A 72,089-nucleotide genomic window follows, 5' to 3' on the forward strand; every position below is an offset into this window, starting at 1 on the left:
TTATAATTTGACATCAGTATGAATACCCATCATTTAATTTTTAATTTTTTAGCTTGTAATGTTTAGAGCTCATGGTAAAAATGTACAGTTTTGTACTGGTGCTACATTTTATTATACAATGACACAACTGTAGGTCAAATATCACTTGAATCTAATCCACCAGAGCGGGTCAAATCACATGAAAAAGTGGTTTTCTGGATTTTTTAAAACATTGTTTACTGTGACATTATTAAATATAAGCAAAAAGATACTTTGTTTAGAGTTATTAAACAATGAATGGAGTCAAATTCATCCCATAACAAGAGGGTTAATACAATAGATATAGTTTCTGGTGCATGTAAATATTGTAAAGCATTACATAATAAACCCCACAGTTGTAGAATGTTCTTGTTATTCAGTTTCAGTAAAAGTCAGCAGTGATATTGTCTGTTTTTGTCCACAAAAAAGTGATGGAAAAACACCAAAATGCATGACCCTCTGCTCTCTGAATTATTAATTAAGGATTATCACTGATTTATTTAAGTCAGATGAGTTATTTAGAATATTTAAATATATCTGTGGTTCAAAGTTTGGTGTGAAAGTGCAGAAAACCACCAGTACGTAAGGGTTAAACACTCCTTTTCCAAGCCTCTATTAGTCTGGTTTTATGCATACACTGGTGTTATAGGTCTCCGTCTTTATTGTAAATTCATATAGCACACAAAATATGGGCTTTAATTTATGCAGACTATTGGCTTTGCAATAAGATGCAACCAAAAGAAAGCTTAATGTGAATGAGTGTGAAAGAGCAATTTAAGGGTAGATGTGGCTGTGCCAGTGCCAGGGGCTATACAAGATTTGCATGCTAATCATTCTAATAATAATGTAATGCCCAGAGCGCTTTGAGCAAATTGCAAACCATTGGTCATAGAAGGAAGCTTATCTCACTGCGAACATGACACAAATATAGGTTAACATTTGAATGATTCCTGGTAATTCACAGACCTGTCAGCAGCCTTCCTCACCTCAATTAGAAATGCTCCACAACTCTACATCACTGAAAAGGCCAGTTAGCACTCTTAAAACTCCTTCAATCTCAAAACTATTATTTTGACAGTAAAGCTGACAAAATAAAACCCTTTACTATGCTCACCAAGCTACTACCAACACCAAATAACACCCCAAAAGTTGAGTTTCTGTTGTTTTAAATACCCCAGCCAATGAGCGCTTGTCTTCTTGTTCTCAGCCGCTAAATCTATGTAACATAAGATTTGATTGGATGATATCCTGACGCTCTCAACCAATCGGTTATGGCTTATTGATGACGTCACTGTGTTTACCCGGAAGTGGGAGCCGCTGCAGCCGCAGTGCAAGCCTGTAAACAATTTATCTCAATTACGGCCTATTTTTTTTATGAATATATGTGATTAATCGCCGTAAACGTACATATTTCGATCGGTATGTACAGCGGACTCCTGCCAAAAGGTTTGACAGAGGATGACCTTAGTCCAGACGACGACGAGGAGGAGGAGGAGAAGAAGAGGAGGGACAGTGAGAAACTGAGCTCCACCGGTGAAAACACTGGATCACCGGTGGAGGCAAAAGCGAATAACACAGCCAGTGGTGCGGACACAGAGCTACCGACGTGTAGTTTACCTGGTATACCTCAGGAAACGTGGCAAGTATGTTGGATGTGATGCTAAACAACTAGCTAGGCTACACATGCATTGATGCTAGTTACTGTTATGAGGCTGCAATATAAGCTGTGACACTCTGACCAGCTGTGGAACAAATATTAAAATAATTTAATAAGTAAAAGTACCAATAGTAAGGTAAAAGCAGCCATTATTAGTACAACTCCTGCTTGAACTATCCCACTTAAGTAAAGGTACTGGTTTGGTCTCTGATTGTTGTCCAGTACTGTGCAGAAGTCTTATTCCAGCACCACCTTTGTAGTTGTTCACAGATGAAATGGGCATGTATATTTACTAGCTAGGCTACACATTCATTGATGCTAGTTACTGTTATGAGGCTCCAATATAAGCTGTGACACTCTGACCAGCTGTGGAACAAATATTGAGATAATTTAATAAGTAAAAGTACAAGTAGTAAGGTAAAAGCAGCCATTATAAGTACAACTCCTGTCTGAACTATCCCACTTAAGTAAAGGTACTAGTTTGGTCCCTTTGATTGTTATCCAGTACTGTGCAGAAGTCTTATTCCAGCACCACATTTGTTGTTTTTCACAGATGAAATGAGCATGCATATTTATTTCTTTTTCCTGTTTTCTTTAGACACAACAAGAAACTACATAAGATATGTGTGCGAGCTTAAAAAGCGCACAAAAAACCAGAACTAAATAGGTAGTAAAGGTTAAAGTTACTCTTCAGTGCAGAGGTGTCCAATCCTGGTCCTCGAGGGCCAGTATCCTGCATGTTTTAGATGTTTCCCTCTTCCAGCACACCTGACAGCCGTTATCAGGCTTCTGCAGAGCTTGATGAGAGGCTTATCATTTGAATCAGGTGTGTTGGAAGAGGGATACATCTAAAACGTGCAGGGTACCGGCCCTCGAGGACCAGGATTGGACACCCCTGCTTTAGTGTGACCCCTGACCCTATGACAAGAAGCAGCACAAACAATTAGAAACATGTGACATGTGTTGAATGAAACCTGGTGTAAAATATGAGAAAATTAATGCCATCTCATACTGTCTGAACAAAATAGGATAAAGACATGTTAAGTGCAAAAGGAGGTCACACTAAATACTACCTCTTTGCTTTTTTCCTTGAATCTTTTGTTTTTCCAGCTGTACATACTTCACATGTATACAGATTGGATCTAAATACAGAGACAAATGCATGTGTTTGCTCATTAGAACTTTACTAAACCAATAAAGCTAAAGGTGGACTAAGACTTTTGCACAGTACTTTACATGTATCATTAGTGTGTCACTGTTGTTTCTGCTGAGGACGGAACTAGTTTCAACTACTTTACATCCAGTTTTATGTATAGTGTCATCTGAGGTCTCATCACATGGACTTATTGGATGAATTAAACATGTATCACAATGTTTTTTTCTTCCAATTAACAAACTTTCAAGGCCTTTCCAGACCATCTGTGTCGTAATAAATAATTATCATCTCTATGTTTGTGTGTTTAAGAAATTCCAAGATCTACAGAAGAAGAGAGAGGAGATGAAGACACTGAAAGACCCCAGAAGAAGAAAAAGACGACGACACAAAAAAGGTGCCAGTGATAGCGTCGATACTGATGTTAAGAAGAAAGCGATTTCAATTTGAAGTTTTCCATAAAAAGAAAGCTCTTAAGTTCCTGTGTAGTGGAACTTCCTTGAATTTGTGCTTACAACATGATAATTTTTGTCAGTATTAAAAAATCTCATTGCTGTTATTGTCATTATGTTGTTCAACAGGAACAAACAGCGATGAACCCGGAGAGACAAGGTACTCACATGTTCCATAAACATATTTCCATTATGCACTTTATTGTTATTTATGCACCTACATCTTACTGAAAAATTCCAGTTGTGTTTTTATACTTCTGATTTATTTTGTATAGTGTGTTTGCTCTTGTGTTGTATTTTTTTTTTTTTTTTTTTTTTAATTCTTTTTTCTATTTTTACTGTGTCATGCTGCTGCTGCTGCGCTACAATCTCTGTTTGGGATCAATAAAGTGTATCTATTACTTATCTAAACTCACTTCAGGATATTAGTTTATTTAAAAACACATCCTGAACAGAAGAGGATGGGTTGTTGAGCGGCCTCTTCTGCATCCAAATGTTCACATTAACACATGAATGCACCAAACACTGCACAACCTTTCACTCAGTCTCCTAATGATGCACTGATCCAGTGTTTTTCAGTCTTTATATGATACTTCGGTTTTGAGTATCAACTTGACTTTAATCTCAATATATATCAAATAAATACTGTAGTATTTTTATTGTTTGTTTTTTATGTTTGAGTGTGGACCAAAGTTAATATCCCCTTCACTAAAAAGTCCTGAATGAAAAAAATAAACACTACACCTACAGTCGTGGAAAAATTTATTAGACCACCCTTGTTTTCTTCAATTTCTTGTTCATTTTAATGCCTGGTCCAACTAAAGGTACATTTGTTTGGACAAATATAATGATAACAAAAATAGCTCATAGTAGTTTAATTTCAGAGCTGATATCTATCCATTTTCCATGTTTTCTTGATAATAACCAAAATCACTTCAGTTCTTACATCAATATCTACGGCATTGTACTGACAAAAACAGTGCTTTTAGACATTCCATGTTTTCTTTTCTGTCTGTCTTAATCACATGATACACACAGGAGTTAGTATTGGATTGCATAACCGTTGTTTTTGATGACTTTTGATGGTTTAATAATTTTTTCGGCAACTGTATGGTTCACATAGTTCTTCCATTTATATTATAGAGTTGGCTTTTTGTATATTTTTGTATTTCTTGTAGTTTTGTGTACTGTATTGTCAATATTTTTGGTACGATTTGATGATATTTTATACAGTTTTTTTTTGCACTTTAAGCTTTTGCTGCTAAAGAGAAACAGCTCCTAAACTGATTTTCATTGTTCCTTTTAACAGTGACAATAAAGTCCTATTCTATTCTATTCTATTCTATTCTATTCTATTGGCCCCTGAACTAAAACAAGATTGATACCTTGATGTCTAATGTTATCAGTCTCATTTTTTGCACAAATTCATCTTGCTGGCCAGATTGGATCATTTCGGGGGCCTTTTTTGGCCCTCTTGCCTTATGTTTGACCCATTTGCTTTAGAGCATTGATTTTGAGGTCAGGGTACTGTCAGACTGTCATAGTAACATGTATCATAAATTCACTTTACCTCTAAGTACGTAGGTTTCTTTTATACTGAACCAGACTGTATTTCAGTTTCTCCTCTACCTCATTCCTTCGACATTGTAAATCATTGAGCGGTGAAGAGCGAGTCAGGCAGTTTCCTCCATGCTGCGTTAGCTCTTCTTACACAGAAGCAAAATGTATGGGTCTGGGAAGCACACTCGGATGTAAATATAGAACTGAACTCAATAGATGGGCCCATTGACACAGTACCAGAACCAGCTGTTTTAGTTGCTCTACTGGATCAGTGCATGTCTAATCTAACTATACTCTCAAAATAAGATGGATTTTCCTGTAATATAAGCAGGTCATAGGTCAAATTGATGACCACAGGATGACTCGAGTCTACTTTTGATGTGTGTATTACTGCTATGAAATGGACAGAGTTTATTTTTGATGTGTATAGCATTTTTGTGTTGTGTTTCAGGCTTAGTCGGAATTTTTTTTGATATGTATAAGATTTGCTAAGCTACTTTGGGGAGCTGACATGGGAATTTATGGTCAGTAAAAAAGATAGGAGAAGGGGGCGGGAGTATATAAATTGAACTTCATACCACTCCTTTTTTTGAATATCTTTTCTTTTTTATATTATTTTGCTTTGTTGTATTGGTTTTAAATGTTGATATTCAAAATAAACAAACTCTGACATGCTAAAAGAAAATCACTGTCCTGATAATACAGCTCTACAGTCGCGGAAAAAATTATTAAAGTGGAGACACTGATTATAAAATGTGGACTGTTTTATTAGATTAGATTAGATTAGATTGAACTTTATTGATCCCTTAGGCAGAACCCTCAGGAAATTAAGGTTCCAATAGCAGCACAACAATGAATATAAAGTCACAGAAAAAATAATTAGACCATCAAAAGTCATCAAAAACAGTGGTTATGCAATCAAATACTAACTCCTGTGTGTATCGTGTGACTAAAACAGAAAAAAAAACCATGGAATGTCTAGAAGCTCTGTTGTTGGCAGTATTGGCTAATATTAAGCATCTCACCTCGAATTACTGACTTTGATGGAAAACAGTCGCTCGAAAGAAAAAAAATGCTCTAAAGTTACCTAAATTTTACACTGTTTTTTCATATTAACTTAAAGACTTATTGATAAAAGACACTGAGATCAATATGTTCCTTTATTTAGCTATTTAATACTTCAATATCAACAATTATACAGTTTATTACACCGATCGACAGTGTTAATTTCCATCAGTTAATTGTTTTCCAAGGGTTGATATTGGATGATTTATCATTTATCACTTTTTACTGCTCATATTATATCAGCCTTTAAAAATCCACTGTCAGTCGACCTCTGATGGAAGCTGATGTGGATCCATATTAATAAATAAAGTAAATAAACACTAGATACAGTCGCGGAAAAAATGATTAGACCATCAAAAGTCATCAAAAACAATGGTTATGCAATCAAGTACTAACTCCTGTGTGTATCATGTGATTAAGACAGACAAAAGAAAACATGGAATGTCTTAAAGCACTGTTTTTGTCATAGCTATTGATGTAAGAACTGAAGTAATTTTGGTTATTATCAAGAAAACATGGGAAATGGATAGATATCAGCTCTGAAATTAAAGTACTATGAGCTATTTTTGTTGTTATCATTATATTTGTCCAAACAAATGTACCTTTAGTTGGACCAGGCATTAAAATGAGCAAGAAATTGAAGATAACAAGTGGTCTAATAATTTTTTCCACAACTGTATTTACTTATTTTGCATTTCATATTATATATTTCCTTTTTTTTTACTCAAGTACCGTCTCTATAAAGTGCATCGGAATTTCGTTGTTTATGCTCTATGTATACAATGACAATAAAAGGAATCTTCAATCTTGATCTGAAGCAGGCTGGACCAGTAAAATAACAGCCTAATAACCAACAAATAATAACTGTTTACAGTAAAAAATAAGTAAAATTACATTATGAAAACATAAATAGCCTGAACTACCATGTACAACCTGAAATGTAGCCAGAAAAATAAGCGCAGTCTCAACAATATGACGTCTTAGCTTATTATTAATACAACTTAAGAGAGCACCGTCTCTATGAAGTGCATCAGAATTTTGTTGTTTATGCTCCATGTATACAATGGCAAACAGTACTAACTCCTGTGTGTATCATGTGACTAAAACAGACAAAAGAAAACATGGAATGCCTAAAAGCACTGTTTTTGTCATAGCTATTGATGTAAGAACTGAAGTGGTTTTGGTTATTATCTAGAAAACATGTTAAATGGATAGATATCAGCTCTGAAATTAAACTATTATGAGCTATTTTTGTTATTATTACATTTGTCCAAACCAATGTACCTTTAGTTGTACCAGGCATTAAAATGAACAACAAATTGAAGAAAACAAGAGGTGGTCTAATAATTTTTTCCGCGACTGTAAACGTGTTGCGTAGGTCTACTGTACATACCATGAACATTAACTCCCATTTCCTGTCTTAACAGTGAACCTCAGAAGCAGCTGGAGAAGGAGAAGCACTGGGATGGGCTTAAGCAGTATTTTGGTGTAAATGATCGATTTCATCCCCCCGCATGTTCCAAACCCGCTCCAAAGGTAACAAAGCCTCCTGTCTTCCAACCTATCTGCTAAGGTTTAATGCCGTGTGTCGTAGCTGTTAGTACACCTTCACATCCTTTGTGTTTCCACCGCACTGTATCCTCTCATTGTTTCATATGATACGGCGTGTGGATTAGAAGAATCCGCATGGCAACTCGACCTGACATTGAGAAGAATATTAAGGATTATGTTCAGCTACATTTAGTGATAAGATTAGGAGGAATCTTCTTTCTTGTACGGTTGAGATTAAAGTGAGATGTAGGTTTTTACTCTGTGAGGATTCCTAAATTTTGCTTGACAGAATAAGAGCTGGTTAGGACAAGGCCTAGGACGTCGAGCACTTAAATGAGCGGCGAGATAACGAAGCCGGGCAGGTGCTATTACAGCTGCGGAATTCATGACTGGAAACTTGAAATTCCAACACATTTCTCTAAAGATGAATGAACGTTTAATTCAAGAGCATGTAAATTGCCAATGAAGCAGAATGCCTGATGAACATTACAGCTGACCCAGTGAATGGGAACTCTTCTCATTTCAATTTGAAATCCGTTTAATGATTATTTTGGAGTATTTTGTGCTTAATTTATCTCAGAAAAGCATAAAATTGAGTTTTTGCTGATTGTAGCCTCATTCTGAATAGGCCAACTATGAAAGGATAAAGAAATGATTAACAAGCTGAAAGAAAAAGAACTTGTCACATCGACATAATGAGGGCTGCCTTCATTCCTCAAATGCAGTTCCTTGTAATTAATATATAACATTTTTTTTTTCAACTCCTAAGTCTCGCACACAAGCACTAAAGTAAAAAAGCTGTCATAGCAGAGAGATGTTATTATTTCATCTGCTGACAGCGTTTATTCACTGACCCTAAAATAGGTTTCATGGCACAAAGCATGATGATCTGTCACTTTTAGTTTTTAATACAATAGATGATATTTGTCAGACTGTATCAGTGTCAGCCTCAGTATACAACAGAATGATCTTATAGAAATGTAATTGAGACCAAGATACCAGAGTTAAAGGGAACAGTGTATAAGATCCTTTTAATACATTTACTAACTCTGCATTTTTAAGCCTAATGATACTGTGCATGTGCTTCTGCAGCTGAACTGAGCTCCTTAAACAATACATCAGAGGAGACACATTAATAATTAACGCCTCTTCCCAGTGTATTTCTTTAACGTGATGAAATTTTGGGGCTGTGGAAATCTGGTCGTCCGCTCCCTCAGATAGGCTCATCACCACAGAACTGCACTGCCATCAGTATCCGGGGGCTCCTCTGAACCCCCTCTCTGCTCAGGCCCGTAATGGAAATGTGTAATTAAAGAGTCACATTTATGTTTGGTAATCTCCTGTAGCATTTCTAAGATTTCCCCACTAATATCCAATCAAAAAGGTTTTCATTTGTGAAGGGAAATCTACATATTTGTAGTAATGGCAATCATATTAAAAATAAGGCCCTGGGGACTTTTGAAGTTACTCTTTGATTTTTTTCTCTCTCTCTCTCTCTACCCCTATTTAAAAAAAAAAATCTAAATTTTTTTCCCCGTCTTCTGCAGTCCGGCCTAGAAAAGAGCATAGAGAGGGCCATAGCTGAAGGGGACATTGCAAAGGCGGAGGAGATGAGCGACAGACTCGCCACTCGAGAGGTACGTTGTGCTGATAAGAGATCTTTGGGGTGCTCCCGCTGTGACAAATCAGGCTAATGGATCCGTGGCCATTTCTGCTGCAAAGACATAGAGGAACAAAAACACACGCAGACACCCACCATTCAGTCCTGCAGCCCTTTTCCATTGAGTTAATGGAAAGCCCTCCCCTTAGTTTTGAAGTGCTGCAGTGTCTAAAGGACTTTTGGCTCTGCTTTTTAATGAAGGGTACATTGCTTTCAAGCCAACTGTTAAATCATTCTCCAGGTAAGAGTTTCATACCTTTGAAGTGTACATGTCCCTAAATGCAGTGCCTGAAGTTTTGTAACTAACCGCCTTGGCAGGCATCAAGGATCAAGTGGTTTGAAACTAATTTAGCATAAAATGTAGCCCACACACACATATAATTGTGGTTAAAAAGACACACAGCTGCAGTGTTACTTCTCCACTTGGGGAATTGCTGTACTTGAAGCAATTCAAAGTTAAACTTCTTTGTTTCACGATGCACGCTGCTTACAGCGTCACATAAGCAGATTTGTTTTTAATTTTTGCTATTTTGTGGCCTCACTGTGGTTTACAACAACACTGCGGGAGTGTTAACAATCAATTAATACTTCAAACATTTTCAAAATAATGTTTTATATTCTCAGCAAACCCATTTTTTTGCAAATCCCACTGTATTGGCTGTCCTGAAAACAAGGCTCTACGTTTAAGAATGAAGAAAGCAGTTGTACTATTCATTGCATTGGCATTACATGGTTGGCCTCGGTATCTCCAGTGTGTAATAGACATTAGTGTGCAGCATCAGAGCCCTTCACATTCCTCATCTTAACTGCGAGCAGACTGGTCAAATATGGGGAATTAAATGAAAGCTCTTGTGAGTGGCACCTGCGCCGTGCTTTCAGAAAGCCTCTTAGAGCGCTGGTGGATTGGTTTTAGCCTGAGCCGAGGTTCTCGCCTCCCTGGCACCTGCCTTGCTTGTTGCCAGAACCGTGATGGGACGTGACAGCAGTCTGGCAGCCACAGCCCATTGTTTAGCAGTGATAACTTCATTTTCGCGAGAATAGTGAATTGACCGCGTTGAAATCCCTGAAAACGCAGGCGAGCTCTGAACTGTAAAAACAAAAGCAGTGACTTCACAGATGGTACAGTATCTACGTCGATTTATCTGAAAAAAAAAAAAATACAGACAATGTCCGCGTCATGCTAACCCACATCATGCTATTTCATTGAACGTCATACTAATAGTTAATAATTATTACCACGGTCTTTCATTTCCTTATAAAACTGAGTAACTGAAGAAGCCCCTCCACACGAACGCAGATATTTTCTTTTTTTGTCATTTAAAAAGAAAATTCTATCCACACGATGACGCATAAACAACTTCAAATGTGTCCAAAACCTCAGACAAACCACAGTGTTTGTCCAACCTGTGGACACCATAGTTAATACTGGACATTGCAGGTGCAGAGGTTTTAATCTAGGGGAGTCAAACAGACGGCCCATGGGCCAAAACCGTCCCCCCAGCTGGTCCAGTCTGGCACTGACAACATTTAACATCAAGAGCGTCAAACTCATTTTAGTTCAGGGGCCTGATGTGATCTCAAGTCAAAAAATAGCATAATAACTTAATAATAAGCAATGAAAACTCCAAATTTTCTCCTTGATTTAATGTGAAAAAAGTTAATATTTATGCAACATTATGAAAATATTGACATTTTCCATAATAAAATGTGAATAACCCGAGCAAATGTGAACAACCTGCAATTTATAAAGAAGCAAAAGTGCAATTTTAACAATATTATGCCTGTTTTGTGCAGTTGTAGATCCACTATGATCTCTTAAGTTGTGTTAATAATAAGCTTTGACGTCATTTTGTTGAAACTGCACTTATTTTTCTGGCTACATTTCAGGTTGTACATGGTAGTTCAGGTTATTCACATTTTCATACTGTAATTTTACTTATTTTTTACTCGAAACAGTTATTATTTATTGGTTATTAGGCTGTTATTTTACTGGTCTGGCCCACTTCAGATCAAGATTGAAGATTCCTTTTTTGTCATTGTATACGTAGAGCATAAACAACGAAATTCCGATGGACTTTATAGAGATGGTGCTTCTTGAGTAAAAAAAGGAAATATACAGGGTGTCCCATAAGTCTACATACATAGGAGACATAATACATTCCATGCATATATCGTTTTAACATGTATTTCTTTATATTTCTTCTTTATAGTTCTTCAGCAGTGGAGGACACGCATTGAAATGTGTTCCCGACAAAATGGCAGTCATATACAGCATATTATATAAATAAAAATGGTTTATGTCAAGAAATGTTTATTTTTCCTATGTATGGAGACTTATGGGACACCCTGTATAACATGAAATGCAAAATAAGTAAATACAGTCACGGAAAAAATTATTAGACCACATGTTTTCTTCAGTTTCTTGTTCATTTTAATGCCTGGTCCAACTAAAGGTACATTTGTTCGGACAGATATAATGATAACAACAAAAAAGCTCATAAAAGTTTAATTTCAGATCTGATATCTATTCATTTTCCATGTTTTCTTGATAAATAACCAAAATCACTTCAGTTCTTACATCAATATCTATGGCATTGTACTGACAAAAACAGTGCTTTTAGGCATTCCATGTTTTCTTTTCTGTCTGTTTTAGTCACATGATACACACAGGGGTTAGTACTTGATTGCATAACCATTGTTTTTGATGACTTTTGATGGTCTAATAATTTTTTCCGCGACCATATCTAGTGTTTATTTACTTTATTTATTAATATGATCCATATTAGCTTCCACCAGAGGTCGACTGACAGTGGATTTGTAAAGGCTGATATAATATGACCAGAAAAAAGAGATAAATGATAAATCCCCCAATATCAACCCTTGGAAAACAATTAACTTTGATGGAAATTAACAGTGTTGATCAGTATAATAAACTGAATAACTGTTGATATTAATGCATACACTGATTTTACACAGTTGAGTCAATGTTATCAGTATCACTGTCAAATGTAAATGGCAGCATAATATACAACTGAATGCATGGAACTGGAGTTAAATTACTCATATTTGGACATACTGTTCTTATAGTATTTCAGGAATAATCGGTATAATATACTGGATATTTGTTTATATTGAAGTATCATGCATAACTATTGTTTTTGATAACTTTTGATGGTCTAATAATTTTTTTTCCCCACGACTATAGTGTTAAATAGTAAAAAACATAAAAAACACGGACACTCCCACCCCTCTCTCATTCAGTCAAGTCACATATTCACACATTCATCCCTAGTTAAGGTGCAGAGGATAGTAGTTATTGCATTTTTTATTGATTTTTCATGATTACACATTGTTGATGATGACTTTTGGACACTGGTGGTTTATCTTCATTATTCCCAAACTGGGCTGTATGTGGCCACTGAACTGAACTGAGTTGGACACCCCTGCTTTCATCTGTCAGAATCTGTCAGAAAAGCAGTGAAATGGTGGTAGTAGTAGTAGTAGTGGTAGTAGTAGTAGTGGTAGTAGTAGTAGTAGTAGTGGGTGGTAGTAGTAGTAGTAGTAGTAGTAGTAGTAGTAGTAGTAGTAGTAGTAGTGGGTGGTAGTAGTAGTAGTAGTAGTGGGTGGTAGTAGTAGTAGTAGTAGTAGTAGTAGTAGTAGTAGTAGTGGTAGTAGTAGTAGTGGTGGTGGTAGTAGTAGTAGTGGTGGTGGTAGTAGTAGTAGTGGTAGTGGTAGTAGTGGTAGTGGTAGTAGTAGTAGTGGTGGTGGTAGTAGTAGTGGTAGTAGTAGTAGTGGTAGTGGTAGTGGTAGTAGTAGTGGTGGTAGTAGTGGTAGTGGTAGTAGTAGTAGTGGTGGTGGTGGTGGTGGTGGTAGTAGTAGTGGTAGTAGTAGTAGTGGTAGTGGTGGTAGTAGTGGTAGTAGTAGTAGTAGTAGTAGTGGTAGTGGTAGTAGTAGTGGTGGTAGTAGTAGTAGAAGTAGTAGTGGTAGTGGTAGTAGTAGTAGTGGTGGTGGTGGTGGTGGTGGTGGTGGTAGTAGTAGTGGTAGTAGTAGTAGTGGTAGTGGTGGTAGTAGTGGTAGTAGTAGTAGTAGTAGTAGTGGTAGTGGTAGTAGTAGTGGTGGTAGTAGTAGTAGAAGTAGTAGTGGTAGTAGTAGTAGTAGTAGTAGTAGTAGTTGTAGTAGTGGTAGTGGTGGTAGTAGTAGTAGTGGTGGTAGTAGTAGTAGTAGTAGTAGTAGTGGTAGTGGTAGTAGTGGTAGTAGTAGTAGTAGTGGTAGTGGTAGTGGTAGTAGTAGTAGTGGTAGTGGTGGTAGTAGTAGTAGTAGTAGTGGTAGTGGTAGTAGTAGTAGTAGTAGTGGTAGTGGTGGTAGTAGTAGTAGTAGTAGTAGTGGTAGTGGTAGTAGTAGTAGTAGTAGTGGTAGTGGTAGTAGTAGTAGTAGTAGTTGTAGTAGTAGTAGTGGTAGTGGTAGTAGTAGTAGTAGTAGTAGTAGTGGTAGTGGTGGTAGTAGTAGTAGTAGTAGTAGTGGTAGTGGTGGTAGTAGTAGTAGTAGTAGTAGTAGTAGTGGTAGTGGTGGTAGTAGTAGTAGTAGTAGTAGTAGTAGTAGTGGTGGTAGTAGTAGTGGTAGTGGTGGTAGTAGTAGTAGTAGTAGTAGTAGTGGTAGTGGTAGTGGTAGTAGTAGTAGTGTAGTTTTATTTGGAGCACATAGAATCATCAGATAACAGAACCCATACAACATGGTCAAACACAATTTTTTTTGCGCTCGAAACGGAGTGGGAAGAAGTACAACTTATTGACTCTAGGGGTGTTAGAAAATATCGGTTCTGCAATATATCACGATATTTCATTTCGCAATACTGTATCAATATTAAAAAGTACTATATCGATATATTGAGGTATTTATTCAAATGCAGACATGGCGGATTTTCATTTTTGGTTTTTGGCTTTCTTTATTTTTTATATCTTATTTATTATTATTTAACACTGTTTTATTAAATAATGGTTCTTTGGAGCATCCTACAAGTACTTTTTTACTGTCTGAGAGGCAGATGTTAGTTCCTTTAGAAACTAGGAGAATTAGAAACATTTTGTGATATGACATTAGATCCTGTTCTGACCAAATAAAAATGTGTTTAGTATTTGTACATATTTCTGGTGTAATTCAATTCTTCCAGGAAATAATCTTTAAAAAAAAAGAAACAAACAAAAAATTGCCTTTTTAACAGTGTCATGATATAGCGTGATATATTGTATTGTGATCCTAGTATTGTGATTTGTATCGTATCACCAGATTCTTGCCAGTACACAGCCCTAATTGACTCCCACCGCTTTTTACAAACTAATAACTCAATTAAATCCACTTCCTTTGCTTTGTTAACACACTTTTTTTCTGTATATTTTTACACTAACACAAACTATTCACATACACTTTTTTGGTCACCTCACACACAATCAGATTTGCATAATCAATCGTTTTTAATATAAACTATAATATTTATGTGCACTTTAAATATTTACCACAAATACAATGATCAGTAAATGTGATAATATCTGTTTATCATGATAATTAATTACAATAATGTCTTATTTTATGCATACTTCTGTGTTATAACTAGACATTCACGTATTCAGGTAATGCTCTATATTTTGTCCTTATAGTGGATTTACACATCCTTTTAAATGCACAACCTTGCATATATGGTAAAACATTAATTTAAAAAAATCCAAAAGTTTGATGGTTTTGGATCGAGTTGAGGGGGATCGTGTTCTATCTCCACACACCGCTGCCTATAGAAGCACATATTTATTTACAGCACCCCTGCCTACTTTTTGACAGGAGCACTGTGACAAACATTTAGAGGATCAATAATCCCCGCTGTGGCCAGAATCAATTTCAAGGTTATAATTGAGTGCCTCATTTGGTACGGAGTGGCTTAGATGTTTAATTTGTTTACGGTCATAACACCAAGACATGATTGTGGCAGGCTTTTCACTGGAAGAATAGGAACAGGTTTTCTTGGTAAAAATGCAAAAGCATTCCGACAGCTGTGAAGAACTAAAGAGGCCTGTTTGTCCCTCTAGGCATTGTTTTGTAAAGAAAACCCTGGTACATGTTGGATGACAATGTTTCAGTGTATTTTCATCCTCAATCTCCACCGTTTCCCACTTATCTCCTCAAAGCAAAGGGAAATGGAAGTAAGATAGAAAGCTCGCTGTCAGAATCCCTCCTTTTTATAACACCCAAATGTTTGTTTGAGCTCCCTCGCATCAATTAATGATTTCCATTGCTCTACTTTCTTCTTTTAAATCTGAACATTAAAACAATTTGGTAAAAACCTGTTTTGACGGCTCCTTTAGAAATCCTCCGATACGCCCTCTTTCATCTGTCAAACTTCTGAGACGCGCTGCTCGGATTTTGCAGGTTGAGGTTTTTCTTCTCATTACAGTTTTTTTTAAAGATCTCCCAAGGCTGTAAGTCTTTGTTTTAGATGAATTCATGAAGCAACGCTCAGTTTTTAAGTGAAAGTATTAACACAGCTGAGGATGGTGCAAAGAAATCACATCCTCTTTTTGCTACGAAAATATTATTAACGTCTAATTTGCTTCCTAATGTATTCCTTTATACTCTCGCCTTTTATGAAACAATCACACGGAAGTCTGTTGATCATTTATGTGAGGTTTAGATTCCTTTACACAAGCTTTAGACGACACAAAATAAAATGTCTCTGAAGCCTTAGCAGATTAAAAGGTGCAAGTCCTCCAATTAAGACGACTGGGTCGCCATCCTTTGATTACTGCACATTATTTTACACTGCTGCAAGTTGCACGCGGGCTAATTAATTCTGTAATTAGCATAACGTGGAGTGACTGACACGTACAGTTAAAATGACTCACTGCCTGTCAGGAGACTTGATTGCATTCAGCGGCTCATATTCGACAGTGATTTCGCAGCGATTTCCCAGTAAATGAGCTGCTGAAAACAGCTGATAACTCACACATACTGTCGAGCCATGTGATCCCTCAGACTTTACAGCATCTATGTATCCTACACTATATGGACAAAAGTATGTGGACACGTTGAATTGAGGTGTTTCTTTTCTAACAGGGGTCTGGGATACAAAACAATAATGACTAATGTCAGAATATAGTTTTATATTGGGATGAATATCATTGCATTGGTTAGTTTGGTTTAAATTGTTATCTTTGCTTCTAAAATGCCTCAGAGATGGTTTTGATTTAATTTCTCTAAACATTTATTATTTTTTTTTATCCATAACTATGATCTGAAATGTTCCACCTTAAAATTTCTAAAATATTTTTCATGTTCTGACTGTAAATAACAATTTTCTACCGCAACTAACCATCTACTTTGTTCACATCTCACTTAGGAAGAAAAATCCCCCACTAAACTTTAAGGAAATATGGATGTTTATACACTATATGGACAAAAGTATGTGGACACATTGAATTCAGGTGTTTCTTTTCTAACAGGGGTCTGGGATACAAAACAATAATGACTAATGTCAGAATATAGTTTTATATTAGGATGAATATCATTACATCGCATTGGTTAGTTTGGTTTAAATTGTTTCTTTGCTTCCAAAATACCTCAGAGATGGTTTTGACTTAAATTCGCATCAAACATTAAGGAAATGTTGATGTTTTTTATCTCAAATCAGCATGAACAGGATATCTTACAGCTGTAGTGATGATGTGTTCCAATATTTATGTCCATACAGTCGCGGAAAAAATTATTAGACCACCCTTGTTTCCTTCAATGTCTTGTTTTTCTTGATGCCTGGTACAACTAAAGGTCCATTTGTTTGGACAAATATAATGATAACAACAAAAATAGCTCATAGTAGTTTAATTTCAGAGCTGATATCTGTCCATTTAACATGTTTTCTTGATAATAACCAAAATCACTTCAGTTCTTACATCAATATCTATGACGTTGTACTGACAAAAACAGTGCTTTTAGACATTCCATGTTTTCTTTTCTGTCTGTTTTAGTCACATGATACACACAGGAGTTAGTACTTGTTTGCATAACCATTATTTTTCATGACTTTTGATGGTCTGATATTTTTTTCGCGACTATATGTTTATTAACATCAGTATTTCCTTAAACTTTAATGGTAGATTTTTCTTCCTCAGTGAGATTTGAAGAAAGCAGATGGTTAGTTGTGGCAGGAAATTATCATTTACAGTCAGAGCACGAAAAATATTTTAGAAATTTAGAGGAATAACATTTAAAGTCATAGTCATGGATAAACCAGTAAGACATTTTGGAAGCAAAGATAAAGACATAAATATTGGGACACATCATGTCTACAGCTGTAAGATGTCCTGTTCATGCTGATTTGACATAAAAACGTCAATATTTCCTTAAAGTTTATTGCGAATTTAAGTCAAAACCGTCTCTGAGGCATTTTGGAAGCAAAGAGACACAATTTACCTAAACTAACCAATGGAATGTAATGATAATTACCACAATATAAAACTATATTCTGGCATTTGTCTTTATTGTTTTGTATCCCAGACTCCTGTTAGAAAAAAAAACACCTGAATTCAACGTGTCCCAATACTTTTGTCCATATAGTGTAGGATACATAGATACTGTAAAGTCTGAGGGATCACATGGCTCGACAGTATGTGTGAGTTATCAGCTGTTTTTAGGAGCTCATTTACTTTGAAATCACTGTGAAATCACTGTCGAATATGAGCCGCTGAATGCAATCAAGTCTCCGGAAAGAAACACCTGAATTCAACGTGTCCCAACACTTTTGTCCATGCAGTGTATGTCATTGTATCCTATAAAAATACAGAAAATGCCCTCGTCATGCTAATCCACATCATGCTATTTCATTCAGTATCATCCTAATGGTTAATAATTATTAGCGCATACTGTAATTTCTTTCTAAAACCGTCAAACTGAGGTCTTTGTGAACAGTCAGGAGCTGTACTCTATATACTTTTCCCAACAAAAGGCTGTCACGCTATGTTAGGGTTTACAGTTCCCCCATAGAACTCATCACAGCTATTAGAGAGGCTTTAGCACTTCAAAACAGAAACGCAATAAAGGTCCCGTCGAGTCCATCCCATGACTTCCAGGAGCTAAAAGAATACGAGGAATAAAAAGATGTGGAGCAGCTCCTAGCCTTAGTCAAACCAGAGGGAAGAGGCAGATCTGCAGATGAAGATGCCTGTACCCGATAGAAGACACTGACCTCGTATTATTGGGGCTCTTGAACAATAACGTGCAATATATGAAGGATGTGTGAGTGAGAGAGAGTCTAGAGTTTCCAGTCTGCTGTATTTGATTGTTTTTACATTGTGTGCTTTTATATTGATTGTTTTTATATTTATATTTATTGCTATTTATTTGTAGCACCTTGGTAAGGGTATCCTGAACCAATTTCGTTGTAACATGGAGTACAATGACAATAAAGCCTATTCTATTCTATTCTATTCTATTCTATTCTATTCTTTTCTTTTCTATTCTCGGTCTATGTCCTCTAATGGGGATGCTTGCAAAGGCTCCAAATAGAAAATGAAAAGCTAGAAACCATACTTTAGTCCAGGGATTATCAAACATGTGGTCTGTGGCCCAAAACCGGCTCAAAAAAAGTGCAATTATATTATGAAAATTTGGGAATAGTGGGAATAGCATGAACAACCTGAAATGTCTTAAGAAAAATAATCACAATTTTAACAATATTCTGCCTCAGTTTATCATTAACACATGTACATTATAACTGACAGATCACAGTGGATCTACAAACACACAAAACATTTACTAACAGGCAGAATATTGGTCAAATTCCACTTATTTCTATTAAGACATTTCAGGTTGTTCGTATTTGTTCAGGTCATTCATATTTTTTGTTACATTTTCATGTAATTTTACTTTTTTTTGCACAAAAACAAAGAGAAAATTTTTGGGTTGTCATTATTTACAGGTTATTATGATAATATTTAAGTGGTCTGACCCACTTCAGATTGAACTGGTCTGTATATGGAACCTGATTTTAACATCATTAATTGTTAATATCTTCAGTGTAATTTTTGCATTTCACTAATTCATCCCATGGGCCAGATTGGACCCTTTGGTGGGCCGGTTTTGTTTGACACCTGTTCTGTATCATATCCAGGCCACCAGCAGGCGAAGGCAGGGTACACCCTGGATGTCTTGCTGGTTAATCGCAGTGGTGACATATACAGACATCCACACCTCTGGGGGGCGGGGCTTAAATTGACCAGTTAACGTATTAAAGTGCATGTCTTTGGACAGTGGGAGGAAGCTGGAGTAGCCACAGAACTGTGATAAAAAAACATCATACACTTACCTGAAATGACAAAAGCTCTGGTTTGCTTCTCCTTGCTTGTAAAAAATTTAATTTTGTGGCATTTTTGTCTCTATAAGGAACAATGAGAGGAACATGCGCTGGGAATTGAACCCATGATTCTGCGATAAGGCCATAGACCAGAGCTGTCAAACTCATTTTAGTTCAGGTTCCACATTCAACTCAAACAGGCCGGACCAGTAAAATAATACCATAAAAACCTATAAATAATGTCAACTCTATGTGTTGTGTTTTGTGTTTTGTAAGTATTGGTAAAACTGCACTTATTTTTTTGCAGACATTTCAGGGTTTTTTTAGGTTATTCACATCTTATTCGTTCGGATAGTTTATAAAATGTAAATATTGTCATAATTTAATGTTATTTTTTTGCACTGATATAAAGAGAAACATTTGGAGTTGTCATCATGTATAGGTTATTATGCTTTTATTTTACTGGTCTGACCCACTGGAGATCAAATTGGGCTGAATGTGGAACCTGAAAGGAATGGGTTTGGCACCCCTGTTATAGAGGATTATGCAATATTATAGATGTTTTTTATCATCACAGGATGCATATAATGACGTTGAGATGTTTCATTGAGTTCATATAAAAAAAACGTGCTCTGATCCATCATTATTTTATCATGGACAGTGTTGTGCAAGTTACTTCCAAACTGTAATCCATTACAGATTACTTGTTACTGTTATTTAAATGTAATTCATTACCTTACAATATTACTGTCTTAGAATTGTAATGAGTTACATGACTCCTGTATTACTTTTGACTTGCATACAAAGTCTTGTCATAAATAGCGCATGTCTCCTGCCCCCATATCCAAGAGATAGGAGAGCCTTGGGACACATAAATTTGCGCCTTGAAGTACATATGGAGGGATAGCTCAGTAAGTAATGTGATGGTTTACAACAGTGGTTCCCAGCCTTTTTTGGCTCGTGACCTCAATTTAACATCACAAATCTCTGATGACCCCAGACATTCAAAATGGAGACTTTTTTGTTGCTAAAATTAATTTGTTTTTGATCATGTAATACTTTGCTGTACTATGTTGCAAATAAATGTTAATTTTAGATGACATTTTGGCTATATAATGTGTAATATGCACACATATACTCTGCTCGGTTCAGTTTTCTGACTGCAACTGTGTCTGGGCAGGTTGAAACGTAGTAACGAACACAGTCACATGATCGAGCCAGTCAAGATATGCCCTCTCAGATATTATATCCTGCATTTTATTTGAACTTGATTTTTATCAGGAAAAGTGTGTGGTGTTTTAATTATAATGAAATATATACTGAATCATTAAAAAATGTTATTTATTAGTAATTTTTTTTTAAAAAACACTGGTCTATGGTGTTCAAATCCCTGCAGGAACGCTTGCATTTTTTTCAACATTTTTCATGTTCAAACAGGGGGCGGAGCCAAGGACGACACTAGATAAATCCACAATCGATAAAGAATTCTAACTAGTCATAGAAACATGAGCTTACCTTGTCATTGCTGATCACAGGGGTCATGTTAACTAGCTTCTGTAAAGCAGCTTTAGGGTTAGTAATGAGCATACGTCCATGTGGACAGTGGACTGTCTTCTGCCGTCTTCACCCATCGGCTGAACACCAACAGGAAATAGAACTGTACAGATGCACTTTTGATTCCTTAAGAAAGTCTTGGTGTTTTTGTTTTTTTCTTTCATTTGAGCAATTAAAGTATGGGCGAAAAGTGTGTTGTAATGCAAACACTATTGAACTTGTACCGAGTAAAATCATCACCACCATCATCATCATCTGAACCCACTTTTATCCTCACTAAGGTCACGGGGGTTGTTGGAGCCTATCTCAGCTACTTATGGCCAAAAGGGTGGGGGGTATACACCGTGGACGAGTCGCCAGTTCATCACAGGGTTGGCATATAGCACAGGTGTCAAATATGTGGCCCGGGGGCCAAGTCCGGCCTGCCAAAGGGTCCAGTCCGGCCCTTGGGATGAATTTTTGAAATGCAAAAATTACACTAAAATATTATCAATCCTTTTAGTTCAGGTTCCACATTCAGACCAATTCAATCTCCAGTGGGCAGGACCAGTAAAATACTATCATAATAACATACAAAAAATGACAACTTTGAATGTTTCTCTTTGTAAATGTAAATATGTTCATGTATTTACACTAAAACAAAGTATAATTTTGCAAAAAATGTGAATAACCTGAAATGTCTTAAGAGAAGCAAGTACAATTTTAACAATATTCTGCCTGTTACTCAATGTTTTGTGTGTTTGTAGATCCACGGTGATCTGTAAGTTATAATGAACATGTGTAAATGATAAACTGAGACAGAATATTGTTAAAATGACACTTATTTTTTCAGTTTGTTCATGTTATTCACATCTTTTGAAAGGATTTTTTGTAGATGTAAACCTTTTCATAACATAAATTACCTTTTTTTGCTCTAAAATACAGAGAAAATTTTGGAGTTGACATTATTTATATATTATTATGTTATTATTTTACTGGTTCAGCCCACTGCAGATCAAGTTTGGCTGAATCTGGCCCGTGAACTAAAATGAGATTGACACCTCTGACATATAGCGACAACCAACCAATCCCTCTCACATTCCCACCTATGGGCAATTTAGATTAACTAATTAACCTACTGAGTAAAATATTACTGAAAATTGTTGAGTAATGCCCAAGGTAATTATCATTAACGAAAACTAACGAAATGACGAAAACTAGAATTGAAAAAACATTTTCATTAACTGAAATAAATAAAAATTTTAATTAAAAGAAAAATACAGTAACTAACTGAAACTGTATTGTGTGCTTACAAAACTAACTAAAATGTATACAAATTATGGATAAAATTCCCTTAGTTTTTATCTTTGTCAACGTCAGATTGATTTGAAATGGATTTATTTCATTTGAATTTTAGCTAGTGGCACCATACGACACTTCACGGTCCGTCATTTCTCGTCACTTGTCGTTTCCAGTCGTCTTCTGGTCCCCACTCTACCTGGAAACATGGAGACTAAAGTTGGGAGAAAGCAGCAGAGTCCTGTCTGGGATTTATTTGAATATGACGGCAGAGAGATGAAAAAATAAAACCAAACTCAAACTAAGCATTTAGAAGAAAACGCAAACTAATAAACAATAGCAAACCTACTCCAAAAAACTAATTAAAACTAACTGAATTAACCCTCCGGTATCCCGTCCAGCTAGGCCCTTACTAAGCACTAAGTGTGCCATTTTGGCACACTTGTGGAATGTCAAAAAAAATTTTCATACAGTTTGTTTTTAGTTCTTTTACACTTTTGTCTATTTCATCACCTTGAGCCGTAAATAAAAATACCAAATACTCTATAATTGTCACGTTTTTTAACCCATTAAACGCCGTGTTTGTAATGTAAACAAACCATTTGTTTGGATGCAAAAAACACAAAAGATCATTTTTTTTCAATATACTACATAAAAAGTGGATCACATATTATTTGATTTTTGCAGCCTGGCATATGTCAATGATTAACTCCAACATTGGTTAATTTGCATTATTTTTGGTGCTAGGTCAAATGTTCAAAAATACTAGCATTTGTCACCAAGTGTGCGTAAAATGCACACTTAAAAATCAAACTGTTTAATATTATATATTAATTTATTTTTCTGCTCTAATTTGGTTTTATTTTTGTAAATCAAGGTCAGCCCTAATCATACATATCAAATGGAAGAAATAGTGCGTTTTAGGCACACTTGGGAGACAGATACTAGTCTGGTAATTTTCTTTTGTTTACAATGTGCACATTTTAGTTGGTGGCCAGAATTTTAAAGATCATGCAAAAATGAACAACTTTTGAATTCTAACCTTATTTAAATTGTGAAAAATAATGTGAAGTTTTTTAACACGAAGTGCAAAGTGTGCCTAAAAGGCACACCTGGATACCGGAGGGTTAAAGAAAAAAAAGTCAAAACTTAATAAAACTAAACTATAATGAAAAATCCAACACTATTATAACCTTGGTAATGCCTTACACTGGTTACAGCAAAGAGTAATCCGTTACTGTAATGGATTACTTTTGTAACTCACTACTTCCAACACTGATCATATCTGAGTTTTTACTGTCTCTGGAAACTCTGCCCCCCCCCCCACCCCCCATCCCAACACTAATATTTACCCTCCTGTGAAATTCTCTCCTTTTCCATATGAATATGTATTAACTGGAGCCACTTATTGTGGTTGTAGCGTTTGAACATGTGGATAGTTATAATATCCCCCATTATGTTCCAGCTCACATTTCAATAGAGGCGGCGGCTGAAAGGAAAGCCCCGCTGTCCTTGAAATCTACCCTTTGGAAAGCCTCGCTTAAACGCTGTGAAACAAAGGTGGCGCGGCATTTTGTCGGAGGAGACATGGTGGCTTAGTTGAAACAAAGAGCTGAACTAAGAGCGTTTCATGATATTTATGTTATTAAACACCTTTCCCCCCCCTCCTCCTGCTCCTCCTCCTTCTTCTTCCCGCCACCTTTTTTCCCGCAGTCGCCCTGTGTTTGTAATCAAAAAAAAAAATTAATGAGCAGTGTCTTTTTTTTTTTTTTTGTGGAAACTGGGCTTTATCAGATCCTGACTTTCCCCGCCCCGCATCTGACTCGGAGGCTGGCGGTGTCTTCCCCTTCGAGCCCCGCGGGCCACGGCGAGGAGAGTTTAGGGAAACTCTGCTCTTTGTTCATTTTTCCTTCAGCATAAGCAATTTATCACAGAATGAACTTTTATTGTATCTGTGGATGACTCACATTAAATTTTCGCCCATTAATTTTGCAATGGATTTTGAAATGGGTACTAAGCTTTTATCAAATGCCTGGGAATCTCATTTGGATTATTGTATTTCATTAATTACTTGATAGACAAAGCATACTTTTCAATGTAGATTTGTGTGCTGTTTAATTAATTAGCATGTTTTCTCTTTTAATTAAAGCCATTTTTTTTTTTACATTTAAGCCCACAGCAAAACACATATATAATTTGTTTGTAATTAGGCCTTAATTGGTGGTAGTGGAAGCTTAGCACCCTCGGTTTCTTTTTTCATGATTGCCATTTTATTGCCAGTCACTCATTAATTAAACTGTTTTTTCTAATTAGCTTATAAAACTGTTGATGGCATATTATTGTAAGTGTGAGTTCAAAGCTCGCTAATAAGCCTACCCTACTCAGAAGAGGCGAGATAATGGAATGTGCACAAAGCGGGCGAACTTTAGAGATTTTTTTTTTTCCGTCTACTCCCTAAAGATGACATGTCATGTATATCTAGCATCAGATTACTGGGAGTGAAAATGGAGACATGGCTGCTTTACTCTGCCTTCCCTGGAGTGGCTTCCCTTTTTGCTCGCCATGTAATTCTGTTTGTCAAAGTGGAGGAAAGATTACAAAAAGCTCTTGTGAGGCTGCCCCGTGGAAGACTGATAAAGTTGTGTTGGGATATAACGGCATGGAAACGGAATATTTGGACTGAAGGTGGATCTAAATTTAGGTGTGGAAAGAAGATGAGGACGCCGACCTGTAAAATGACGACGGACAATGAACTCAAGAACAAACGGCCTTCATCAATGAACTACACGGACAAAAGTATGTGGACACGTTGAATTCAGGTGTTTCTTTTCTAACAGGGGTCTGGGATACAAGCAATAACAATAATAATAATAATAATAATAATAATAATAATAATATAGTTTTATGTTGGGATCAATATCATTGCATAAGGAAATATTGATATTTATTAACTATAGGGATAAAAATATTGGGACTCATCATGTCTACAACTGTAAGATGTCCTGTTCATGATGATTTGACATAAAAACATCAGTATTTCCTTGAAGTTTAATGGGAGATGTGAAGAAAGTAGATGGTTAGTTGTGGTAGAAAATTATTATTTATAGTCAGAGCATGAAAAATATGTTAGAAATTTAGAGGTAGAACATTTAAAATCATAGTCATAGATTTAAAAAAAAAAAAAATTGTTGGGAGAAGTAAAAACCATCTTTTGGAAGCAAAAAAAAAAAAAAAAAATTAAACCAAACTAACCAATGCAGTGATATTTATCCCAAGATAAAACTATCTTATGACATTAGTCATTATTGTTTTGTATACCGGACCCCTGTTAGAAAAGAAACACCTGTGTCCACATACTTTTGTCCATATAGTGTAGCTCTCTCTATACAGATAGAACTGATAAAAAACATGTTCACGACAGGTTTATAATAACATGCAAACAGGTTGTATTTTGCATTTTTGTTGGACATTTTCTCCGAAGGAAAGATATACACAGGAAATTTACCTGAGTAAAATTTACTCAAATTGAAGAAAATTTTACTCTACCCAGATAACATGTGGTCCCTCTCTAAAATGAGAGGGACCAAACTGAATATAGAGCTAAATTCATTCTTTTTGAGGAAAATACTTTTGACTGAAAATGTTCAGTAATTTTTCGTGTGTAGATTTTTCATGATTTTCAAAAACTCAGTCAATCCAATACATTTGATATTCTTCTCAGGTTTATAGTGATGATTGTGGTTGATGGTGATTGCTTGGTTAATTTGGCAGATATTTGTACACCGGACACCCCTCCTGACACAACACTCTCCACTTGGACTCTGGACCTGTACTAAAAAACAGTATTAGAACAAGGACTAGGTCTAAAACTGGAACCACTAGCTGGATTGAGAGAGTCCAGATGGTGATGGTGAAGGATGATGAAGATGAAGAAACCAGGCAGGAGGCAAAGAGGATCATGGTCCACAACATGCCTGCTTAAATTGGTTTATTTAATTTGTTTTTTTTTTTTAATTTGGAGTTGTCATTATTTGTAGGTTATAATTACAGCTGCACAATATATTGTTTGAGCATCATCATCATGATGTACGTGTGCACAATAGTCCCATCGCAGGTCCTTCAACGTAGGAGGCAAATGAACTCAATGTGTTCTAATCTAATTTCAAGGGTACGTGACGCACATTGCACACAGCCATCCACCAATCACAAATGTTCTTTATCAGTTTGGAGTGAGTCACTGGTAACAACATGAAAAATGAGCAACTAGCAAGAGAAAATCACCAGAAATGAAGACTTGGTGCCAAAAAGAAAAGCAACATAAGTTTTCTGGAATTATTTCAGTTACAAGAAGGATGACACTGAAACATGTGTTCTGTGTCAACAGTGCTTTGCAATTGTTGCCACAACGAGGAAACACAACTAATTTGTTTGACCATTTACGTCGGCACCAGTCAGCTCTTATATCTTCCTGAGTATTTTTACCTCCTCCAGGAGGTATTGGGATCACTTTGCTTTGTGTGTTTGTTTGTGTGTTTGTTTGTTAGCAACTTTATGGGAAAACTCTTCCACCCATCTTTACCAAATTATACCCACAGATAGGCCTAGGCCCTGGGACCAACCCATTAAATTTTGGGCCAAGTAGGCCAAAGTTCAAGGTCACAGCAAGGTCACAAAATCTACAATTTTCCTATCTGTCATCACTGAGCAATTTTCAAAAATTCATAAAAAATTCAAAACAACTCCAATTAGCCTCCAATTGGATCCACCTGTAGCTTAGAACAATATCTTGTATCTGGCACAAAATTGTCCGCATCCACTGTGGAATGTGGACTCTGTGGACATTTACATTTAACATTGAATATCCCATTGACCACACATTTTTCATTAGAACTCAACAAATATTGATTGGAATTGAATCTAATTGGACAGACACATGACTGGTACCAAGCTTCAACTTTTTCTGCTGTATGGAACAACCTGGAAACTGTTGAATTTAAACAGAAATAGTCGGTCCACGCATGCACACTGTTCGGGGTGCTTGGCGGAGGTTTGCGTTCTCTGAACACTAGTTTCGTATTGTAATATTTATCGCAGGGTTAAAAAAAATCGCAGTGTCAGTTTTTTCCAATATCATGCTGTCCTAGTTATAATAATAGTATTTTACTGGTCTGACCCTCTTCAGATCACATTGTTCTGTATGAGGAACCTGAAAATAATTCCAATGTCATTGATTGTTAATATCTTCAGTGTTAGTTTTGCATTTCACAGGTTCATCCCATGGGCCTGATTGGACCCTTTAGTGGGCCGGTTTTGGCCCATAGGCCGTATGTTGGACACCCCTGTTTTACAGCATTTAGTAGGTGTTTACAGAGGGTTCGTTTTGCTGTAGTTAAAATGATGTCGATATAAGTAGATAGATTATTGATCAGTGTCGTAGCAGTAAAAAGCAACATATGACTATCCAACCAGTTTCACATGGACTCCAGCTGTGAGTGAGTGAACCGGCTTTAGTTCCACTGTAGACGTGGGCTTTGTGGTTAGTATTTCCTGTCTGTCTGCACTAGTTGTAGAGATAGAACAGCTGATCTTTTACAAACCAGTGGTATCGACAGACGTTGGTGCAGATAGTGGTGATAGATACTGATAAAAATGACTCCTGTCCAGATTCAGTACTGTTAGTTTAATGTTGAATTCCACACCAATATTCAGATTTATTAATGTTTTTATTACTTTGACTTAGAGGTCAGGTCATGGGAACACGCACATCTATGAGAAAAAGTTTCTCTTATCCTATTCTGACCAGGGCTGTAAGAAAATATCGGTTCCGCAATATATCACAATATTTCACTTCATGATACTGTATCGATATTAAAAAGTACTGTATCGATATTTTTAAGTATTTATTCAAATGCAGACATGGCGGAGATTCATTTTTGTTTTTTGTTTGTCTTTTTTGTTTATCATGCTCTTGTATTTCTATATTCACATGGGTATTTTGCTCAGTTGTTTGTATACTACAAAAGTAGTATTGTGGTACTGCAGGTCATACATGTAGAATCCTAAAAGCACTAAAAGCACTTTTTACCGTCTGAAAGACGTAAATGTTAGGTTTTTTTATTGGGAATGCACAAAAATAATGTTCTGATGTTGGATGATTCAGGGACGGAACACTATGTATTCTTTTCACAATAGAATACAAACATTTAAGCAGGATTTTAAACTGTAATGTATGTAAAACATTATTTATTAATTTCTTTGTTTGATTTTTGTTCTGGTAAAGCTACATGTTAAAAGTTTATATAGCCAAATGCTGCACTACAAGCTTTTCCAGGAAATAATCTTTTAAAAAAAGAAACGAAACAAAAAATATCGCCTTGTTAACAGTATCGTGATATATTGCGATATATCGTATTGTGATCAGAGTATTGTGATTTGTATCGTATTGCCAAATTCTTGCCAATACACACCCCTAATTCTGTATGTGTTTGTTTGTTAGCTTATTACTGTCATGTAGAATAAATGCTTGTATTAACCCTTGTATGGTATTTGGGTCTGTGGGACCATTTTCACTTTTCATTAAAAGAAAAATGATGAGTAATTATTTTTTTATGATTGTTTTTCCTCTCATATCTTGATTATATTTTATGTTATTAAAAAAACAAACTAAATAAACGAGTAGCACTTTAACTCATAATTGTGATCTAGCAAAGGCAAAAGGCCAATATTAAACATAAGTGCTTTTTATGTTGGTTGTAATTGGAATGAAGTAAACATTTGTGGAGTATTTTAACATAAAATTGTTTGATTATGTTGAATTAAAAACCCACAAATGCAGCGGGTCCACCACGTCCACAAACACTGGCTGAATAACAAAAATTTGAACACCACACAAGGGTTAAAAATATTTGACTTCTTTTCTAAACATGTTCGTCCTTACGTCATAATAAGATCAAGAATTGAAACTGAGTCACTTTGAATTTGTTTCCATATGTCCAAAAGTTTCCAATATATTTTCCTAAATTTTGACATCAGTGTAGTTTAACATGTTATCTAACGCATCATCTGCAAATTTAACCTATTAAAACCCACTGCTACTTTTGTGACGCTTCCAAAATGTGTTTTTCTCTATATTTAACCTTTCTTAAGTCATTTATCAACATTTATTATAATATTATCCTGTGTATTTTGTGGGTTTTCAGTGTAAATCCAGTATTTTCCAACATTTAATTCACTGATCGTGTAGATGTTCATTAAAACTCAGGTTAAAGTTGAGGGTAATTATATTAGAAACAGAAAAAAAGGGACATTTTCAGCAAAGATATCAATAACTGAACATAAACCAAGTGTCTCCATCTACTGTCATTGATCCAGCTCTATGGGTTTTACTGGTGAACCAATGTTGTAAAAGATGACGGTGTTTCCATGGTTACTACGGAGCCTCTGAACGTCCAAATGGGTCATATCTGATGACCATGAAAAGGTGACTAACTGTATTTTACACCAATTATTTACATGTATTGTGTAGGATTAGTGGATCAGAAATTATTAAATATTTTAGATCAGTAGATGGGTTTGGTCACCAGTGGAGCTTTGGGTCTTTATGGGTTGAGTGAATTTCCAGTGGGAACCACATGTTAAGCACTTTGAAATGATTCTGTTGGTCAGTCTTCATGTTGGCCTGGCGATTTTAGAAATATTTAACCAATGAAAAGTGTTGAAAACGGCTTGTAACTACATCTCTTACCTCCATTCTTTTATTTAAAATATACATTATTTTTCCATTTTCGTGAAAAATAAGCATTTTGGACATAAGAGGTTTCTTCCTGACAGCACCAATATGAAATGTGTTCTAGGTTTGAGATTATACATATTTGTAATTTGCAGACAGAATGGCAGAAGTTTTTGCAGTGTTGTTTTTTTTTTTTTGCACTATTTTTAGTCAGATTCTGTTTGTTTCTACCCAAATTGGTGTGTTGAAGGAGAGATTTACAGAATGACATGACTCCAAATTCCCAGTAAAGGTTATATTTAACCTTGAAGATGCGTATTTATACAAAAACGGATGTTGCGTCTTACTTAAGATCCTTAAATTCAGCTTCTTTTTGTCCACTCGAGCCTATTATTTTTAACATAGACTCACTGAAAAACCCTTCAGTTCTCGTTCTTTTTCAAGCGACATGGGTGGCATCGACTGAACTCTTGATCCTTTGACCTTCTCAATGTTGCTGCAACGCTGAGGCTTTGCAGCCAGAAACACATTTTTCTTTCGCCTCCGCCTCAGTCCTAAGAAATTATGCTGAAATAACATGTGAGCTGCCTAATCTGATATTCATTCCTTTCTTATATAGCCCTGCTTTCCAAAGTTGACTAAGGCCACATTATTTAGGCATTAAGGTAGTGTGATAAGGGAATTAGGCTGGTCATTAATCGTTTACACGTCAAATGCAGCAGAGCAGCTCGGGGAGGTGATTTAGCGAGGCAAAGCCATATAGCCCTTGTTAATCCACCTCTCACACGTTTTAATTGGAAGAGGCTTCCTGGATAGGAAATTTATGAATGGGTTTAAGGCCATTTCTTCCTTAAAGCCATCATTTATTTCATATTGTTAATAGGAGCTTTAACACTTTATCCACATGGAGACGTATTTTTCTCATCTTTCATTCAGCTATTGTCCTTTTGCACTTACTGTTTAATTGCCACAGTGTTTTTTTTTGTGAATTCTATGCTGCTTCTTAAAGACTTCCTGCTGCTTTCATTTATCAAACACCTTCGAAATGATGCAATAGAAAAACCGAGTGTGGAAGTGCTAATAACATAGGCCGGTTTGTGTTGTCTGGGGCTTACACAGGAGCTTTGTTTTCTGTTTTTTCGCGTCGAGGCCCCGTGTTTGGGGGGTCCACTTGAATCTCCATGACGACCCAAACATGAATGAACAGAAAACGGTACTATTGACTTAACCCTCCTAGTGGCCTTAAGCTGCTGCTGCTGCTGCAGTGCCAGCATTGTGCTCCATGAATTTTTTTGCCTTCAAATCTTCCAAAGGTCAGAGCATTAATCCTGTGAATAAACCTTGTTTTAACAGGACTGTCCACAGGCCACACAAGAGAGAGAGAGAGGCGATGCACAGAGACACAGTGTGATGGACACTTAATAGTATATTAGTGTGTGGTGTAGTGGGAAGCATTGCCTTTTAGGAGCGACATAAACAAAGAAGGCAGGAGGTTTCCTGTCTCCTGCCTTTATTCCAGCTTTGTACTTTCATTCTCGCTGCACATTCTTATTTTTCAGCAGCCTCTGATGTGAAAGGATTTGGCACGCAAGGGGAGGGGGAAAAATCCTGAAAAGTGGATCAAAAAAGTAAATGAAAAATAATGTCATATTACTGAAAATATGAGAGGCTAATTTGTGCCGACTTTTTGCTAATTTTGTTCTCGCCACAGAAAGAGGAGCCGTCACCTGCTCGGCGCCACAGCGCTGACAGTGCCAGTGATCCATGAAATAAGCTGCCGCTGGCTTTGTTCAGATAAGAATGAACAAATCTGCACAATGTACTGCTCTCGGAATCTCATTTTCATACTTGCATGCAGGCTAAAAGAAATAAGCTGTTTGCAGGCTTGATTAATCAGACTTTTGAGGGTTTTTTTGTCTCTTTGATCTGTTCTGTCTCCTAGGTAACTTGGTTGACATTAATGTTGAGCCCCAGTAAAGACAATCAGGGGATTGGAGACAAAACTGATAAAAAAAAAGAAAAAAAAAAAAAAAAGAGGAAGAAAAAAAATTAAAGACCTTTAATGCTTTAAATATAGTAAAGGCTCTGCTCTGAATGTAAAAGAGGGGAAGTGATGAGCAGGGAACTGGTTTTAATTTTGCTTTTGGAATGTTTGGGAAGGCATGTTTTTCAGCCCTTTGCATTTCCGACACCCCCTCAGAGGAGAGCAGGTTAATGTGGGTAATCCTCACAATGGAAAAAAAAAAAAGAAAATCTCTGTCTGTAAATCTCCAAATGAGCCCTTTTAGCATCACGCAGTTTCATTTGATTTGCCGCCGTAATGAGACATTTCCACCAATGGCTGTATTTTCACAGAGCAGCAGCTCTACGCAGATTTGTCAACAATTTAATAAACATCTGATTTATAATCTGGACGTGCATCGCAGCCACTCGGAAGCGTTTAGCACCTACACCTCTTCAACGAGGAGCAGGAAAAGCCCCGGCGTGCTGTTATCTGCTCGCAAATCTGCAGCAAACGTAGCAGCAATCACCCGTTCTGACTCGGTAGAAAACATGATGTGAGGAATTTAAAACCTATAAAATGGCAAAGAACTGGAGAGCTGTCATAGTATGTACGCTTCAGGTTATGCAGACGCTTTCACAAATCTTCCAGTGACTGTATAGATGAATGCCTTGAGGGCCCAGCCGGAGCCCAGTACTTGCAGCCAGCCGAAGCCCTTATCTTAAATCCAAGCAAAGTACCATTAATCTTTTTGAAAGACCTTTATGGCTTTTAATGTATCCCAAATTAGAACATTTTACACCCTTGGTTCCTGAAATATGGTGATAAAAGCCTTTAGAGTTTAATTTTTCCTGCCTGCTCGCTCTGACCTGCTTAATCCCAGCATGCATTAGGAGATATTTTAGTTTCAGTCTTTCTAATAAAGTTTATCCCACTTAATTATAATTGAAACATTTTTTTTCTAGCAGGTCTTTTTTTTTTTTTCGAGTGGCACAGTGGTGGCACATTTCTTCATTACCTTAAGACTTTCTTCCCCCCTGATTGTACTCGGAATATTACAGAGAATTACCCAAAGGTTTGGTGAAATTGTTCCAAGTTGTTTATCAAAGTTTGCCTTTGCTTGAATAATAAACCTATCTCAGGAGTGACAGAGGAGGCAGGATTTTTCCCTTTGTTTCCTGTGCGTCTGTGTGACTGGGGTTATTGGGATTATTCTGCTTCACAATACACACATGTCTTCACTGGGATTTGAATGTTTGCCTCTTGCAGTCACGGTCATTCTCTTCACTTCTGATTTCAGGCGCCGCCTGCAGTATTACAAACACAGAAGTCTCTTTTACCCTGGTGATGAGAGGAAAAATGCCACTGCAATGTGTTTTTTTTCCCCTTCAAATATATATAAATATATAGGGAGGGAAATTGCAGAAAGCTGAACATTGTTACTCATTCTTCCCTCCTTATTTCATTTGCACATTAAACAAGAAAAAAAGAAGTAATCAAAAGGAAACAATGTGCAGGAGACACTAAAAGCCAGGAGCTTAAAAATGTAAAAACACCTCAAACAAAAGGCGCAATAGATTAGAATAATTTTAATAAAACATTGCCCCAGTAATTTATGGAGCTGTGGGGCACGCCACACACACTGAAACAAAAATACACGTACATTTTCCAACTGTATATATGTTTATTTTTGTAACTTCCCAACGTGTCGAGTGTCATTGTGATCATCATCAACAGCTGGATTTTTACATCGAAACTTATTTATTAATGGTTTATTTGATATGTGGAAGAGAACGGCAAACAGAATGGAAATATTGCAGAAAATGTAAAATATTAAGTGTGAGCTGAAAACAGTTTGAGATGAAAATAGCAAAATAAAACTGGATATCAATAATAAGCATTTAGAACATATAAGTACATGGTTGTAGCTGAATCGTTGACGTTTTACTAATGATAAGAGTAATTTTGTAAGGTTCACATTGTTTATTTTATGAGCATATTCTGTATTTAGATGATGTCAATTTAGTCTTTAGTAGATTTTAACTGCAGACACAATAATGATGGTTTGGAGCAGGAAAAAGCTGATGTATTGTATGACGTTAAACCCAAAAAGAGTGATTGAAAATGTTGTTGTAACCATGTTTATAACATTCTGTTGCGATAACAGTTGAAATAAGTCAAAGTAATAAATACATAAAGCAATAACTGAAACTAAACGTGGAACTAAATGTCAAACTTGCCTTTTATACAATTATTCTCCCAAGTCCAACACTAAACATGGTCTCATACTGATATAAAACATCCTACTGTCACTGACTATGTTAGGTTGAACTTTTTGTCTTTGGTTCTACACAAATAAACACCATAGACATAAAAGACAGGAACATAATTTACAACAAAATCTGAATTAACAATAAAAAGGACAATAAAAAGTGCAATTAATCAAGTGCATTTAACACCTACAAATCATTTCATGTACATATTTTTTACATAATACTGTGATGTCTGAAACGTCTTCTTATAATCATCCTTATATGTCTACTAAGTAACACTGTTGAGAATTACCTACAAAACCTGTTTCCAGAGCGTCATCAGTAAATATTTCCCCCTTTAAGAGATGCATGAAAACCCACTTTAACTCTTCTGTGTGACTGGATATTTAACGTACTTTCAGATTTACTGCTGTGTTTGGTTTATTGTCTATACCAGCCATGCTTCTGTTGGAATGTTAATATAATAACCCACTCATATGTGTGTTTATGTGGGTGTACAATGTGGGCTATTGGAAAAAAAACTGTAGTGGAAGCAGGAGACTGGATTAATTAGAATTAGAATAAATGTATTTGTCATATGCACAGAGAACCACACGGTTACATTGTACAATAAAATTCTTACTTTGTAGCTACCCCTTCGCCGAGCATATACCGTCTAAGCAAAACAACTATAACGATTTAACTTTAAATAAGGAGCCTATATAAATATAACTAAGCATATCTAACAAACTGTAACAAGTCTAAAAAAAATCGAAAAAGGGAGTCTAGATAAATATAAATAAGCATATCTAAAGAACTAAGCAAACTAACAATTCTAAATGAAAATGAGTAGTCTAACTAAATAAATAATCTGCACCAGTAGCACATTTTATAAACTATTATTATCAGCAGAACATGGCTGTAGATGATAAAGTGGCTAAAATTCAGCATCTCACCTCGAAATACTGACTTTGATGGAAAACAGTCGTTTGAAAGAAAAAAAAAAAAGCTCTAAAATCACCTAAATTTTACACTGTTTTTTCCTATTAACTTAAAGACTTATCGATTAAAGACACTGAGACCAATATGTTCCTTTATTTAGCTATTTAATACTTCAATATCAACAATTATTCACTTTATTACACCGATCGACACTGGTAATTTCCATCAAAGTTAATCTTTGATATTGGGTGATTTATCGGTTATCACTTTTTCCTGCTCATATTATATCAGCCTTTAAAAACTGTCCACTGTCAGTCGACCTCTGATGGAAGCTAATGTGGATCCATATTAATAAATAAAGTAAATAAACACTAGATACAGTCATGGAAAAAATGATTAGACCATCAAAAGTCATCAAAAACAATGGTTATGCAATCAAGTACTAACTCCTGTGTGTATCATGTGACTAAAACAGACAAAAAAAACATGGAATGTCTAAAGCCAATGGTTTTTGTCATAGCTACTGATGTAAGAACTGAAGTGGTTTTGGTTATGATCAAGAAAACATGGAAAACGGATAGATATCAGCTCTGAAATTAAACTACTATGAGCTATTGTTGTTGTTATCATTATATTTGTCCAAACAATGTACCTTTAGTTGGACCAGGCATTAAAATGAACAAGAACAAGGTGGTCTAATACTTTTTCCAATGACTGTATATGAAGACCCACAAGCCAGAGTTCTTCTTTTCCATTAACACCTTCTTATTCCTGAAATACTATCATAACAGTATGTCCTAATGCAGTGGTTTCAACCTTTTTTGGCTCATGACCCCATTTTTACATCACAAATTTCCGGCGACCCCAGACATTCAAAACGCAAGACTTTTTTTTTTTTTGCTAAAATTAATTTGTTTATGATCATGTAATAGTTTGCTATATTATGCTGCAAATAAATGTTAATTTTAGACCACATTTAGTCTATATAATGTATATTATTATGGACTGAGGCAGTAAAGCCAGGTGTAGATTACTGCACAAAGTGAGAATTTGATTTTCCTTGGTCAGGATATGTACAGTCAGTCCAGCTTGGATTTACAAGGCTGACAATTAATACTGAACAAACAAGAACTGAAACTATGAATTATGAAAGAGCTGCAGCATCTGAAACTGACCACAATGAACATTTGACAGATAAACAGAACCACAGTGCTGCAGTTTCAGACTCAGTTTGTCATGTCTTTTATGGATTGGGATTGTCTGTCAACTCACCATACATTTTTTATTAGTAAGCTGTTTTGTTTTTTTTTGTTTTTTTTTTATTTTTATCAATTACTAGAAATTTCAGGCGACCCCATCTGAATTCCAGGTGACCTCACATGGGGTCCTGACCCCAAGGTTGAAAAACACTGTCCTAATGTGGGTAATTTAACTCCAGTTCCATGCATTTGGTTGTATATTATGCTGCCGTTTCCATCTGACAGTAGTCGCTTTTCCATTGACCCTTAAATTGTGCAACTATAACTTACGCATAAAAATTTACATAATGGAAAAACGACAATTTCGCCAGAAATCTCGTTTTTCGATTAAGTTTTTGCGCTGGCAAGAGGTGATTTTCGGGCATTGCGGAAATGGTATATCACACAAAACTGCAATGGAAAGACCTTTTTTTGCAACTGGAGTCAGGCGAGGTTAGAAAAACTGGATGTTGACGGACGTTACAACAAGTAAAGAAGAAGAAACATGTGGGTATGTGTGGACGCAAAGAAACCCAATCATTATTTAATTTAGTACGAGATAGAAGAGTAATTATAATAATAATGAATATATCTGTAAGTCACACCATATTTACATTCGTTGCCATGTTTATGGAATGACTTCTTGTGTCATCTCGCGATAATAAATAAACAAATCATCGCATTTGTGATTTAATGGAAAAACCAACATTACACACTGTTTTTTCAACATGTAGTAAATATCGCTAAAGTTTGCACAGATGTCCGATGGAAAAGCCACTATTGATGTTGATACATTGACTCAACTGTGTAAAATCAGTGTATGCATTTAGTAGATGACATGTGATCGTACAGTCATCTAACTGTTGCTGAATTGTCGGATGGAGCAGCATTAATGTTCTGTACGGCTCCATAAAGGGTTTTCTGTTTCCGAGGCGGCACAGGGAGTCAGAGACACTGACAAGAAGCCACCACGACACATCAGTCAGGAGGCTTTTCTCGCCTCAGACTGATTTCCATTCTCTAATGGGCCTCTCTCCTCTGTCTGCCTCTAAATAGCTGGCTGTGAAAATCGCTCAAGCTGCTGATTGCCGTGACTTCGCGCAACGCAAACAGGAAGAGGAAGCTTTGAGGGCAGCGCAAAAAGGAAGAAGCAAATAGCCTGGGGTACGTCAACGTCCTCTCCGTCCTCATGTTTATGCTCCCAATCGTATCTGCCATGTGTGACACTTTGGGTTCAAGTGCAGTTAAGATAAAGCTACCAGAGCCTGCATTAGCCCGACTTGGAACCATCACTCGTGCTGCATTAAATCGACAGTTAAAATGTTTTCTCACACGGCTCATAATTGCATTATTTTTTTTTTTCTCCAATGTGTTGCAGGTTTGAGGCTAAAAAACGATGGGAAACCAAAAGCAACATGGGATACATGTGATGAACATGGACGAAGCAGAGAGAGAGAGAGAGAGAGAGAGAGCGAGCGAGAGAGAGAGACGCTAATTCAATAACAGCCCTGTTTTTTATGGCACACGGATTCTGTTTGTCTTTATTCTTCGAGTATATTTTGAAGACTTAACACCAGCAGATTGAGAGTGGGGAAAAAGTCACACAGTTGGCTGCGAGAAAAAAAAACATCCAGAGTACAACAGAGAGAAAAAATTACAGAGCATTCAAATTAATTCCTAAGGCGCCCATTGGAGTCTGCATTGTGTTATTTTTCATTACATTTCAGTGATTTGAGCGTTTTTTTCCACCCTTCAAATTAAATCTGGTGTACATTACTGGATGATGCGTTTATTTATTGCTGTAAAGTGGGTTAATCATGAAGGCGCTCCTTTCTTCTTCTGAGCAAGAGAAAGGAAAGATTAGGGCCCTAATGCAATGTACAGGATAATGTGCGATAGGATTTGTGAGTAGAAAATGAAATTTGGCTGCTGTAAACTGTTGTGAGCGGTCGTAAACTGAAAGTTGAGTGAACGGCGAGAAGGGTGGGGGGTTGTTAGACATGAAACGGAGGCTTTGCTGTTGGCCGTCGCCCATGCTGCGAGACACACGCTATTGTTTCTCACCTCGAACAAGAGCCATGCGCTGTTTCTCGAAGTCTGCACTCGCCGCTCATTGTGTGATGAGCTCTCTTCAGCATCTGTAAACTCGTCCAAACCGTCGATTCTGCCGCTACTTTGATCTTTTTTTGATCTACAGCGTTTTTCCTCTACACACTTTGGAAATGCTCATTCAGATTCCACCAAGTGTTAATTGCAAACAGCGTGCAAAAAAAAAAAAAAAAAAAAATAGCACAAGAATGATAATTACTTTTATTCATAAAGCTTGCTTTTTTTCCTAACCATAGAAAATGATTGCTTTGCTTCAAGGTAATGAGAATTAAAATTAATCCACCTAAGTTGTTTGCATTGCACATATTTGGGCACTTTGTCCCTTAGTGAAAAGAGGGGGGGTTGTATCTTTGCTGTGTAGGTTAAATCAGTTTGGGAAAAAAAAAAAAAGAAAAAAACAATTACAAAACATCAGCAATAAAAGTTGGAGGCAATTATGACACAAAAACACCTGAGTTGAAGAAACCTACGTAAGATGTGAGTTTAAAAACATATGCTGAATGTGAAAAAAGCAGCTTTTTGTATCATTTTACATTCAAGTTAATCACAAGCTGTCAGTTGGTGAGAATTGGTGCTAATTAAACTATTAATTATCTCTATAATGAGACACGAGTTAAAATTGTGTTAAGCACATCAAAGAACGACATGGGATTTCTTCACTTTGATGACAGCTATGAAAAATATATCTTGACTGAGGAGTGAGGAAACATCAGCGACGCTTCATTAACAGGACAAAAGAGGCAGAATCTGAGGGTCTTCTGAAGTTCTGAGGAACTCTTCAAGAACAACGTAAGAGCTTTAACCTATAGAATCTAACATTTTTACTTTAAAATTATATATTAAAAAAAAACAACCAGGCCTGGGTTTGTTGAGGTGTCCCCATTAATGGTAGAATTCAGAGAAATCTCTTATTTTATGTTCTAATTTAATTTTGTTGTTGCTTATCAAGGCTCAAGGTTACTTTATTTGTACCCGTGCGTAGATTTGTTTTGCAGACGAGGTGATTGCTTTTGGCATTACAGCAAGACATACACTGAACCCGTTAGGCAGGTACTTCCAGACAGGACAAAAAGTGCTCAGTGTTCCACCATTCAACAGTATAGCAGCATGGATAAGTAAAAGAATAAGATAAATAAATAAGATCAAATCAATAAAAACAAGATGCAATAAAACACAATAAATCCCAGAAAAGATAAAACAGTCTGGGATAAAAATCAGGATAAGAACATAAAATGTAAAAATTTGAAGTCACAATAATAATAAATAGAGCAAAGAAATAGAATAAATAACCAAAATAAGTGAATAAAGTGCAATGTCACTATTTCTTATTCAGTGACGGCGGCAGGAACACAGCTGTTTTTCTAACGCTGTGTCAGTGAACTATAGCCTATTTGTTTCATCAGGATAAAATGAAATAAATGGTCTGTCGTATGTTTTCTACACTGTCATGCAAGATGCTGCCAGGCCCGACTTGGAACAATTTAGGGTTCAGTGTCTTGCCCAAGGACACTTCGATATGTGGATGGTCAGAGCCAGGATTCAAACTGCCAACCCTTTGATTATTGGACATCCACTCTCCCAACTGAGCCACACCTGCCCCATCTAAATAAAACAAATATAAAAAAACCAAGTTGGATTATTTCATCTCTGATATATTCATCACATCAGGCGGTGATGGTGGTGAAAACAACGATTCCCATGATCCTCCATTACTTTGTGACTACATATTTTACAGACACCTATTGGCAGAATATGTTTGATGTATGTTGAATTCTCTTTTGTTTTCTAGGATTATTTAATGTGAGGATGAATGGATACAGCTGTGATGTAAATACTAACCTATAAAGACCCCGTGTTACTTTTATGGCAGTTCCAAAATATGTTTTTTCCTCTATATTTAAGTTTTCTTAAGTGATTTATCACAATTTATTATGACATAAGCATGTGATTTTGTGTTTTTTTCAGTGAGCATCAGGTATTTTCTTATATTTAATTTATTGATCATGTAGATATTCATTAAAGCTCAGATTAAAGTTGAGGGTTACATATCAGAAACAGAAGACTGAAGAAAAAGTGACTTTTTCTGCAAAATCTCTCATTAACTGAACATAAATCCAGTGTGTCCATACACTGTCATTAGGTTCTACTGGTGAATCAGTGTTATAGAAGATGAGGGTGTTTCCATGGTAACTACGAAGCCTCTGAACATTCAAATGGGTCATGTCTGATGACCATGAAAAGACGAAGAACTGTATTTTACACCAATTATTGACATTTATTGATAGGATTAGTGGTTCCGAAGTTATTGAACATTTTAGATCAGTGGATGGTTTTGGTCGTCGGTGGCTGTTTGGGTCTTTATGGGTTAAAACATTCAAAATTCCAGACATTTATTGTTTTATGTACAATTAAAAAACACACCCATGAAATTTGCAGTTTGCCTCAAAACCTCTTAAGTTAACGCTAATTTTGTTCAGTTTTACCTTTGTTACATGACCTAATTGTTCTTTCATCATCCTTTAAAACATAATAAATCACACAGAAAAGACAAACACTTAAGACCATTTTACCAGAAGATCTTTACATGATTGACAGCATAAGGACTGATCTCACACTGGCCTTTTTCTATTAAACTGCCCATTTTAACACATAGAGTAGTTTGTCACATTCACACATGCACATTTTTGATTGTTTAATGAAACTGTGTCCATTTGTGGTTATATAATTACACAGACTGACATCGCAGTGGTGTTTGATTAATTGTACTGTTGGGTTCAAAGTGAGGACTGGGACATTTGGAAATCAGACTGAATTATCAATGAATGTGAATGACCACAGTAGAAGATTATAGCCGGATGTTCCTGGTCTTCTTTGGTAAGTACTTCATTTTTTACCTGCTTATATGTTGCATGTAGGTTGATTCAGGGATTTCATCATAAATTGTGAATGCATGCGTCTTTGTTAACTAGTGCATTTCGGAAAAGCCACATGAAGTTGCAAAGGCCAGCACATATAGCACAAATCAGCACTTCATGGATTAACATAGCAGCACCGTTGTGTTTATGCTGTGAGAGGAGGTTTGGTGAGGCACAAGCACAAAACATTTTGGTTATGGTTAGAAAAAGATCAGTTTGACATTGATAGAACACAAAACTCATCATGGTCACAGTAATACATGGTGGGATTTAACCCATAAAGACCCAGTGCTATGTTTATGGTAGTTCCTAAATGATTTTTTTTTCTCTCTATTGAACCCTTCTTAAGTCATTTATCACCATTTGTTATAATATTATCCTATATATTTTGCAGAGTTTTTTTTTAGTGAAACTCAGGTATTTTCCAATATTTAATTTATTGATTATGTAGATATTCATAAAAGTTCAGGTTGAAGTTGGTTATTATATCAAAAACAGAGAAACCTGAAGAAAAAGTTGTTTTTTGTTTGTTTGTTTTTAGCAAATATAGCAATAACGTGCGATTTAACCCATAAACACCCTATATTTACGGAAGTTCCTAATGATATTTTTCTCTCTATTGAAGCCTTCTTAAGTCATTTATCACCATTTATTATAATATTATCCTCTATATTTTGCAAGTTTTTTTTTTTTTAGTGAAACTCGGGTATTTTCCAGTATTTAATTTACTGATTATGTAGATGTTCATAAAAGTTCAGACTGAAGTTGATTTTTTTTAGCAAATATAGCAATAACATGGTGTGATTTAACCCATAAAGACCCTATATTTATGGAAGTTCCTAATGATTTTTTTCTCTCTATTGCACCGTTCTTAAGTCATTTATCACCATTTATTATAATATTATCTTCTAGGTGTGTTTATTTTATTTTTTTGTGAAACTCAGGTATTTTCCTATATTTAATTTATTGATCATGTAGATGTTCATAAAGTTCAGATTAAAGATGATGGTAATTATATCAAAAACAGAGAAAACTGAAGAAAAAGTCACTTTTTTTGGTTTGTTTCAGCAAATATAGCAATAACTGAACACAAATCAAGTGTTGTGTCCATCCTCTGTCACTGATCCAACTCCATGGGTTTTACTGGTGAATCAGTGTTGTAGAAGATGACAGTGTTTCCATGGTAACTACAGAGCCTCTGAACGTCCAAATGGGTCATATCTGATGACCATGAAAAGATGAACAACTGTATTTTACACCAATTATTTACATGTATTGATAGGATTAGTGGATCAACAGGTATTGAACATTTTAGATCACAAGACAATTTTCTTCAGTGGTGGATGTTTGGGTCTTTATGGGTTAAAAGTAAAATGTGTCAATTTTTGGTCGACTACAGATGCCTGTGAGTAAAAAGACATAACTATGGAATAAATAAAAAGCAGAATAGGAATGCACTGACTGTAAAATGCTTGGCTTTATAGTCATATTTACATTTAGGACAATAGCTGATGCTGATACCAATGTCATTTTCCATTTCTTTATTTTTGTTGTTAGTTATCCCCGTAACAAAGAAATCTTCATTATCTTGAGCCCCTCATTACATTATTTTTGAATGAACACAGATACAAACATACACAATTATGAAAAAACATTGCATATAACAGGACAGATAATATAAGATAATAAGAGTATTCCCAAAAGAGGGTGTCCAACATACAACACTTTTAAAACTCACTTAAAACAGTGGCTCCTACAGTAGAAAATCAGAGATGCACTCACATTAAATTGACATACATTTCATCACCCATACACTTTCTCTGTTAAAATGTATGTAAGTATAGAGGTGAATGTATAGGCTAATGCCCCTGTGATCATCCTACGTCTATTTGTTTGTTGTTTATTTGTTTGTTTGATTGTTTTGATGATGTCTATGTCATCATTATGTGTATTTTATTTTATTTTTTTATTTTTTAATGTATAGCGAACAAATGATGTATTAATGTTAGCTGTTTTATGTCTTATTCTGTCACATGCCTAGGAACTGCAGATGAAAAGTAGTTATTTTTACTAAATCTGGCATATTTACATGGGTGTATTTTTTATACAACACTGTTCATAAATATGCACCAATAAGAAATAAATAAGATACTTTATTGATCAACCGGGGGGAAATTCAGTATATATATATAATATATATATTAGAGAGAGAGAGAGAGAGAGAGAGAGAGAGAGAGAGGAGAGAGAGAGAGGAGAGAGAGAGAGAGAGAGAGAGGAGAGAGAGAGAGAGAGAGAGAGAGAGAGGAGAGAGAGGAGAGAGAGAGAGAGAGAGAGAGAGAGAGAGAGGAGAGAGAGAGAGAGAGAGAGAGAGAGAGAGAGAGAGAGGAGAGAGAGAGAGAGAGAGAGAGGAGAGAGAGAGAGAGAGAGAGAGAGAGAGAGAGAGATGTCGAGGCCCAAAACGGAATCTGGCCCGATTCAGAATGGAATTCTATTCTAAGCCGGCCTAGAATGGAATCCTGCGACTATAATGTTATTTTTGTACCATGTTTAATGCAAATGATCCATAATTCCATAATTTGTCATAATTTTACATTTTCAGTCTTACATACCTTGAGTAACTATTGTCAATTTCAGTCGATTTCACTGTACCATATATTGGTGGGGAGTACCACTAGGTTCTATTTGTAAATAAAGTGTATTATAGTTTACAATTAAAATGTTTTTCATTTTTTTTTCACATATTTGCAAATTCTATGTATTGATTTTTGTAATAATTTAGATCATTTGCATTAAACATGGTATAAATAACATTATAGCAGCAGGATTCCATTCTAGGCGGGCCTAGAATAGAATTCCATTCTGGGCCGGCCCGATTCTGAATCGGGCCAGATTTCGTTTTGGGCCTCGACATATACATATATATATCTGCTACTTCCATTGGTGAAAAGACAGGATATGCTGATGCTGGTGTTGGCAGATGTCAATCAGTACTAATGTCCAACTGATAAAGTAGTGCATCCCTAAAACAGTCTTGTGAATGCACTTTTAACAAACTATTGTAAGAATGGACACAAAAAAATTAACCTAAAATTTAAATCTCTGTAACACAGGCTAAACTTGAATATATTAATGTGGACATATTAAGTTTTACTGTTGTGCCAGTCTACCAACCTGCTCTAGTGACATTAATACTACAAACCTATGTGTTAGTGCAGCACTTTTGATAAAATACTATAATGACAATGACATCAGGGCAGGGGTATCAAACTCATTTTCCCCCATGGGCCACATTCAGCCCAATTTAATCTGAAGTGGGCTGGACCAGTAAAATAATAGCATGATAACCAATAAATGACAACTCCAAGTTGATTTAGTGCAAAAAATAACATTCAATTATGAAAATGTTTACATTTACAAACTATCCAAACAAAAAGGATGTGAATAACCTGAAAAAAACAGAATTTGTTAAGAAATATAAGTACAATTTTAACAATATTATGCCTCGACTTATCATTTAAACATATGCAGAAAACATTTAGTAACAGGCATAATATTGTTAAAACTGCACTTATATTTCTTAATAAATTCCATTTTTTGAGGTTATCCACATCCTTTTTGTTTGGATAGTTTGCAAATGTAAACATTTTCATAATTAAACATTATTTTTTGCACTAAAACAATTTGGAGTTGTCATTATTTATAGGTTATCATGCTATTATTTTGGAGTTTGATGCCCTAACTTGCACTTTGCAAATTCATCCCACGGGCCGGATTGGACCCTTTGGCGGGCCGGTTTTGGCTTTAATTAAATCTCCTCTGGGTGAACCTGATAATAGTGATAATGCTGATGAATATCTGGAGTTGGTCCCTGAGCGCCTTCAATGGCAGCTCACTGCTCCAACATGCTAATGCTAATGCTAATGCTAGCTAGGTACTATGTGTGTACTATGCATAAAATATGCAGCAAGTGAAATTCCATACAAGGGTAATAAAGCCAGAGAAGTTTTAACCTTTTTACAGTTTGTTTTGATAATGTGAATATGATTACATACTTTATAGGAAATCGGGAAACTATTTATTAAATCATTTCCTGTGTTTCATAAAGTTCCAGTTGACCTTCACTAAGCCCCGCCCACAAACGGCTACTATCCAGTATTTTCAGGACAAAGCTAATACCAAAATGGTGTTTATACATTTGACAGCAGATTTTTGGATGGGGATATTGTATTTTAGTCTTTTCTGAATCCAAAGACACCAGAGGAGAGACGTGGATATGGATTAAACAATGGAAGAAGTCAACCAAAGACTACTACATTTCCAACAAGGTAAGATGCTAATTACCGCTAGCTAGCTTAGCTGTTCTATTGTTGGGCTGTTCAGTAGCTTTATTGTGCTAGCTTAATTTGGTTTAGCTAGCAGTGAGCTAAGAACTGACAAGGAAAGCTACTAGAGTGAGAAGTAAATAGTTAATTAGTTAAAAATAACAGGATATATTGCCACCTTCTTAAAATAATGGCCTATGTCATAATTTTCATGTTTTTCCCAAAACAAAAGAATATCATGCACTCATATTTAGTTCATCCTTTTCTGTTCTTAGAACATTTTATAGGCTACATGATGACTTAAACCATTATTTTAAATAGGTGATAATATGATATTACAGCCTTACCTTGATGTGAAGAACATTATTATTCTTTTATATGAACTGTCCAGATGTAGATGTGGATCTCACACTGCTAGCAGTGAGCTTTAGAATTTTGTTTGTTTTATTTGTTTTATTTTAGTCTGAAGAACACAGTCCACAGATCCACCCAATCCATATTACTAACAATCTCTCCATGAAATGAAAATTTATAGTACAAACTTCACTGATAAATAATTTATACAGCCAGACTGAGAAGGAGTAGGCTGAAGCTTTCTGCTTATTTTGTCTACCCTTTATACATTATCTTACAGCACATCCTCAACTTTAACAAACACAACATATTCACACCAACAATGAAAACAATATGAATTCTGAAATAAATATTAAATGTTGCATACAAACTTAAGACTTAAAGTTTATATATCTATGAAGAGTCATATTTATAAATGTTTTTTTGAGGTGAGAGAGAGAGAGGTACATAGTTTCAATTGTTCTGTGAATAGATCTTCAATTGTCACTGTTACAAGAACAATGAAAATCATTTTAGCAGCTTTGTTTCTTGATGAAACAGTGCCAAAAGACTGTATAAAAATATCACAAAATTATCCTGAAAATATGCACTGAAAAATATTGACAATGGATGAACACTACAAAAAATATGAAAATATACAAAAAACTAACTCTATTCTACACATAAAAGAAATATACACAACATATAAGGATGTATACAAAGAAAAAAAAATAAAACAGTAGCTTCAGTTTCATCTTCGTCTTCATTCACAAAACTCCATGAACAGTTGATATTGTGAATGTACAGTAGCTCTCACATGCAAATTGTTGGCATTTCGGTGTACTTTTTGACGTGTCAGAACAATTATTCCAGACACTTTTGCTGGTTTCCTCTGGAATACCACTCATTAATCCCATAGTTTTATTTGAAGAGAGCCAAAGTTTGACAAAGGTAGCCCCAGAGGTAGGGGGCAGAGCTTAGAAAAAGATGAACTGTACTTAAACATGAGTGATAATAGTGGAGGGTTGTCTACAGTTGACCTGCATTTACCTATGTGTTTACAGAATTTAACTACATATCAATACTCTGTAATTTAGTGTCATTTTACTGGTAACTAAAAGGAAAGGTCACCAGCAGGGTCATATCATCTATCTTTACATACTATCAGTGGTTTTTAACAGATGAACTGACCTCAGCACATCGCATGTAGAACGAACAAACAAAAAGTCAAGTATTACATTAATTATACAAAGAATATGGACAATGATTCATTCTTTCTTTATTTTATCTTATTGAGGTGATTACAGAAACTGAATTTCCCTCTAGGGATCAGCAAAGTTCATTTTTATCTGTAATCATACAGCAATAAATGACAAGTATTCAAAGAACTTCATTTATCTGTTAGGAACTTAATTTGTGTAATAAAACACGAGTGCAAACACAAAATCATATAAAATTCACATACAATGAATCATACACCTGAACAAACATAAACATATACAGGTGCATTTTTAAGAGGAATAATGTAAAATGTCATTAATAAGAATAACTTGGCTAAAAATGAGACAATAGAAAATATTGTTTGGTAATAAATAAGTAATGGCGAGGATCTGTATCTGCATTGTGAATGTAAGTAGCTGTAGAGGTTATGTGAGGCGTCATTTTGTAGCTCTTCTGTCAGAAATACCTCTTATGTACAGTTCCAAGCCAATAATTTTACTGCTTAATCAAAAAGAAAAGGGCATTAAGTTACTTTTAAACATCTTCAGCCACAGAAAACCTCATATTTTTGTAATTAATTGCATTTCTTTAAACTTTCACACCCCTGAAATTAGACATTTGGGACAGTGACAAGAACTTTTACAAATGTTCTACTTTCTTCAAGCTTCTCCTAAATTGCAGTGGGAGCTAAAACCATCTGTGTATACGTTTTCCATATGTAGAAGGATGTTCTTTACAGCTAGCGTTTGTCGTTGAACATGACCAGCGCTGATCCGAGAGGAGCAACGCACCGTATCAATAGCATCTCACTTTATTAATCTCTTTGAACACAGGATAATGCCTTGAGCAGAGATGATTCTGCTTTTAAGCTGGAAAATCCACTTTCCCCTCTTGTCATGTGGAGGAGCTGTTTTCAATAGTCTGTTACTGGAGGCCAGTCTTAGCCCCTGACCTAGGCTGATTTGTTGTGAAACGCACAGACAAATTCCTTGGGCACATGTCGAGCCACTTCTAGGAAAAGTGTTTGTTGTGTGAAGCATGGTAGGAAAAAAAACACGACGACAACAACGACAAAAATCCCATTAAATGGTTGGAGAGCTGCTGTTGTGTGAAAGGAAACATATGTTGGTGGTAAAAAGACATCAGTGCTATCGCTTGATGCAATCGGTGAACGGAGGAGGATTAACTCAGAGGAGGAATCTGGGAGATGGAGCTGATAAAGGACAGAGATCTTCAAAATACAGCCTCGCACCTGATGCCAAGTGGAGGTCGGTGTAGGGAATGTGGTGTTGATTCTGTTTCACAACCGGTTTAGAACAGAAATCAATCATTTTCAGCAGAGATGGGCCAAAATTAACATTGAATTAACATTGAATTAATGTGAAATGACATAAAATACTTGAGGAATAGTCAAGAAAAGCTGATTAATTTGCAAACATCACCCTCAATACCAAACAATTTTAACACTGAAAACATCTTATGTGTGTCTGTAACTATTAAACTTAATTCACAATATATTAAAAATAGTGCTGTCAAACAATTCCAATTTTTTAATCAGATTAATCACAGGATTTCTGTGGATTAATTTTGATTGATCATGATTAAATATCATTCGTTTTTAATCTATATAATCGCGTTTCAGTTTGCATGAGGAAACAGACTCAAGAAGAAGGAAATATACTTAATGTGTTTATTAAAAACCTTCAACAATTTCAACAGACAACTTGAAACAATTGTTGCATCTTGTTTTTTTGTCCTTATATTTCTATCCAGAGGGCCAACGTGCTGTTTAGTGATCTTCCATTTATGGGTTGGGTTCATTTGCACATGCGCGACGGTAACTCTGCTTGGACAAACTTCCCCGAATGGTTTGGCAAAGACATTCAGAGTCATTCTGTGCTGCAGATGAGTTAATTGCGTAAATATTTTTAATCAGATTAATCATGATGATGAATTAATCCACGTTAATGCATTAATTTTGACAGCACTAATTAAAAATAAAATAACCATTTGAGTTAAAGTAATAGACACCTGAACTGATAGATGTGCATCAATGAACAACAAATTCAAACCAATTAAGTGATAAAAAAGGACGTGATCTTAAATGATGTAAACGGCAGCAGTTTTTAACTTTAAAGTTAGTATTTCCAGTTTAAAATCACATGTAATACGATGAGACTTTATCGACCACTTCATTGAGAAACTGGGTTTGTCACAGCAGCTGAATAATACAGTAGGTGATGTAGAAATAGACTAAAATACAGAAAAAAAAAAAATAATATATACACACAGTATTGTGAACACAATAAAAAGTCTAAGTTCATCCATCAGCCAATATCAGCACAAACATCTGGTGATAAAAATATTTAATAAAATGTCCTATTGTCACAAATTAATTAACCAAACCCATGAATCTGCATAAAATTTACAAAATAAATTTAAAATACAATGTAAAAAATAATAAAAACAATATCCTTTAATATCATCACCAGTGCTATTACTTGCAGAAATAAGCTTGCAGAATATAATGATAATAAATTAGAATAGCAATCATGCAGAAATTATTTTTAACAACCTGAAGTATCGCTATGCGTCTTTTTAGTAGCATAAACATGTTTAATGTTTATAATGAGAAAATTGCTGTTGTCTTGCAAAAAGTTTTATCGATATTACGTTAAATATTTTATGGTTGTTTTTTTTTCCATCTTTTTGATCAAACAAGACACATGATAGTATTATAGAGGGATTTTGGAAACCATTTTCCCCATTTTCTGACATTTAATAGATAATTTAATTAGCTGATTACTTTGACAATATACTAGACTGACAATGAATGATCTATAGTAAACTCAACGGAGGTGTGGGTCTCAAATGTTGCAGTCCTGGTTCATAGAGCTCCATGATTATTATTATTAGTTTATTTTAAAATTTCTACTTGTCAGAGCAAATAAAACTGAGATGTTTCACCATCTGATATGTATAAGGAACAGCATCCTTCTCACATTAGAGGTTAAACTTGTAAATCTGCCATGTGTTGATTCTTACATGACATGATGTTAACACGAGGTATTTTTCTGTTTCCTTTTTCTTAAAGTAACATTTAATGTGAGCGACAGGCGGCGGATGTTGACATATTCCTTGGCTGATTTAATGACCTGTTTAATTCTGGCACGTCTGCAGCCTCTCAGATGTTCTGCAGTTTTAATTAGTGTAATCATCGCTCTTGAAAAAGGCCACGGGGTGGTTTAATGGGTCATGTTTGTCAAGATGCACAGAATTATAACACAAAAGACATGCCATTTATTCAGTGCAACAGTCTATGAGTGATAATGGGTGTCACAATTAATAATTAGAGGAGGAATTGATGCATCTGAAAGTCAAAATGAACCTCTGTGGTGTGAGGAAATTAGTTTGACAGTGTTTGGATGAGGGGTGTTTACATTGCAGGGTGGTGGCGGAAAACACTTCGACACTCAGCGTTAACTGAAGCCACGTGCACACATTCACTGTGCACGACCGTCCTGGACCGAGGGTGTAGAGGGTCTGGAGCAGGCGTGCCAAACATACAGCCCGTGGAATAAACCCGGCCCACCAGAGGTTACCATATGGCCCACAGGATGAATTTGTGAAATGCAAAAATGATACTGAAGATATTAACAGTAAAAGGTGTTAAACTCATTTTAGTTCAGGGGCCACACACAGACCAATATGATCTCAAATGGACCACACCAGTAAAATACTATCACATCAACGAATAAATAATGACAACTCCAAATTTTTCTTTGTTTTAGTTTGAAAAAAGTAAAATTATGCGAAAATGTTTACATTTACAAACTAACCTTTCACAAATTTATGAATAACCTCAACAACCAGGAACAGCCTGAAATGTCTAACAAAAAATGAGTGAAATTTGAATCATATTTTGTGTATTTGTAGATCCACTGCGATCTGTAAGTTGTAATGCACATGTGTAAATGAGATAATATTGTTAAAATTCCACTTGCTTTTCATAAGAAATTTCAAGTTGTTCATTGTTGTTCATTTTATTCATGTTTTTCTTTTTTTCTTAACAGTTTGTTGTCGTGATTGTACTTTTTTCACTCTACAGGGTGAGTCAGAAAAAACGCTCTTTTCATTTAAAAAAATTGTACCACTGAAATGGAAATGCTTATTTTTCTTTTGATTATACAGTCATATTGATGTGGTTATTGAGCATGTCTGGTGATTGAATCATTGATTTATGGCATAGCATAACAGAGGGAATGTCCATTGTTTATTGTGCACCGAAATATCTGCCAACACGGTTTATGCCACCGTGAATGAAATTGAAATTGTCAACCATTACAGCATGTTCACTCGCCATCAAAATGTTTTGTCTCAACGAGGTCGTCCGGCACGACCTTCAACCTGGCTACCATTCAGATTGATGCAAATCTGTGCTCGTTGTCACATCTCTAACACAGCTCTTCTCGCCATTCGTGTTCGTTGTAGGGCTTGGATTTCAGCCGTGATGCGATTTTGGAGTTCCTGAAGAGTTTGTGGAACAGTCTGATACACACGGTTTTTAAGATACCCCCCAAAAAAAATCAAGGGGGGTCAAGTCCGGGGATCTAGGTGGCCACTCTCTCTCCTGACCCAAACAGACAACTCCATGAGGAAATAATACCTGCAATCGCTGTGGTCTTGCCATGATGAAAACTCCCTGGGCACTGTCATGTAGGCCTATGTCCTGAGTGTGAAAGCAAAGCCCCGACTCCTGTAATTGTTGTCAATTTCAAGTTTGTTCACTGTGGCATACATTGTGTTGGCAGGTATTTCAGTGCCCAATAAACAATGGACCTTCTCTCTCTTATGCAATGCAATAAATCTATGACTACAGTACATCACCAGACATGCTCAATAACCACATCAATATGACTGTATGGTCAAAAGAAAAATCAGTGTTTCCGTTTTAGCAGTACAATTTCTTTAAATGGAAAGAGCGTTTTTTCTGACTCACCCTGTAAAACATAGAGAGTAGTATGGAGTTGATAGTTTCTAGGTTATGATGTTTTAGTTTTACTGCTCTGACCTGCTGGAGTTCAAATCGGGCTGAATGTGTCCCCTGAACTGGAGAGTCTAGAGCTGTGACCAGAGTGTTTCAGGAATCCTCAAACTTCATATCATATTATTAATAACCTGCTTCAGTTTACAGTCTTTCGTCACATGACAAGCTGACATTTCATTTCAATTTCCAGGCAGCTAAGTACAAAGTACAGTTTCCTCAAACTGTGGGAATTAGGTCAAACTCACAACATTTACAATTAGATAAAGACTGTTTAAATGCACTCGCCTCATAATCAGAAGACATACAGCAGCGCGGGGGTTACTTATACACCCTGTTAATTGTTTCTTAGTTAGAAACTGCTTGGAAAGCATCTATTTTATCATTTAGCATAACTTATAGAACAAAAAATGAAAATTAACTTTCAATTAATTTTTCCTTTTGCTATCATGTAATAAAAATATTCCTCAGCAGAAGTATGCTGAGCATGCACTCATTATGCATTCATCCTCACTCTGCAAACCACATACTGCATTTTATCTGAATGAATTATTAACAAAGTTAATGAATATTTCATTTTTCTTTATGGAAGCGTTTAACAGTGCCAGCAGAGGTAATGACATCTTAAGCCAAGCCGCACCTGAAGGAAGGGAAGGAAAAGATCATTTATATGTCAGGTCAAGCTAAGTTATACAACGTATGCCCATGTACAAGTGGTTTTTGTAGTCGGACAGTAATCATCCTCCTGTCAAGCACTAATTTAACTCTTTCCCTTTGTGTTGGGGTGTTTTATTATGACGGAGATCTTTAAACCATGTAAAGGTAGCGTCAGTGGAGTCATGATAACATTTCAACAGTTGTTACCATCCTGTTCCAGTTGTTTTTATTTTAGACCCACATTTTCCATGATGATCAACTCCCGACCTGCTTTTACACACACCAAAACCAACGCAATCTATTTGCCAAAAATAAGGTGCATTTATAATGTTTTAACTATAAACTAAACAGAAAATCTGCATTTTCATCAGTTGTATTCACTGTTGTTAATGTGTGGAAGCTGGATTGGTTATAAATGATGTTACAGTTTTGAGGTTTGACAGTTTTGTGTGATGTCTAAGGATTCTTGAGATTTAACATGCTCATAAATGTATGTTTTTCCTGCACATCTATGAAAAAGGTATCTTCAGATAGGTCAGTATATAAAATCTTTTTTTTTTATTATTTATTTGCTTCCAACACTCCACTTTGTGACCCATTCAGGTTGAGTCTATGAGCCACTTTAGGGTCATGAACCAGTAATTGAGAAAACCACCCCTATTCCATAGATCATTTGATCACTGACGCTAAAAGACACCAACTCATCAAAATAAATGAATGAATAAACAAATAAATATCAGCATGCACAAGAAACTGTGATGCAAATGTTTGCATTGCATTGCAAGTGCATTTTGTAAATGTAAATTTAATGTTAAATGTGGTCTTTATTCTTCTAAAGCCAAATTTCTCATAGTAGACGCCATCAAACAACACATTAAGTCTTGTTTGTGTGACTTTTTCTATTTACAGTAGGTATATTCCCATATTTTTATTGTTGTGTATTTACTGTTGCCCTCATCACTACTGTGAATTTCTTCTCAGTTTTATCCACCTTTGTTGTTTCTACATTATGAGTTCTATTCTTCTGTCATATATCCCTATCATTGGTTGTAATGTTTTTTTCCATATGTGAGATCAGTTCAATAACTTTTAAGTGAACACAGTTTTGTTTATAACTGAAATGGATTATCATCGGTTAAAATCAGGCTGTTTTTTTTTTCTTCATGGTCATTTTGGCTCATAATGCACACATACTTTTGCCATCAGACCTCCCTCGCTGTCTGACTTCCACTGACCGTGTTTATTTAGACACAGACGGACCGGAAATCCCTTTGTATCTTCAGACGAACGCTGCCCGATCTGGAGCAGCCAGAGGGGATTTACACTGAGCAAATGAATTTAATGGCGTAATTAACATTACCTTGATTTGTCTCAGGAAAGACCTCAGTTAAGTCTGGGCTTGTGTGGTAATTTATGTCTGAGTTCCTATATGAAGAACACTCACCTACTGTAGCTCATGTAATTACAAGCACCGCCTTGATTAGAGCGGGAAGAAACCGCTCCAGACTTGTTATTGATCAATTAATACTGGTAATACTGTAGTTACATTGTACTAAGACAGTGGCAGGTCACAGTACACTGAATGAAATCCACTGTAACACAGAGGAGGTTGTGTTTTTACTTTGTTATGGATTACATTCACTGTGCAACATTGATTAGTTTTATTTAAGCAGCAGTGTTTCTAACAATATTCTATTGTGTGTAGCAGGATTAAAAAAAAAAAAAAAAAATCCAAAACAGCAACACATTCTCGCATGTAAATAACAAAACAGGATGATTTCCAGTAACTTGCAAAATGATATATATACACAAAATTATCAGATAACATTTAAAAATACAACATTTTTGTTGAATGACTCAAACAGGGTTTCTGTGGGTGATTAAAAAGCATTAAATTCAATGTCCAGAGGCATCAAAAAATTAAGGACACTTGATGGAGACAAAAAAAGCACTGTTATTCACGATTTGTTTTGATTATATAAACACTTAATAATTTTAATCGGAAGTATAGTGTGATTGACAGGTGGAACCCTTTAATTGGCTATTGTTTTTGACCGGTGCACAAAGTCCCAACAACGGATGCTTGGAATGTAACATGCTGTGAGTGTGCTCATGCTGTGGCGATAGAGCGGAGGGAAAATTAGCAAATGTCGGAAAAATGCAAGTTTCAGCATAAGTGATTGGAGGAGGAACTGTTCAGAACCTGATTAAAGCCTGTCGACGGTAAACTGTCATAAAACTATATATAAAACTGTATCTGCAGTTGGACATGGACGTTAAATGTGTTTAAAGTGACATTAAAAAGGGCATTAAAAAGCATTAAATTAGATTTGCTGATACCTGCAGAAACCTTGTCAAATTTAACCCTAACCTTAAGATAAGTTGCAGTTCAGTCAGTGGATGTTAACAGAAGAACCACCAGGACTCGCTATGTAAATGCACTATTTGTAGTCCACTAATATAGTAATTCTCTCCACAAAATCATAATGTGAGTTTCTTTAATCATCACCTTGCTTTAGGCATCTGGTTTCATCATTTAAAAAGCTATATGCAGTATTTCTATTGTCAATTAAAAAAAAAAAAAAAGCTTTAAGTGTCATTAATGTTTAGAAAAAGAGCTGGGAAGTTGTGCCAAAGATGCCAATATAATTGATTGTAGAGATACAAACTGAATTTAATTACACTGATGTGACCACTAGAGGGAGTAGTGAGTCACTCTGTCAATCTCCCATGGTGAGGAAAACTAGATGGGATGAGAACCATTAAGACACAACTTTTAGAGTTGGTGAAAGTGAGTTGGTGATAACAGCGCTTTTGTTGTTTTCACCACTGGACACAAACTCTAAATGAATTTTTAAATGAAATGAGTTTGATGCTGAAGCGGCAGCGTTTCTTCTACACGGATGAGTTTGATTATGAGACTTATGACGGTATAAAGTTATTATGGGATGTTCTTATTTTTGCTAAGTTTCGTTTGTGATCCACAGTTCAGACTAAACCAGGGGTGTCAAACTCAGATCCTTGAGGGGCGGTATCCTGCATGTTTTAGATGTTTCCCTCTTCCAACGCACCTGATTCAAATGATAAGCCTATCATCAAGCTCTGCAGAAGCCTGATAACGACCGTCAGGTGTGCTGGAAGAGGGAAACATCTAAAGCATGCAGGATACCGGCCCTCGAGGATCTGAGTTTGACACCCCTGGACTAAACTGTGACAGTTCTGACCTTGTTTGTTTGATTCCAAACAGATCTTTAGTTCAGCTATTGACAACACAAACCGTACAGAAAACAGAGGTGATCTGTGGTTTAACTGTGGCTGTTTTCAGTCTAAAAACAGAGCTTAGCTAACAGAGCTATAATGTAAACTATCAGCTGATCTAGCATGTGAAGATTATAAGACAATGTGTTATTTAGACTGACTATCTAAATAAGCATCCATGAGTTTTAGTTTGATGAAGAAAATACTAAATTCTTGTGGGACTTGGTGGTTTTGTAGGGTTTAAGTTCACAACAGACTTAATTAGACTAAAAGGCTGAATGAAGACAGACTGTTTATGTGATGATGGTGATCCTTGGATTGAAATGGACACAAGTACACAAACACTGGCAAAGAAAAAAAGTAGAAAAAAAAAAAATAGAATATGACTATAAACAGCAGGGGTTGGAGAGAATAAACAAAACAGTAAAGTTGTATTTACTTCCTCTGTAACAGTGAGGATGTTGTCTTTCTCCTTTATCATGGATTACATTTACTGTACACCGTCCTGTAGTTTCATTTCAGCGGTTGTGTTTTCCTCCTCGTACTGTTGTCGGAGTACTTTATTCCTTTGTAAGGAGTAATGTTGCCGTGTCTGACAGCCGGGGCAGGCCTGATGAGCAGGGAACCAATTTGTGTCCAAACCCCAAGGAACTCCAAACTCTCCCAAGTAATTCCCTCTATTCGGACTCCTTAAAACCTTGTCTCGACACAAACAATAGCAACGCTTTGTAAAAGTGACTCTAAAACCTTTGCCAAGCATAATTTATCATTTGAATAACAATAGACCACTTAGCACTGCTTAAATTATTTCGGTGCTCTATCTGCTACTTGACTGTCTTTGTGTTGTAACAGCGGACGATCATTAACGCCACGGGTGATGTGGCGCTCTCTTATCTCAGGCTCATTCCTCTGAGTTTACTTTAGATGGAAACTGCTCGGCCATGACAGCAACAACTTGTATTTTTTTTTTTTTTCTCCAGACGAGTCTCAGTCATGAGTTATTAGATTGTAAAAGTGTAACAGAGTGGACGACCTGGAAAGTTTCTGTCATGTGAGAGGTTTTATGTCATTAATTTATCTTCTGTTTAACCTTTTAGCATCCGCACATTATGGCTTAAAATAGATGACGTGTGAGGGAGATATGCATCTATTAGAGAGAGACATCTTCTATTTTCTGTGTTTAACGTGTGGATGAAAAACAATTTAAACTACATGACTCAAATTTAGCCCCAACCATAAATAACCTGATGAATGTTAACATTAACTGGCTGTTGGTAATTTAGTTCTCTCACCACTCTTCTTCTTCTTCTCTTCTTCTTCTTCTTATATATTATTATATTATTATATTATTATATTATCTACATACTTATAGTACTTGTATATCGTTGTTATGACTACTATTATCACTTTATTATAACTCGTATTCAGTGGTTATTAAACTATATATATGTACATATTGTGCACACTACGATATTATATTATAATATTATCATAATAAGCTACTTATTATTGTTATTATTAGCCTACTACTTTGTCACTTCTTTCTACTAGTACTTACCATTGTGCAATAGCAATTTTTCACTACTGTTTTTTTTGTTGTTTTTTGTAATTATCTTTTTATTATTTTTTTTCAGGCAGCATTATCTTATCAGCATTTTACATCATGTATAGTATCTCTATATATGTAAAGAAAAACAAACAAAAACATACTCATACAGGGGATCAGTGACAGAAATAGTAAAAATATACACAGTAACCTGAAATAGAGTTAATGGGAAATAACAGGTGTTTTTCCCATTCCTCACTACTGCTTTAGTTATTGTATTGCTTTTCTGTCCAAAGGACCAGTAAAGTTCCATCTAATCTAATCTAATCTAATCTAATCTCTATCTAATCTAATCTAATCAATCTAATCTAGAACTGCAAAGTGTCACTATGTAATAATAAATATACACCATTTCTAGTCCATAAATATAGTAGATCTTTCCACAAAGTCATAATGTAAGTTTTTTTTAATCATCATGTTGTTTTGGTCATCTGGTTTTATAATTAAAAGGTTTATGTGTTTTATTTCTGTTGTCAAATATTTAAAACATGACCTGATTTTTTAAATTAGAGTGTTTAGAATAAAGAGTGTTGAAGTTCTGTGAAGATGCTATTGTATTTCACTATAGAGATATGAACTGGTTTTATGTCCAGCAATGGGCCAGGGGATTTATGTGACCACTAGAGGGAGTAGTGAGTCAATCTGAGGAAAACTAACGCCACAGGCCTTTGACCAAAACATCAGCAAATCAACTTTTAGAGTCAAAGAAATCGAGTCGGTGATAATAACTTGAACCACTGTTGTTGTTTTTACCACTGGACACAGCTCTAAATGAAAAGAACAGAGTCTGATGTTGAAATGGCAGCGTTTCTTTTATATGGGTGAGTTTGATTATTATGAAGGAATAAAGTTATTATGTGATAAAACACGGAATGAAACACAACATGATTTTATGAATAATCAAACACTGTGGGTATTGAATATTTCATTAAAATATTGTAATGCAAAGATGAAAAACACTGCTGGGTCTGTTAATGCCATAAAAAATTTAGTTTTTAGAAAAAGTGGATAAAGGGAAGATAATCAGTTATTTTACATATTTAAGAAGGTGAAAACAATGCATATTTGTCAAATTAGCAATATTGTAGTGGAATTATAGAGTGCATATAAAGTGTTTCCTGCCTGAATGTTAAACTAGTGATCTCCTGTACAATCACGTCCCTCGTTGTATCCTCATGCAATCACTTCCAAAAATGTGAAAAAACCCTGTATAATATGAATTATGTGCAACATTTATTCAATATGTTATCCAATGAATGCACTATTTTTAATAGACTTCAGTTCATAGATATATGTACTGTTTCATAGATATACATACTGTTTTATTGATATACATGCTGTTTTATAGATATACATACTGTTTTATAGATATACATGCTGTTTTATAGATATACATGCTGTTTTATAGATATATATATATATACTGTTTTATAGATATACATACTGTTTTATAGATATACATGGTGTTTTATAGATATACATACTGTTTTATAGATATACATACTGTTTTATAGATATACATGCTGTTTTGTAGATATACATGCTGTTTTATCGATATACATACTGTTTTATAGATATCTGTACTGCTAATATTGTTCATAGATATACATACTGTTAATATTATTAATATTGTGTCTTCATATTTATGTCTATTTTTATTTTGTTCTACTTTTGCTCCTATTTCATTTTACTTTTTGTAAAATTTTATGTTCTATTTTCTTATCTTGTTTTTAGTTTTTGTAATTTTATATACACTCTATCCTTATTTTCTGAAATATGTTTTGTTTTTTTTTATATTGTTTCACTGACTAGAGTACCACTACTAATTTCATTGCACACACAATGACAATAAATTCTATTCTATTCTATTCTATTCTATTCTATTCTATTCTATTCTATTCTAACTCTACAAACTAACAACTCTATCTCACCTCTTGCTCTACTTGATAGTATTTTTCTGTTACTGAGTAAGAATTCCATAATTACCTTCCAGCATATTGTAATTCAAGTAGTTGGAGAGGAAACAAGACTTCTTTCAGCTTGTGTGGATGCAGACGCTGGCCTGTTACAGGTGTTTTCAGGCAGGTCATTATGTGATTGACAGGTGGAATTGATTAGCTCAGATTCAGTTGGAGATGCTGCTCTTCTCCATGGCTTCATATTTCCACAGTGGTGTGAAAAGCTCCAGGTTCATCTATCTTTAAATGTATTGTTTTGATTTTCCTCTAGAAGACAGAGCTACAGAAGGACCAGGTATTTCCCACCTGATTTCAGCTTTTTCAGTTTACTTGATTAGTTTACAGGATTTGACCAGTAAATTAATAGCATAATAGCTTATAAATAATGACAACTCTAGTTATGTGTGTGTGTTTTAGTGTAAAATAGTAAAATTATGTGAAACTCTGTACATTTACAAACTATCCTTTGAACTGGAAATGTCTTAAGAGAAGTAAGTGCAATTTTAACAATATTCTGCCTGTTACTAAATGTTTTGTGTATTTGCGGATCCACTGTGATCTGTAATTTGTAATGTGTAAATGATGAACTGAGGCATAATATTGTTAAAATTGGACTTATTTTTCTTAAGAGATTGCGGGTTGTTCATGTTATTCACATCTTTTAAAGGATAGTTTGTAGATGCAAACATTTTCATGATGTAATTTTACTTTTTTCACTCTAAAACATTGAGAAAAGTTTGGAGTTAACATTATTTATAGGTTATTATGCTATTATTTTACTGGTCTAACTCACTTGAGACCATATTGGGCTGTGGTCCCTGAATTTAAATGAGTTTGACACCCCTGGATTAAAGCCTCTGTGTCTGCTACGTCCAGTATTATCCACAGTGTCCAGTAGGGGTGTAAGAAAGTATCAGTTCTGCAATATATCGTGATATTTCATTTCACAATACTGTATCGATATTAAAAAGTACTGTATCGATATTTTTAGGTGTTTATTAGAATGTAGATATTGTGGAGGTTCATTTTTGTTTTTTTGTTTTTCTTTATTGTTTATATTTTATTTATTATTATTTAACACTCTTTTATTAAATAATGGTAGTTCCTTTGTTGGGATTGAACTAAAATAGTGTTCTGATGTTAGTTCTGAACTAATAGAATATGAACATTTGAACAGGATCTTAAACTGTAATGTCTGTAAAACATAATTGAAGTTTGAACACAGGAACATTTTGTGATATAGCATCAGATCCTGTTGTGATCAAATAAAAATGTTTAGTATTTGTGTATTTTCTGGTGTAATTCAATTCTTCAAGGAAATAATCATAAAAAAAGAAACAAACAAAAATTGCCTTTTTTACAGTATCGTGATATATCGTGATATATCGTATCGTGATCCTAGTATTGTGATTTGTATCGTATCACCAGATACTTGCCGATACACAGCCCTAGTGTGCAGAGGTTGGACAACACTGTGGTTTGTCTGAGTGTTTGTAGTCGTCTTTGCATCGTTGTGTGGACAGAGACATTTAGTAAAACAGAAGAGAATCCCCATTTGGAAAAACATCTGTATTAATGTGGACGTGTCATGAATTCCCATCACGATCTGGTCCAACAGTATCATGTTCTCCTGCAGACAGGTACCAAATTCCTCCGCGGTGCGTCTTTGTGGTCCATCATTGCCGTCTTGTTCTCCATACAGTGATAACTGACATAATGAGATTTGCCATTAAGAAAGAAAAGAATGAAAGAAGACCCCAGCCATCTGTATGGCTCACCATAGTAAAAGGCTGAATGCTATCAAGTCAGAATTCAATCGCTGAATTATACCCTCTTTGTGTGCGTGGGGCTGCTGAGTACCTCACACTATATTCATTTCAAAAAGGCCTCAATTTAATTAGTTCTCATATGTTGAAAAATTCATGAATTTGTCTGCAGTTCCCTCAGCCATTGTTGGGGGTGACTTAAGCGGTGGTGTTAGGCTTTCAGGCGGTTTGGAAGGAAAAATAGCCCCCCACAAAAAAGAAACAACTGTTTATGTAAATAGACACTGCATGTTTACTTGGTGGAAGAAAGCGAGGGCCCTGAACAGAGTGCTAAGCTTAGCGCGGCTCTGCCAAAGGGGACCTCTCACCATCAACTTCAGTCTTATTAAACTGATTACCAACTCCAGCTAATTAATCAGAGACAGTGCCCTTTCTTGTCATGCAGGGAGGGAGCTCGATGTGTCTCACGGAGTTCCCCTCTCACCGCCACCCCCTCCCATCTGCTCGCCTCTGTTCCCCCTTTCTCCCTTTTCTTTTTTCAGCTTTGATTGAAGTAGGGGAATGGTAATTTTCATGCATCATCTGGGCCGGCAGGATGGGAGGACAAGTAGTAATTACCTTAAACAAACAAGGCCGAGATTGCTTGAGAAGCTACCTCTTTATTCAAGCTCGTGAAATAAGAAAACAGACTGAGAGCATAATGATTTCAAAACACATTTTACAGGCCATTTTGTCCATTGTGCTCGATACGCTTTTCATCTGAGATAAGGACTTGACCAAAACATTTTGACCAGACGAACATGAAAGCTGTGTTTTGTCATTTTGTTCAGGTGTTGCCATGTTAAATGTTCACTCAAGCTAATGGAGGAGTCGAGCATGTCCTGCAAGAAAAAAAATATGTAAAGCCTGGAGATAATTATGGGAAAATAAACGTGTGCACTGATCTCAGACAGATTCCTTTAGCGTTAGTAGGTCTGCTCAGAGAAAATAAAGTGTCTTTTAACCACTGTATAGTCTGAAAAAATAGGAAAATAGTGCAAATTGTGCTTTTCAGTTCATATATACAATCTTCTTATTTTGTCCAAAAGCTATAAAACCCTAAAACTGGTTTAATTAATGAAAATACTGTCCATTAAAAGGTTAGTTCAAGGTATTTGAGGTGGGTTTTTATGAAGTACTTACCTAAATTCAGTGTATTCAGACAGAACACAGAGGGGAATATCTAAGCCGCGTAAAAAATCATTAAATGAACATTAGTTTATTACATTTTTACATATAATTTAAAACAGTCCTTTGCAATGAGGATCTGACGCTGTTGGTCTCATTGACATAAACATTGCACATTTTACATGGGATTGTGTGTTGAATTAAAAGTCAGAAAATAAGACAAACTGATACCCTTTTAAACCCCCATTACAATGTAACACAAATCCGTGCATTAGTGATAGCAGAAACTTCATTCATATAAAACTAATAATCAGAAAACAGCAACATTCATCATCATGTCTTCATAATGTGACCTTTGTTTTTGCTCTTCTTTGTGTTATTCAGTGAGTTTTATCAGTAGACAAATAATTCGTGTACTGTTGGATCTGCTTAGTGTTAGCTTAGCGCCACTAACTTTGTCTCATTGGTCTGTTAATTTATTAAATTATTCATGACATACGCTGATTACAGACTGTTAGCTTGGTTAAGATATTTGTCCATTTAAACACTTGTTGTTTGAGTTGTGTTCTGTTTTCCAAAATCTGGTTTTGTTGAAGTTTTAGATGATGTTCTTGGATGTATTGTATGTGATACAAGCAACTGCCATGTTCTGCAAAGGAACAGTTTTTGCACTAGATCTCTGGTGGCTTTGAACAGAGTGATAACAGCAATGAATGGACAAAACTCAACCTGAAATGAACTAAAAGTAGTATACATTAATTCATTACTTTTTAATTTTAATTCTTAATTCACTATTTTTTAATGTTGCAGTACTTACAATACAACTGCAGTAACTTGAATGTCCACTAGGGGGCTGCCTTGTCAATTCCGATGTTCAACTTTTGAATAGAAATAAACATGACAACCTTCAGTATCTTGAGGCTTCAGAACAGCAGCACCAAAGGGGAACATTACAGGAGGTTCATCAACTATTTATTTTTCTAACCTTTTTTTCAAAGATTACAATAAACAAAGCTCAAACATACAATCGATAAGGTCACAAAAACTTAGAACAATCTTAACATACGAACAAAAACACAAATACAAAATGATTCTTAGACATTAGTTCTCTGTAAAAAGTTTTTCATATAGTTTGACAGTCTTATCACATTTGGGGGAGTCTCTAAGCTTAATACAGCCACATCTACTATTTGGTCTGTATGCAGCGACTGTGTGGAAGTACTTTATAAAACCATGATTAAAATGTCCAGAGTGTTAGATTTAAGGCAGGGGTCTCCATGGAACTGGGGAAATAAGAGGAATTATTTTTTACATATGTGGTTGGCAATGGTTACCAAAGACCACAGAGACGTTTCACTGGACTCCGGAAGATTATTCACTCAAATACTACTGGTCAAACGTCTCTCAGAGGAAATAAAAAAGGTTGGAGACCCCTAATTTAAATGGATTTAGCAGGATCTGATTGCAGAAATGGATATGATATGCCTAACCATATTTTCAATAGTGTTTATTGACATGGAAATTAAAATAGCTGTGTTTTATCACCAGAGATTGACTGTAGAATCCATTGTGTTTCTACAGTATCAATATTCTTTCTAATTTATAGTGGGTGGCATCCGGAGTTACTCTAACTGTATCTGAGATTATTTTTAATTAAAAACCCCAGATCAGACAAAGCAAGCCCTGGCTGCGTTAAGAAATTTAGCTTTTTTTACTGGCCGCCACAGGGGAGGGAATGGTGGTCATCAGTTAATTTGCAATGTGAAACTGCACCACTAGATGTCACCAAATATCACTGATCCTTTTCTAATAATATTCTGTCATTTCTGTACATTTCATTCCTCCTTCGACATATTAATTTTCACACAAAACACCAGTGTGATGAGGACGTTAAAGCCCATAAAATCCATCAGCAGGAAGTTATTACTGTTGATTTATGAAAAAAACACAACATAACAAACCAAAGCTTAACAGGAATTTGCTGTACGGTCATGCATGATTCTTCAGTCGTCTCCCGATCATGCCACATTCCTCATGTTTTCATATTAGCTGTTTGTCATTTGCTCTTTAAATATACTGTTATACTGTCAGACTATTAGCTGTCATTTGACTTTACCAGGGAGAATTTCTCCTGTTGTTGAGATTAATGATGGAAATGTTTTTTACACCTGAAAACAAGTGTAATTACAGATGCTAAAAGCCTGTATTTGGATAAAACCGCTGTAAATGTTTGATGAACGCTGCCAGTTTAGCATCGACTCTGGCTTTGCCTCGGGAAAGACGAGCTCTGTGTGGGAACGAGGCCTGAGCAGCTCAGATCCCCATTCTCCCAATTCACACTTCCTGCTGTTCCGTCTGATTGTGTCGTCTTTGTCTTAGCCTGATGTGCTCGCCTCCTCCTCTGGAGAGGCTAATGCAGGCCCTTTTTTTTTCTGCTGCAATCTCACCAAATGCCAAGTGTAACTGGTGCCCCTATTGCTCCTAATTAATGTGTGATTAAAGAGTGAAATAAGGGATTCTTCCAGTGATTTGTTTTTTCAAGGAGTAAGAAATTAATCCCCTTTGGATCTTGCAGAATCGTTTAAGGATTCTCCTTGTTCTGTTTATCAAATAAACCAAGTAATTAGAGACTTTAGATAAGTAGGCTAAATTGATGCCCGCCCTATGTCTTCCCCAGCTAGTGTTCGCTGATAGAAACAGCTGTGTTGCTGTGGTAATGTGCGGCATTATACTTGTCCAATAACAATGCCCTTTGTGTTTGGTGGTGTTGTAATTACGCCAGGGAGACTCCTTGACCTTGGTAAGCACATCTATCTTACCTCTGGATCAGTGTATTTCATTTTCTTACCCACAAAGATACATCACAAGGGAGTTTACTGACATCCTTATAAATGTAATTCAGAGTACAGACATTACTGGCAATGCACAATTGTGTAGTGTGCAATAGTGTAGTTATCCAGGCTGATGATACATGCACCGCCTCTGGCTATTTAACAGTATAATCCTCTGCTAACTTATTGTAGCTCTACTGTATCTGGAGAGGCAGCAGTGTGATTTTTATTACTTTCACCTGAGTACCCAGGGGAGGAATCTTATCTCCACACTTGGTTTTACACAGTTTGGTTGTGAAGGGTCTTGGAAATGTTGGAAATGTTGAATTACAGCTGCATGTCTGACCACGTAGACACACCAGGTGACTTTAGCTAGCTCCTTTGCCATTTATTTTTTTATTTTTTCAGCTGAATGGAAAAGGGTTGATCATTTCTGGTGTTGCATCAGTGTTTCCAACTCTGCACCTGCAGCGAGTGTCCGGTCGCTCTCAGACCTCAAACAGACACTTTGAAGCCGAACGGGGTCGGGGAGTTTTAAGTGACTCCATCAAGTCCAGATGAAAGAGGAAATGTTCGACCACCGCACCACAAACAAAGATGTGATGTGTGCCGTTATTCTGCTCAGCTTTTATTCGACTTATTGCTGTATGAGTTCCTTTTTTATAGGTTCAAAGAAAATATTAGTTTCTTCTTTCTAAAAAATGTTGTTTTTTTTTCCTAGCTGAATGATTTTATTCATCCTTAGGGGTATGAAATGACCGATGCGGGGAAAATTGACAGGAAACAGAGTTATTATCGTTAACAAAAACTGAAACTAGGCGACACGTTGGTGCAGTGGATAGCACTGTCGCAAGAAGGTCCTGGGTTTGATTCCAACTAGGGTCCTTTCTGTGTGGAGTTTGCATGTTCTCCCCATGTTTGCGTGGGTTCTGGGTACTCCGGGTAATCCAGCTTCCTCCCACCGTCCAAAGACATGCACTGATAGGTTAATTGGTCAACCTAAAATTGCCCATAGGGGTGAATGTGAGAGTGATTGGTGATTGGCCGTCTAGGGTGTACCCCACCTTCACCCACATGTAGCTGGGATAGGCTCCAGCAACCCCTGCAACCCTAGTGAATTTAAAGTGGGTTCAGAAGATGAATGAATGAAAAAGTGAAACTAGTTTGGTTAACTGAAATAGAAACAGAAGAACTGCAAACAAACAATGCATCGTAAACTAAAATGAGACAGAATTGCAGGTTTGTTTTTGTTTTTCTCTTTTCTTGGTATGTTTAAAGATGTTTTTTTACACATTCACTGTCTATTAATGTAGATGTACTTTTTAAAGATTTGTTTTTACGTTAGCTATGGTTGCTAATTATCAATGTTCATGGATCATGCAAGAATTAAACGAGCGGAGCAGTTACGAGATGGAGTACAGAACCAGATTTTTGACGTTGTCTGTCAGCAGATAACACACACAGTTATGTCTTAAGTCTGTGATTTTAATGTTTGATTCAGTGTTATGGGGGTTAAGGAATATCTACGTGTATTGTATTGTTTTTGCAAAAAAATGTGAGTTGCAACAACCAAACCTCAGTCTCCAAAATGACAACCTTTGCACTCAATCATGGAATAGTTGTATCCTTGTATTTATTACCTACGTAGCTGTAGAGTCAAATGGTGTATTACCCCGTACTCTAAATGTTAATCTACTGGAGTAAAACATAGATGTGGAAGTGACTAAACAAATGCATAACAGGCCAAACAGGATGAAATTTTGTTGCCTGTCATATTTGCAGCAGGTTAATTCCATTTAGTTTCATTTTCATTGCCACATCATGATAGTGCTTTACGGGATATTTATGCAGGTGCTTATAGATGAAAACTTCTCAAAACGATCTGGATCCACCTACGTGCATTAATCTGTGTATCATTCGTTCTTTTCATATTCAGTTGAATCAAAAAGCGAGTTTTTCATTCTTTCGATTGTACACACATTAAAAATTGGAAATAAGCAAATGGACCAAATGTGGGGTTTCATGTTGACATTTTTGACATCCGATTTGGTTTGACCCAGAAGTTACTGACTTCTTCATGTGTTACACCAAGTGGCTTCTACATAGATTGTCTACCATGGCTGCCCTGTATTAAACAAAACAACAATACCTGGAACATCCTTCAGTTGTCACGTCGTCCTCCTTGAGAGTAACGCGTTTGCCGCCTCTGAATAACACGAAATTCTCCATTACCACAGAATGCATTAGGCAGAATACTAGCAAACCCACGATTTTCCAGCTCAATACTTAAAGAAGTCAGTAACTTCTCGGTCATACCAAATCGGATATCAATAATGTCAACATGAAACCCCACATTTGGTCCATTTTCTTTTTTTAATTTGTGTGTACAATTGAAAGAATGAAAAACTACGTTTTTTTTTTTTTTTGATTTGCACACGAATAATGAAATAATGAGTCATTTTTTCATTTTCCGATTATGGATTCTCAATTGAATATGAAAAGAACAAATGATGCACAGATTTGTATACATGGCCTTTGTTGTTTTTACACCTGACCTTGTGTAGTCATTTATTGTACTACTTTGTGTGTCCAAAAATTACACATCCCATGCATTGAACAATGACAAATTGGGATTGAGAATGTGTACTTTCTATGTATTTTCAGGCCCAGTTGCTGTTAAAATACAGCTGATTTACACACATATAGAATTAAATCCAAGTCTATAATCCTATCATTAAATGAACCTGCATGTATTCAGAATGTACACACTGTTAAACCACTGGTCAGTCGTGTGTTTACCTGTTTGGATCACTTCCTTGTACACTCGTTTTCCTCCTTCCTCCCTGTCTTTCCTCTACTTTCCTCTTTCTAATTCTCTGACTTCTTATTCCGTCGTCTTCTGGGCACACGGTCTGCCTCTGTTTTTATTCTTCTACGGCAGCCCAAGCGCTGAGCCTTCCACTAATTAGATCAGGAATTATGGTATGGATTAGGTGATGGAGGGGCATGCCAGTTCTTCTGACCATGGTAGCTATTTCAAGTCACCATTTCAAAGTTATGTGCTTAATGCCTCCCTCCACCCCTCCCTTCTTTGCTTTGCATTATAACACAGCTGCAGGAAGAGTGACAAACACTGTTAATCTCTTGTTTGCTGGCAGTCCATTACAAAGGGGTAAAGCAGGATTTTTCTCCAGCGCTATAAACACTCAAAATTCAGCATTGTCCATTACCTCTTAAACACAGCTGATAACAAGCATCATTAATTAAACTGTGGGAGTAAGTGGGGTTACATAAATTGAAATTAATAATCGGGTGCAAACAGAAATAGAATGCATGTTTCTGAATTATTTCCACAGAAACCCCCAAATGTAGCCACGTAGATTAAGGTTTGGCTCCTGTTTCTTGCTTGTGATGTCTCCACCAATCCTAGGGATAGGTTTAGTCATGGAGTGCTCTTTTAATTTGTTTGCCACATTCTCACATTTTCCCAGAAAAAATGATCAAGTAGGCATTTAATTACTTTAAGAAAATAAATCACTTCCCGTAGCTATTGTGTTCCTGCCAAGTCTATTGCACATAAGCTGCAAAGAATGTGAAATATTTCACCACTTGTATTTTAAATACCCACTGTCGAGTCAATTTCAGGCAGACAATGGCAGGAAGTGTTGAGTCTAGTTTGTTGTGAATGAGCGGGAGGACACCAGGGCCAAGGGGAGGTGAACTACACGGAGTTAAACCAGTAGTTAACCCCAGGGTACATCCAAATGATCACCAGCCACTTGATCTCCATCCTTAGCAAAGTCCCATACATATGTGATATCGGTCGGTGTGGATGCATAGTGGTCAACACTTCCATCTCATGGCTAGAAGGTTCAGTGTTTCCTGCCATCAGAAACATGTAGATGTAGCTTTAGGCTGAATCCCAATTCACCCCCTGGCCGCTCCCCCTTACCCCTACCCATCTGTTTTGTGCGTACACGTGAAGGGGTAGTATTGTCCCAATTCTCGATTAGACGGAGGGGAAGGGCTAAGGCGTAGGGCTGAATAACTCTCGAAACGGAGATATTTCAGAACTACACTACGAACGAAGGGGTAGGAGAAATTTCCCAGAATTCTGTTCGAATCATTGGCAAAAATGGAGGTAAACATAGCAAAAAAGTGCAGCAGTGTGATGAAGAAACATACAAATTAATGTATTTTCTTCATAAACAACTTAATCATTTGATCGACCGTTTAATGCCGTTTCAATGTTATAGATTGCATTTCTGCTGTTTATAGTTGATAGCCGCAAAAAGATGACCAAAGCCCATGGAACAGAGACGGTTACAGCTGCTGACGACATTAGTGAATGCTGTCAGAAACAAAGTTGCCACATCTGTTTATAGCGGCATCGATGACTGGTGATGATGTAACAGATCACGAAGGGTTGTTCCATTTCATAGGAGAATGTTTCAACCCCTAACCCTTGCAGCTCCGTTTCAAGGGGTAGTGTCAAGTGCAAGGGCCAAGGGGTAGGGGTAAGGGGGAGGGGCCAAGGGGTGAATTGGGACTGGGCCTAATTCTCCGGTCGGTACTGAATATGAAGATCTGAAATTGGTTATCAGTCGCTCACAGCTCCTAATGTGCTAATGTGAATGCTAATGTTAGGTGTGGTGTGTATTAGAATGGGTAAAATGCAGAATGAATGACAACAAATTATCCTTTGGGAATTTGAATGTTTGTTAACGTGTTCTTTTATTGGAAGCTCCAGGGATGAGTCTGGATTCGGCCCGGTCTCAAAGTTAACAAAATGTATTCAGATCACAAACAAGATGAATACTCAGCGCTGAGGACTCAAAAAACAATGAGCCCCGAATATCAGATGAATTGTACTTTTATTTCCCTATGGGCGGGCTCACCTGTACAAATGGGTTGGTCTTTCACTTAGCGTTTTCTAACTGGATCAAGCAGAGGTGTGGCCTCAACTAAGTAAACTTACGCCAACAATAAGTTTACTTCTTATCACCTATGTTTGAGAATACTATGTGTGTTAATGTGTGTGTGTTTAGATGTGTATCTAAAGGAAGAACAGACGATAATTAACTCCTTTGCATACAGATGTTTCCTATCTTAACTAGCTTAACATACTGACCAACTATTTAAACTAGAACAGGGTAAAACATAAATGTGGTCACAAAGAATTCATCACTAACATTATTGAAATAAAACAAACTAAACAAATGAATCCTATGTTAAAACATTAACTACTTACTAATAAAACAATTCATCCTAATACTTCAATATCTGAATTAAAATAATATGTCATGTTAGTTTACCTTTATTCTTTATATTGCGACTTGGACACCATGATGCATGAATAGTTGCAAACAGCTCATATTCTGTGTACGTGGTGAGTAGTTTGGTGGTGAAACGTGTATTTAACTGCACAACAGAGACAGTAAGAACAGAGTCACCTGTAATTCAGTATCCAATGATAGATGGATGGAGTCTTGTTTTCCTCCATAAAGGATAACGGCAGCAGCAGTGATGAGCAAATGCAAGTGTCTCTATCATTATTTCCAAAACTCTACGTCTTACAGCGGATTAAGACCCAACCGAGGAGTTTCTAAAACACTGTCAGAAATGTTTTCAAAACTCTGACTTTTATGAATCCTAAAATGCTGAAGCAGTATGGACACTTTGAACAACCTACAGCTGCAGTGATTAATTGATTAGTGGTCAACCATTAAATGAATTAATAATTATTTTAATAGATGATCAAAATCCTTCTTAAATGTTAATATTTATAGTGTCTTTCCTCCTCTGTGAGAGTAAAACTGAATGTCAGCGGGTTGTGAATCAGCAAAATATTTTAGGATGAAAATGTGGGCGATGGGAAACACTTTTTCATTTTGTGACATTTTATAAACCAAGCAACTAATCAGTTTATTGAGAAAACTAAGAATAAGGAAATAAATAGGAGAAATAATTGTAAGTTACAGCTTTAAAACAAAAAACTAGAACTAGAACTAAGACTTTAAAATCAATCAGTTAGATCAGGGGTCTGCATCCTATGGCTCCTGGGCCAAATGTGGCTCTTTAGTCTCTCTCTATGGCTCCCCTTCTCAAAAAACATGAGCATTTTTAAATGAAGTGAATGAACCATTACTTTTTAATACTAATGTAGGCCTAAATCAAGTCTAACGTTGTCCATCTGCAAAAATGTGCAGACTAGACACAGAATCAAAGAATTTTTTGACAGCAAATATACCAAAATGTATGTCACACTACAATATTTTCTTGCCAAATTTAATACAAGATAATCAGTTTGCGTTTGTTAGTAGTTTGGCTGTTTAAAAGTCAGCTCATATACATGAAAGTTGATCTTTTTATCTATTACACAATGCAATTTTGTTTGGAAATAGTGTACATCATTAAAAAAAAACTGTACAAATCTTGAATGTTTTCATTATTGTAGTTGT

The 72,089-nt window shown here is 35.9% G+C and overlaps 1 protein-coding gene and 1 long non-coding RNA gene across 3 annotated transcripts; both read left to right on the forward strand.

Moving 5' to 3' along the window:
* The first annotated feature begins 1,325 nt into the window (after positions 1–1,325).
* Positions 1,326–38,954, forward strand: fam204a (family with sequence similarity 204 member A). Of its 2 annotated transcripts, none has more exons than XM_030156434.1 (7): positions 1,326–1,661; positions 3,141–3,262; positions 3,408–3,440; positions 7,333–7,441; positions 9,004–9,093; positions 37,498–37,605; positions 37,819–38,954. In XM_030156434.1, the coding sequence occupies exons 1-6, from the start codon at positions 1,440–1,442 to the stop codon at positions 37,597–37,599; spliced, it is 678 nt and encodes a 225-aa protein (XP_030012294.1). In that variant the 5' UTR covers positions 1,326–1,439; the 3' UTR covers positions 37,600–37,605; positions 37,819–38,954. The 2 variants fall into 2 exon arrangements, with proteins under 2 accessions (XP_030012294.1, XP_030012295.1); XM_030156435.1 differs by having other exon boundaries at positions 3,141–3,225; positions 3,410–3,440.
* An 819-nt stretch (positions 38,955–39,773) lies between these two features.
* On the forward strand, positions 39,774–55,463 carry LOC115434472 (uncharacterized). Its single transcript, XR_003937541.1, has 4 exons — positions 39,774–39,925; positions 42,162–42,171; positions 46,691–46,693; positions 55,453–55,463. It is a non-coding gene; the product is annotated as an uncharacterized LOC115434472 (long non-coding RNA).
* The last annotated feature ends 16,626 nt before the right edge of the window (positions 55,464–72,089 follow it).

This window comes from Sphaeramia orbicularis, chromosome 15 (assembly GCF_902148855.1).
Source record: "Sphaeramia orbicularis chromosome 15, fSphaOr1.1, whole genome shotgun sequence".
Lineage (NCBI taxonomy): Eukaryota > Metazoa > Chordata > Actinopteri > Kurtiformes > Apogonidae > Sphaeramia > Sphaeramia orbicularis.

Excerpts from the sequence above, each read along its gene's own strand:
- fam204a (XM_030156434.1), top strand. The coding sequence starts at position 1,440 with ATGTACAGCGGACTCCTGCCAAAAGGTTTGACAGAGGATGACCTTAGT. Across the intron at positions 1,662-3,140 it reads TACCTCAGGAAACGTGGCAA|AAATTCCAAGATCTACAGAA; the intron begins GTATGTTGGATG and ends TGTGTGTTTAAG. Across the intron at positions 9,094-37,497 it reads ACAGACTCGCCACTCGAGAG|CTGGCTGTGAAAATCGCTCA; the intron begins GTACGTTGTGCT and ends GCCTCTAAATAG.